General features: G+C 36.6%; 1 pseudogene across 1 annotated transcript; it reads right to left on the bottom strand.

Annotated features, from left to right (window-relative positions):
* Positions 1-39,976: 39,976 nt before the first annotated feature.
* Positions 39,977-40,521, bottom strand: LOC104658693 (annotated as a pseudogene). Its single transcript, XR_747469.1, has one exon. The product of XR_747469.1 is annotated as a 60S ribosomal protein L24 pseudogene (transcript).
* Between the last annotated feature and the right edge of the window lie 31,568 nt (positions 40,522-72,089).

Below are 72,089 nucleotides of genomic sequence, written 5' to 3'. Positions count from 1 at the left end.
TATGTGATTTTGAGGTTTGGGGGGAAAGACATATATTGGAAAATCAACAGCATAAACATGATATTTAAAGCCCTGGAGTGAATGTGCTCTTCAGTTTCAAATTGTGACACGTTGGTTTTCTTCTCTTTTAGTCCCAGCCTTCCCTGTATCATTTCACTCCAATTTTAACCTTCTCTATTTTTGTTCCTCTTTGTTTGTTCTTACCTCTTTAAAATTCATGAAGACTAATGTATAAGCTATGAAACCAAGCTTTGCATCAATGAAAATCTAGATGAATATTTGTTATTCCTCTCAGGCCACATAGCTTCATTTAACACATTTAAGTAGCTGCTAATTGCGCTCTCCACAATGAAATTGAGTAAGTATAAATTTTTTTCTGAACTTACTTACCATACAGTAGTATCTAAAATAGAGATTGGCAATATCTTTCATTCCAAATGTACAGGATGGGTAGAGAAACTACAACTTCCTAAGGGCTTTACTAGATACTACATTGGAAGTCTTGTGGCATAGAAAGACAAGGAGAAAAGAAGAAAAATATAAGAATTTAGGAGAAAAGATAAAGGAAAAATAAAGAAGGAACAAAAAGTAGAAATCATTAAAGCACTCATCATGGGGAGTTTCAAAATACAGGTGGTTGGGAATACCAGTATTCACATTGAGGCAGTCCCAGTGCCTTTATGTTGAATTTTAAAACAATTTAGTAAATGTTGGAAGGTGACTTTGCTATGATAGAACACCTTGAGAATAGTGTCAGTACCTATTCTAGATCTTCTTTCTAGAAATAGAAGAGGGTCTAAAATAAGGTCAAGTTTACTTTGAAGAACTGAGTTATGGAGCTCCAACCAGGTTGCTGAAATATAGCCCTTCTCAAAAATGTCCCCGGTTATCTTAGGGGGTTCCATGTCTGCCTGTAAATGAACTGATCAGCTCTAATGCCTCCTGTTCTCTCACATCCACTATTAAAACACTGTTCCCATTAATCCACTTGATATAATTCTACTGCAGCAACTATGCATCACAGGCAAGCCTATGTACATACCACAGCAGCTGATTCCAGAGCCTCCCAACACCTGCCATAAGCCCAAACCAACTGCAGGGGCTGTGAGCACTTTTCTCCTTCCCCTTTCTGCCAGTTTTCACCATAAATTACTCCTTTTGCTTCAGAATGTTACATTGTCTCTTTTAAACAGGTCTGTCCTTTTCTAGCCCTCTCTCCTCTAACCATCCAATTTTTCACTCAATCTACTATGTGCCCAGCACTGTGCTAGTTGCTAGGGTTACAATGGTGGGAAAAAAAACAGTCCTTGGTTTTGTGGAGTTTATAGTTTAGTGATGAAGATAGTTCAAATACTGTTACGTACTTTGTAGACATGATTTTCTTACCACTACTCTGCTGGGTAAGGACTATTATTTATTTTATAGTACTAGACACATTACTTGCCTAGGTTCATATTGCTAGCTAGAACAGAATCAAAATTATAAACTCTGGCCTGTCTAATAGCCTCCCACAAAACTAGTCCACAAGGTTAGACAGTTTATGGAGGTCAGACCTACCACCCTCCTCACCCACATCACTCTTCCACTGACCCCTTTGCACCAATTCAATGTCCTTTTCTGAGGCCTGTTCCCCACCCCTCACTAGTAGTTTATGTATAAAAATAGGTATAAAAATAAGATAGAGAAATTAGGCAGAGAAGGAGGTATTCTGTGTACTAACAGCATCTATGAAAAACTCAGTAGGCCAAAAATGCTATTATACCTGTCAGAAAAAGGAACCTACCGAGGATAATCACATAGTGAAATACCTTTGAGGTTGGTGCCTGTAAAGTTGCTATATCTTTTAACAAAATAATGATAATCAACTTGGCCCAAAGAGGACTCCTGTTACCCAAAGGAAATCTCTTTGGTTATAAATAAGTTGTAAAATGAAAGGGTTAGAGCACTAAGGCAGCAGAATTAGGGACTTTATCTGAGTATGGGCTGAGTATGGGATGTTCCTGGCAACAGGGATTCTCAGCAAGTCACCACACAAGTGCTTGCTGGCAGATGAGCTGTCTCCACATTCAAAGGAACCACTGGGCTCCACTCCCTCTGTTGTGGCTTTTGAATTGTTTCTCTGATTGTGAGGACTGATATGTGCTGAGCAACCCCTGCTTTTTCACTTGGGCTCCCTAGGGCTAAGGAGTACACTTCTGAGAGATAGACAACAGGCAAAATAAACTCTAGCTGTCTCTGTAACAAGCACTGGAGAAATGACCACTACCATACTGACTGAATTCTAAACCTGTTTTCCCCAAATCAGAGAATTACGACCAGTGCTGCTTTTTAAATTTTAATTTACTTCCTAGCATGTGGAGTTAATATTTTTTAAAAAGCCTTAAATGTTCTAATGCCCTTAGATTATTGTTTCCTCCTTAAAATACCAATCTGTTTGGAGCCAGGGTCAATGGCTGCTGCTTTTGTTGTTGTTCTACAAATTTTACTTAGTATAAACAGACTGCTCATACAGGGTTAATGAAAGATCTGTCTGTACAGCATAAAACCAGTGAGGTAAAGCAAGAAAAACCTGCCAGTCAACCGATTGTTTAGACTGTACTTGACAATAAAGAATTAATTGATACTTTACAGAATTGACTGAGCTGCACACCTGCTAAATTTGTCACACAGTCATAGTACTATCCCAAACTGTGGCCATTAGCCACATGTGATTATTTTAAATAATTTCAAAAAATTCAGCCCCTCAGTCACACTAGCCCAAGTGTCAGTAGCTAATGACTACTGTATATTGAAAAGTGCAGATATAGAACATTTCCATCATCACAGAAAGATCTATTGGACTGCACTAGTATGGATGATGGAGTTATGTTGCTATATTGAGATAATTCTATTCAGTACACATTTACCAAACATCCACTCTGGGCAAATGATGATTCCTACTCTCTAGGAGCTAACATTTTCCTGAGACAGATACGTGTACAACCACAAACTGTAACACAGGGCAAAAGTGCTAAGTGTTCTAATTATGAGACCAAAAAGAGAAAGTAATTCTGACTCAGGGGATTTGGGAAGGGCTTATTATTGCAGGTGGTACAGAAGCTGGTTTTTCAAGAAGGTAATGAGAAAATAGAAATTGACAGGGAGTGAGAGAGAAGACGAGAGGAGTAGAAGAAGCCTCTCAGTAGAACAAGAGCAAAAGGTACTGAGGTGGCAAGTTGTGGACCAATGTGTGACACTATGAGTATAGTATTTTGGGGATTTTTTTTTTTTCAGGGTTTAGAGACAAGATCTCATTCTTTTGCCCAGGCTGGATGGAGTGTAGTGGCAGGATCCCAGCTCACTGAGCCATAGCCTCTCAAGTGGCTGAGACTATGGGTCCAAACCACCATGCCCGGCTAATTTTTTTTATTATTATTATTTGTAGAGATGGGATCTTGCTATGATTCTCAGGCTAGTCTCTATCTGCTGGCCTGAAGTGATCCTCCCACCTCAGCCTCTCAAAGTGCGAGATTATAGGCGTGAGCCACCGCACCTGGCTTTTTTTTTTTTTAATTGTATATATTTAAGGTGTACGACATCATGATTTGAAGTACATCTCTGTAGTGAAATGATTACTACAGTCAATTAACATATTCAACTTTTTTGTGTATGTGGTAAGAGGACCTAAAACCTACAGTGCTCTCGGGAAATTTTCAGTCTGTAATACAATATTATTAGCCATAGTCCTTCTGCTGTGTATTAGATCTCTAATTCATCCTATATAAATGCAACTTTGTATCCTTTGGCCTATGTCTCCCTGTTTCTTTAAATGCAACTTTATGTCGTTTGGCCTATGTCTCCCTGTTTCTTTCCCCTCCCTGCTCTGAAAACCACCATTCTACTCTGTTTCTGTGTATTTGACTTTTTTAGATTCCACATATAAGTGAGATCATGCAGTATTTTTCTTTCTGTGTCTGGCTTATTTCACTTAGCATAATGTGTATTTGTTGCACATTTCAAAGTCTAATTTTTAAAATTCCTTTATAAGATTTTTCAGTTCAGGTTATTTTAATATTCATGATGAAAATATCTTTGTTCCTTTCCTTGTGATTTAAAGATTATTTAAAGATAAGTTTGCAATCCAACTATTGCTGCCAGGCTAATATTTCTTTTTACATATATAAACCAGAGATTGAATTTATTAATTTATAATAAGATATATAGTTGTCCAGGTGCTTGTGTCCACTGAGCAGTACCCTCTCTCTCTATAGGCAAATTTGTAAGGGAAGCCAAATTAGAAATACAGGATCACTTTGGAGAGCCTTGAATCTAAGCAAGAGGAATTAGAGGATAGTCCTAATAGCTAGTGTCATCCAGACATCACAGCCTGATGCATCCATCTGAATTTACCTGAATGATTATTCCTTAAGTACAATGTATAGCATGCCATTTCTGTACTCAGAATCTGCAGTAGTTTCTTCTTGCCTAAGTTAGTCCAAACTCTTCTACCTTTTAATATTCTTCTTAAGTAACATTTACTTAGTTGAATTTATCTCCCATTAAGGTACATAACGTGAAACAGTTTGATGCAGCCATTTTGAGGTAATCATTTTAACACAGTCATTTTGATGTTAAGATCTTTTAATGATGTTGCCTGGGCAAGATCATTTTAATACACTTAATATCTCATTTGGCAGATTCTAAAAAACCATTATCTGTTGGCTTTCTTTTTTTAAATGACCAAATATGACATGTAACATCTGTGATCCCCAACCTATTTCCACTTCCCTCCCGTATCCACTCAAGCACATTCTATTCTATTTTCTTCATGCCTTTCTCAGTAGATGTCTAGTAAGTATTTGTTAATGAGCTAATAGAATGTAAGCTAGTCTCTACATTGTTTTGTGCATTTGCTATGGCTTTCTCATCATTTCAAAGTGAAGTCACTTTTCTTTAACTTGGATCTTATTATAAGTAGATTCTTAAGGTATTTTTCTCTACTTCCCTGTTTAGATGTCTTGTGATCATTTTTAATCCCTACATATGCAGTCTAGTAAATAATTTACCTAACAGTTCGATTTCCAGCAGACTGGTTTTTTGTTGTTTATTGAGATTTTTTGTTTTTGTCAACTACTCTGGTAACCACTGGTGGTATTCAAGGTTTTTTCTATTAGTATGAATGTTTAAAACATGGCAATGTTTGTATTGTTCCCAGCATAAATTAAGACCTGTGACATTTATTAAAATGATATCACCACAGTGGTATTTCACTTGAAAGTAACGCTCCTCTTTTTATTCATGCTAATGAGGTTTTATTATAAATGGGAGCAAGTGGTCTTCATTAAGATAATCAGTGACTTGCTACTTGCTAATTCCACTGCCATCTTTGCAATGTGTATGCTTCTTTGCTTTCATATAGTATTTGAAACTCTCTTATATCTTTCTTCCCTTGTGTTTCATGTCATCAGGTTCTACTCATTTTTCTCCATCGTCTTTGATTTTTCCTTCTTTGCCATCTTTACTGCCTTCTATTTTTCAATCCACTCTTTTCTTATAGCAATCCCATGGTTTCACTCCTTTATGTCTCAAAGGCCACTTAAACTCTTCTTGTTGAAAATTAAACTCATAATCTCCATCCTACTTCCATAAACATAATCTCCATACAATATTCTTCAACTCAGAAAATGTTATCACTGCTTATCTAGCTTTACAAGCCAGAAAATTGGAAGTCATTCTTGATTCGTTTCTCTTCTTCACTTTTACATGCACTCCACCATCAAATCGTGCTAATTATACTCCCTACATGTCCGTTTATCTCTGTTTTCACCATTACCATCTAAGTTCAGTCCACCATAATTTCTCCCCATAATCATTTCCTAACTGGTTTCCCTGTAACTAATCTTGCTCTTTTACAATCCATTTTTATATAATTGTCAAATGGCTATTTTTCAAGTAAAATTGGATCACCTTCTCCACTTAAGACTCCTTTTAAATGAGTGGTTTCTCACTTGCTAATATAAGCCAAACTTTTAAAAATAGCTAGAAAAGTTTTCCATGATGTGGGCTTTGTCTCACTCTCTTGTTTCTTTTATTTATTTATTTTCAGTATAGTTTACTCCTTTTGAGTCTCTGGTTTCATCTCAAACCCTTATTTCCTTTGCTTTCACTGTGTTTCTTGAATATGAGGATTTATGTCTTCCATCACTTGTGTAAAAGTCTTTAACATTGCTTTGAATATTCCTCTTCCCATACCCATTACTCTTTCCTGCTAGAATTATTATTAAACACACATTGAGTGTTCTATCCTGAACCTTTCCTATTATTGATCTCTGCTTTTTAAAATAGTGGTATGAATTATTTCTTTAGATCTGCTGTTTATTACTATTATTTCTGTCAACTTTTGCTCATGGCAGTTTGTGTATTGGTGTGCTTTGTAATTTTTGATTGTGAGTTTGTGTTTGGTGGGGTTTTTATTGTGGCAATCTTGGGATAAGGGTGTATCCTTCTGGAGACATTTGGTATTTGTGTTTGCTTCTGACAGTTTCCTTACAAATGTCACCAGCATAAGATCATTTATTATGTCAATTTATTGGCTTTGGTGTTCCTAGAATATGAAAGTAGTATAAAATTCATATGAGGGAAAATCTGTAGTAATGAATTTTCAGGGGATAAAACATTTTTATAATCTAGAGGCCAGCACAATATAAACAGACTATCTCTGCTGGTAGCTTTATATTTTCTAATCTGTCTTTATTCTTTGGGTATAGACAATAAAAGTATTTTGACTTTTTAAGAGAGTCTCAGTTTTAAATTCCTACTTTTCACAGGCCCAAGCCCTAGCCCCCTGTTCCTACGTGGCCATTAAATTTAAGTCCCATTTATGAAAATCAGCAAATATGCTCAGATAAACTAAAATATAAATTTATTCATTATTCAACAAATATTTATTAAATGTCTATTATACCAACCACTTTAGAGGCACTAGAGATAGAGCAGAAAATAAAACAAAGTACTTGTTATCATGGAATTTATGTTTACTACTCCTGCTTTGAGGTTCATATTTGTTTGGGGCCTGTCAAGAAAAAAAAATATCAAAAACTTAAAAATTAGGTGATAGGATCTATATGACCATTCAGTACAACACTGGGGCATTGTGTAAAGGGTCTATCCAATGATTATTTTTTCTTTAGGGGAAGATACTTTGACATGTTATTTATTAAGACCCAGAACCTATAAAGTTACATATTAACTTATTGGCATTTGTATAGAAGATGTGCAAATTATTTCTATTTCATAGAAAAGATAACTCCCAAGATTATGGTTTTATTGGTTTACAGGACATTAACTAATTCTGTGTTTAATCTGACATTTATTTAAGCATACATTTTTCCTGGTGGACTATAAAACCCCTATTCCTCTAATTCTTTGACCAAGCTCTACCATTCTGCTCATTCTCTTATTAATGAATTAAATCTTTAACACATCCTAACTTCACATTTATGTGAGAATCATGTTTATAATTTTTAATAAATCATAGATTGATAGACTCCCAAGAATTTACTGCAAGTCCTGATATGCTTATAAAAGGATGTTTGCTATATTTTATTCAGAATTACTAGATATTTTGTAGGATGAGGTTTTCCCTTTATCGAATTCATCATATTTCAGAAAATGAACATGCTCCTCTCTGTGCTGTAAGCACACTGGCCTGTTTTCAATTCTTCTAAGTTCTACATTGCTTCTGCTTTCTGGGACTTTGCAGAAACTTTTTTTCTGCCTGGAATTCTCCCTCTAATGCCTATTTGCTTTTGCTTGCTTAACTTCTATTCATCCTCCAAATCGCAAAACATATTTCCTCAGGAATCTTTTCTTGATCCCTGAACATTATTTTGGGTCCTGCTGTAAGATTTTTTTTTTTTTTTAAGCTCTATGTACAGTTCCTTTACAGGCAATTATCAAATATGTAATTCACTTATTAGGTACTTTGTTGTTTGACAATTATGTCCTCACATGATTGTAATAAAGCTTCACATTAATAAAAAAGAAATTGTCTCTTTTTCATAATATTCTCAGTTCCTGTCACAATCCTTAGAGCATAGTACCTCTTTGTTAGAAATGTGTTTAATGAATTAACAAATATTCATTATCTTCTTACTCCCCAGGTAACCCAGTTATGCTCATGACTTCAACTAATATTTATATTGATAATTCTCACATCTATATATGTAGGTTTTGCCTCACTTCTGAGTTCCAGGTCCATATTTCCAGTAATCTTTTAAAGACCAGTAGTTGAAGGTAGTATACATACTTTAAATACAACTAGTTCAAAATTTAACTCACTATCTCTTTCTACACATCTGTATCTACTTTTTTATTTCCTGTAGCCCCACCATCTACACAGTTCTCAACACTGCAACCCCAGAATCAATTTTCTTTCACTAACTATATACAGTTAGTAAATCTTGTCAATTTTATGTCTAAGAAGTCTTGATCACATTTAGCCCTTCACCATCCCAGTGCTATACTCCATTAATTTTGTTCTTCATTTTCTCTCAACTATTTTAATAGTTCTCATCTTTCTATTATCTACACAGTAACCAGTTATTTTTCTAAAATAGAGATTCAATAAATAATGCAGCTATCCAGCTCAAAAACCTTAAAAAAATAAACTTCAGTGCTCTCATTACCTTTTGAATAAAACTTGAACTTCTTAGCACAATGCAAAAAGCTTCACAATCTGACTAGGTCCATTTTTCTATTTTCATCACATTGGTGAACTCTGTAATCTAGGAATAAGTCCATTTGCTTATTCTTGAACATTTATAGTTTTATACTTTCATGCTTTTGTTCATGTATCTTATACCTACAATGCTTTGCCTGTTTTCTTCATTTGCCAAAATCACACATATCTTTGAAGGTCTACTTTTACATAAAAGGTAAATTCAAGGTCAGAGCTTTTACATAAAAACTTTCCTATTGCTTGACTTTCCAGCTCTCCCAGTTACTCCCAGGAAAAATTAGTTCCTCTGCCCTCTCTGCTTTCTTACAGCACTTTTTCCATTGTATTTTATACATACCCTTACAGAAAATGTAATCCAGATTGTGGTTGATGCATAGCCAGAAACAGCTAGCAGTTCAAATATGTTTGGACATGTTCTGACAAACTGATAAGAAAGGCTCAATTGAAGTCTATTTGCTGAGGAATCATCTGAAAAATAAGTCCAGCTGCATCCACTGCTGCAGTTCAAAAATATCTGCGCATGTCAAGCAAGCCTAAAGATGGACCAAACAGAAGTCTATTTAGAAAAAAGAATGAGAGGCTGGGCGCAGTGGTTCATGCCTGTAATTCCTCATTTTGGGAGGCCGAGGAGGGTGGATCACCTGAGGTCAAGAGTTTGAGACCAGCCTGACCATCATGGAGAAACCCTGTCTCTAAAAATACAAAATTAGCAGGATGTGGTGGCACATGCCTGTAATCCCAGCTACTCGGGAGGCTGAGGCAGGAGAATTGCTTGAACCCGGGAGGTGGAGGTTGCGGTGAGCCTAGATCATGCCATTGCACTCCAGCCTGGGCAATAAGAGTGAAACTCCGTCTCAAAAAAAAAAAAAAAAAAAAAAAAAGAAAGAAACTTCATAAGAGAATTGACCTTTAATAAAGAAATAGAAGCCACGTGCTGTGCCATGCACCTGGAGTCTCAGCTACTCAGGAGGCTGAGGAAGGAGTATCGCTTAGCCCCATGAGTTCAAGGTTTTTAGTGTATTATGATCGTACTTGTGAACAGTGTAACCACTCAACGGATCACCTTGCCCGCTGACTCGACAGAGCCAATTTATCAAGACAAGGGAAATGCAATAGAGAAACAGTAATTCACACACAGCCCACTGTCCAGGATACCGGAGTTTTATTATTATTGAAGTAAGTCTCCCCGAGCATTCAGGGATCAGAGTTTTTAAGGATAATTCGGTGGTTAGGGAGCCAGTGAGTCAGTAGTTCTGACTGGTTGGGTTGGAGATGTGATCGTAGAAAGTTGAAGATGTCCTCTTGTGCTAAGTCAATTCCTTGGTAGGGGCCACAAGACCATGAGACAGTTTATCCATCTGGGTGGTGCCAGCTGACCCATCGAGTGCAGTGTCTGCAAAATACCTTAAGCACTAATCTTAGGTTTTACAATAATGATGTTATCAGGAGCAATCTGGGGAGAGAGACCATTGCAGCCTCCAGCTGCAAACCATAATTTCTAATCTTGTGGCTACTTTGTTAGTCTTACAAAGGAAGTCTAATCCCCAGGCAGGAAGGGGATTTGTTTTGGGAAAGGGTTGTTACCATTTTTGTTTCAAACTAGAAACTATAAGTTCCTCCCAAAGTTAGTTAAGCCTATGCCCAGGAATGAACAAGGACAGCTTGGATGTTAGAAGCAAGTTGGAGTTGGTTAGGTCAGATCTCTTTTGCTGTCTCAGTTATAATTTTGCAGTGGTGGTTTTAATAGCCACTGCACTTCAGCCCGGGCAACATAGTGAGACCCCATCTCCAACAAAACAAAACAAAAGGCACGATAAACATATAACTTCCTAATACACAAATAATTTCCAAAGAGAAACAAGGTTTTTGAATACAGCACAGCCTGTGCTATTCACATCTGTAGGGGGCTACATAAGGGTCTAACATCAGAAAATAGAAGTAGAGAGCTAATAAAATGTATGTACTAATGTTATCTTGATCTAATTTGTTCTCAACAGCTGATAAATCCTGAGAAATGTCCAGTTTAAAAAATATTAGTAACTATTTTTGACAGTTATTTTAATTCATCGTCTCTCTTCTGTAATAGCAATCATATGTTGAGATGTATTATCCTCACTTGGCTTCAGGAATACCATTCTTTATTCTTTATCAACGTTTCTGGCTGTTCTTGCTTAATCACCTTGGTTGGATCTTTCTCATCTCCCAGACCTCTACACATTGTAGTTATCCAAGTCTAAATCCCAAGACCTCTTTCTTTTCTTCTACTTACATTTGTGTCTTGAGTGAACTCATTCAGGCTGATGGCTTTAAAATACCATCTCTACATAGACAAGTCTTAAAACTCCAGCCTTGACCTTTGCCATGAATTCCAGACTCAATCTAATAGCCTGCTCAACATCTTCACTTAGGTATGTGGGAGACACCTCAAACTAAACATCCTCAACTGAACTATTGACTCTTAACCCCCCGTAACCAACTTGCCCCACAGATTTCTTCATCTCAGTTAATGGCAACGCCATCCTTTTTGTTGCTTAGGACAAAATGTTGGGTGTTAATCTGATTTTCAATTACAACTCCAGTCTCATATATCAGCAAATTCTGTTGGCTTTATATTCAAAATACAGATTATCCAGAATCCAGCCATTTCATACCACCTCCACTACTACTAACCCAGCCCGAAGTCATCATCCAAGCAATATATTTTTAACTAGTCTCCTGGTTTCCACCCTTGCTCCCTCCTCTAGAGCCGTCAATTCTCTACACAGTAGAGTGAACCTTTTAACACGTAAATTAGATCATGTCACTCTCCTCCTCCAAACACTTCAATGGTTTCTCATGTCACTCAGAATAAAACCCAATTTCTTGGCATGGTATACAAGGGACTCAAGAGCTAGTCCCTGGCTTCCTGTCTTATGTCATATCTAATATTCCCTTCCTTTCTCACTCAGTGTCAGACTCGTTGGCTTCCTGCTGTCCCTCAAACTGGTCAGGTAAGTTCTTGCTTCAGGGACTTTGTAGAAAATCTTTGCCTAGATTGTTCTTCCTTCAGACACCACCATTTCATTCAGATTTTGCTCCAATGTTACCTTCTCACAAGTAATTTTCCTGACCATCCTACTTAAATAAGCCACCTTCTCATCTTCCATCACTGTCTATTCACTTATTCTGCTTTATTTTTCTCTTCATGTATTTTTTTATTCTAGTTTGTTATTGTCTGTCTCTCCCACTAGAGTGTAAACTCCAGAGTAGCAGAAACTCTGTTTATGTTCACTGATAATTTCCTAGCATCCAGAATAGTGCCTGGTATTTAGCAAAAGCAAAAAGAATGTCTGTTGAATTAACCAATAAACAAATGATGTTTAACATGAGTAACAGGACTAACAAATACACTGTTAAGGGTCAAAACCTTAGAGTTAGAAGTGCTACAGAGATTTATGTACAGCAGTCATTAAGTAATTGAGTATATGTTGCCTTTTCTGGTTTTTAAATCAAAAATTAAAAAATATTTGCTGGGTATGGTGGCTCACTCCTAAAATCCCAGTGCTTTGGGAGGCTGAGGTGGGAAGATTGCTTGAGGACAGGAGTTCAAGACAAGCTGGGTGACAAAGTGAGACCCTATCTCTCCAAAAAAGTTTTTTAAAAGAAATTATTTAATTATTCTTCATAAAATGGTATAATTTAAGAATATCTGATGACATATTGTGTTCACAAATGTAAGAGTTGGTAGATATCTGAGCATGTACATGATTCAGTCACTGAGTTTAGGCAATGCTGTGGTGATTTTGACTATACTAATTTATATTGCTTATACTCTCAGCTATGTATCATTTAATTTATACTCATGATGAAAATTCCATAAGGCAAGGAGCTTATCTACTTTGTTCCCCTGCCTCATGGAATTTTTGGTTTCAACTCATGCATTCTTCTTTCGACTGTTTATATCATGATATATATAAAGTATATCAACCACAGTATAAGCCATCTAATAGGTGCTCAGTATATATTTGTTGAATAAATGAATGAGTCAATAAAAGGTATAAATATAATTCTATATATTTGCCTCAATATGATCTCAGCTCCGTAGAGAAGTTGCTAAAATTAAAGTTTGCATTCTATAGAGACAAAAACAAGACTAGTGGCTGTTTGGGGCTGGGGATGGGAGTGAGGAGTGACTGCAAATGGACATGAGAAAACTTTTTGGGATGATAAAAGTGTTCCAAAATGGAATTGTGATGAGGTTGCACAATTATATACATTTATTAAAAATAATTGAATTTAACAATTACAGCAGGTATATTTTACGGTGTACAAATTATGTCTTAAAACCTTTTAAGAATTTTATGTATCTGCTGAGGCTATCACAAGTACTTCAAAAACCAATGTATAAAAAAATTTAGGGACAAATATATTCACTTTCTCTTATTTATTTTGAATAAATATACAGAGTAACAATATATCTTTTAGAGAATAGTGCTTACAAATGGAAACCATTGAATTTTTTTTTTTTTTTTTCTTTTTTGAGACGGAGTCTCACTCTGTCGCCCAAACTGGAGTGCAGTGGCCGGATCTCAGCTCACTGCAAGCTCCGCCTTTCAGGTTCACGCCATTCTCCTGCCTCAACCTCCCGAGTAGCTGGGACTATAGGCGCCCGCCACCTCGCCCAGCTAGTTTTTTGTATTTTTTAGTAGAGATGGGGTTTCACCGGGTTAGCCAGGATGGTCTCGATCTCCTGACCTTGTGATCCGCCCATCTCGGCCTCCCAAAGTGCTGGGATTACAGGCTTGAGCCACCGTGCCTGGCCACAGATGGAAACCATTGAATATTTTAATGGTTGGGGAATAATTATAAAAAGCAAACTTTGATTTCTATAAACAAAACACAGAAACTCTGTGATTTTATGAAAACATTTTTATCTGTTTTGATTCTATAATAGTTACATTTCCATTTACATTTTAATATACATTTATTCCTCAAATTCAAATATTATATATTCCATTTTATTTATTGGAAAATCATAATTTTTCCTCATTAAAATTAGCATTTCAAGTGGTAAAAATAAAGGCCTATATGTTATGAATAGCTAAGATACACAATAGAATGTATTTAAAATAAACTGTATAATGCAATATTTAACATAGCTATCTAAAATAATTTTTGCTTAAAATTATTATTACATACTATATCAGTCAGCATTCTCTGGAGAAATAGAACCAGTAGGAGAATACAGACAGACACACACACACACACAGAAAAAGAAACATTTTACATTTTTTTAAGGAACTGGCTAACACCATTGTGGGACTGGCAAGTCTGAAATCCGTAAGGCAGGTGGGCAGGCTGGAGACTCGGACAAGAGTTGATGGGGATAGTCTTCAGGCAAAATATCTTTTTCTCCAGGGAACCTCAGTTTTTGTTCTTAAGACTTACAATGGATTGGATTAGACCAACTCATATTATTGAGGTCATCTCTTTTACTTAAAGTCAGTTGGTTACAGATACTTATCACATCTACAAAATACCTTCACAGAAACACCTACGTTAGTGTTTCATTAAGAAACTGGATACTCGGAAAATCTAAGGAGCCTGAATAGCCAAGACAATCCTAAGCAAAAAGAACAAAGCTGGAGGCACCATGCCACCTGACTTTAGATTATACTACAAGGCTACAGTAACCAAAACAGCATGTACTGGTACAGGAACAGACACACAGACAAATGGAACAGAATTGAAAACTCAGGAATAAGGCTGCACACCTGCAACCATGAGATCTTTGACAAACCTGACAAAAGCAATGGGGAAAGGATTCCCTATATAATAAATGGTGCTGGGACAACTGGCTAGCCATACGCAGAAAATAAAAATTGGACCCCTTCCTTATACCTTATACAAAAATTACCTCAAGATGAATAAAAAACTTAAATGTAAAACCCAAAACTATAAAATCCCTAGAAGAAAATCTAGTTGATACCATATTCAGGACACAGACATGGATAAAGATTTCATAACGAAAACACCAAAAGCATTTGCAACAAAAGCAAAAATTGACATATGGAATCTCATTAAACTGAAGAACCTCTGCATAGCAAAAGAAATTATCAGAGTGAACAAACAACATAAAGAATGGTAGAAAATTTTTGCAGTGTATTTGTCTGACAAAGGTCTAATATCCAGAGTCTACAAGGAACTTAAATTTACAAGAAAAAAAAAGCCCCTTTAAAAAGTGGACAAAAGACATGAACAAACACTTCTTAAAAGAGACATTAATGTAGCTAACATATAAAAAAAAGCTCCACACCTCTGTTCATTAGTGAAATGCAAGTCAAAACCACAATGAGATACCATCTCATGCAAGTCAGAATGGCGATTATTAAAAAGTCAAAAAACAACATGCTTGTGAGGCTGTGGAGAAAAAGAAATGATTTTACACTGTTGATGGGAGTGTAAATTAATTCAAACATTGTGGAAGACAGTGTGGTGATTCATCAAAGACCTAGAACCAGAAATACCATTTGACCTATCAATCCCATTACTGGGTATATACCCAAATGAGTATAAATTATTTTATTATAAAGATACATGCACATGTGTGTTCATTGCAGCATTATTCACAATAGGAAAGACATGGAGTCAACCTAAATGCCCATCAATGATAGACTACATGAAGAAAATGTGATACATATACACCATGGGATACTATGCAGCCATTAAAAGGAATGAGATCATGTCCTTTGCAGGGACATGGATGGAGTTGGAAGACATTATCCTCAGAAAACTAATGCAGGAACAAAAATCCCAATACCTCATGTTTTCACTTATAAGTGGGAGCTGAATGATGTGAACAGATTGACACATGGAAGGAAACAACACACACTGGGGCCTGTCCGGTGGTCAGGGGAGGGAGAGAATCAGGAAGAATAGCTAATGGATGCTGGGCTTAATACCTATGTGATGGGATGATCCCGTGCAGCAAACCACAATGGCACATGTTTACTTATGTAACCTGCACATCCTGCAATGTACCCCTGAACTTAAAAGTTGAAACAATGATAATCTGGGTGCTACAGCCTAGGCAAGCTGGCATGTAAAACTAGCTGTCACCACTTTTTTTTTTTTTTTTTTTTTTAAGAGAGAAGATTTCACTGTCACCCAGACTGGAGTGCAGTGGTGCAATCACAGCTCACTGCAACCTCACCTGGAACCTCTAGGCTCTAACAGTCCTCCTGCCTCAGCCTTACAAGAAGCTGGGGACTACAGTACTCAACACCATGCTTGACTAATTCTTTTTTCTCTCAAGATGGGGTCTTGCTACATTGCCTAGGCTGGTCTCGAGCTCACAGTCTGAAGCAATCCTTAGACTACCAAAGTGCTGGGATTACAGGCATGAGCCATGGCACCCAGCCTACCACAATTTCTGTGTACGCAAAGATCACAAAGTGGTATTTTTTATATTCTTAAGACTTTACATTATCAATTACTATGAAAAAGCTTCAATTATACATAAATGAATCAAAATGTTGGAAACGCTGATCAAGGGCAGTGACTTTTCAAAATGTCTTTTTATAGTCACAGAAATATTAAAACCATGAACAGAATCTCTAATATCTAAAAGAGATACAAATACAGCTTTTATGGCAATATGGAGCCTCCCAGAGCCCGGTCATTCGACTTCCTCTCAATCTTAGCAAACTGCCATAGAACCTGAAGATATTAGAGTGCATTTTTGAAAACTTGATATGCCCAAATTGTAAACTCAAATGCCTCCAAGGTCAAAGCAAGTAACAGAAATGAGTGAAGCCCATCAGAAACCAACACTTGGCTGCATTGCCATGGAGACAATGGGGGGATATTGGGGATTGTGGTGTATGCTGTCTGGAATAGATAGCTACCCCTCAGCTCTTGTTAATTGTTATACTACAGGATACAGGCCCCATCATGGCTTGTCTCCTTGATTTTCAATTGCTGAAAATCAGGACTTTTATGTAAGATTTCTTGATTAATTTGTCATTAATTTTAATACTTCATAGAACAAACAAAACATGTTGCAGGCCATATTTAACTACTGGTGTGTGCAGTGTCCAGTTTTTAGCGTGAATGCTAAGTCATTTTTAGACTGGTCAACTGTAGATAATTTTATTTCTGATATTTTCCATTGCCAATTCATTCTTAATTATAAGACAAAGGCCTAGAATAAATGCTTCTATTACTGGCCACATATTTGCATTTGGGTCATTGAAAACCTTTACTTATATTGAAAGCTATCTAATTTACCAAATTAAATCTTACAATGTGCTTTTTTAATACCAAAAACAAATTATATACTACTTAAGCTCTAAATTTCACAATTCTAATTAGCAACTTGATTTAAGATTTTGAAATTTTTTGATAATTAAATCAGGTATAATTTTTAAGAAATGACTTAGAGGCTAATATTGTTCCCCCTTACTTTCCTCATACACATATGCAGACAAACACACACTCACTCACTGTAGCAGTCGTACTCCCTCAAATAATTCTGGTTTTCTCTATTTAACAGCTATCTTCTCTGTCAGGAATATACACTTTCAAATTCAACTTGAGAATCAAATTATATTTTGATAATTTATAGAGAATACAGTAAACTTGCTTGTTTATAAGCAAGATATGAAAAATGATGATTGAACATTTATAAAGATTGTTCATACTTTAACATGTTTTTTTTCCTAGTATGCTGGTTGTTAGTTTCCTTTCTTTATTTACTCTAACAAGGCATATTCAATTTTCTCTCATGCTCGAGAGAAAATACACATCATTGTGATTACTTGAAACATAATAGAGTAATTAAATAGAAAAGGTGCACAGAATTTTTAGAGTTCTCACTTGGTCATGTGAACATGTTCAAGGTTGCTTTGCATTGGCCAAATGCCAACCACTGCAGCAGCATCTGTTACTAACCAGGTTTATCTATTCTTTGAATTCAAATTGCATAACAGAGCACAATTATGTAGAATTTTTTGGCAAATAGTTTTTTTTTTCCTACTGGACAGGAAACAGTACAAAACATGTCAAAATAACAATTTAGGTAAGAAAGATATAATTTAAAACAGAATGAAAAGCTTTTGATCTATATTCTTTGCATTTTTGAATTAAGTTAAAAGGATGGAAATGATGAAATTGTACACAGTTCTCAGCATGTCATAGCTAGCATGGCATGTTTGAAATGTGATCTTTGTTTCAGCTTGGCCACCCAGAGAAGTAGACATGAAAAAGAGATGTCTTTATATAGTGTATGCTTTTTAACAGAGACACCTCCAGACAAAGGCTTTTGCATACAAATCCATGAAAGGGTTTGTATTCCAAAGGTTTAGCTTTGCTTTGCATTTGTGTTTGAGGTCACAAAATAGGGTAAGGTACCTAGGTCCTGTCAGAAGCTTGAGAGAATTGAAGGAGTTGGTTTGCTCAAATATAACACCTATGGTATTTTATTCCCATTTATACCATTTTGCATTCCTATCAGCAATGAATAAGAATACATTCAAAAATATAACAAGCAAAATTATTTGTTTTAAAAAAGAAAATAATTTTGATTTGCAGTTGTGATGGCAACCTCCAGATCTGCAAATTAGTAACAGATTTTTCACCCCCGCTTAGAACTCTGTATTCCTTTCTGCGATTTCTCGTGTGTACATTTCATCAATATTCTTGGGAGCAGAGTTAACATACCTCAGAAAATGCAGCTTGTCTTTTTGCCACAATGGGAAAAGAAAACTATAGATGTATGGACTGTTATTCCGAGCCTTCACTGTGTTATCTTTGCTAAAGTAATGGCACATTCTTAGGTCCTAAAACATACTCAATTTTATGGGAACCATCCCCAAACCAAATTATTAAGATAAAATGTGAATTCGTCAAGATAATTCATAATTGTTGATAGACTGCAGCAAGAAACCCTCTATGAACTGAGCCAATCTTAATACAAAATATAAAGTATGCTAGTTTTGCATGAAATTCAAGATTGCCTAAATCACATCTTTGGTTTAATGCCCTGTTATGCAAATCCACTGGGATGCTGTTAAAATTACAGATTCCCAAGCCTTATCCCAGACCTACTAAATCAGAATATCCAAGGAAGGGATCTGAACTTTTAAATTTTTAAGCAGTATGTTTCAGAAACACTGTTACAGCACACATGAGATTGTGCCATGAAAAGACTGCGTGATATTGGAGGAGGAGAAGTATGCAACTCATTGTCCCATCTAGGACACTGAGAGAGAAAAGGGACACTATTAAACATTATGCCAGAAAAATAGGTATAAATGGGATTGTTCTGGGCAAAATGGGATCATTTGTCAATCTAATATTACCTTTACGGTTGTATATTACTTTTTTAAAAATAAACTTTATTTTTTAGCGCAGTTTTAGGTTCAAAACAAAATTGACTGGAAAGTACAAAGAGTTCCCATAGACCCCTGTCCCCACGCATGTTCAACCTCCCTGTCAGCAGTTCTCATTAGAGTAGTACATTTGTTACAACCGATGAACCTACACTGACTTATCTGTATCACCCAAAGTCCATAGTTTACATTAGGTTTCACTCTTGGTGTTATACATTCTATGGGTTTGGACATAATGACAATGTCCACCATTATAGTATCATATAAAAAATCCTCTGTGCTCCACTCATTCATTTCTCCCTTTTCCCTAACCCTTGAAATCACTAATCATTTTACTGTTTCTATAGTTTTGCCTTTTCTAGAATGTCATATAATTGAAACCATAAGCTATGTAGTCTTTTCAGATTGTCTCCTTTCACTTAGCAATATACATTTAAGTTTGTTCTGGGTGTTTTTATGACTTAATCATTCACGTCTTTTTAGCACTGAGTAATATTCTATTGTCTAGATGTACCATAGTTTAGCAATTTACCTGCAGAAGGACATTTTGGTTGCTTCCAAATTCTAGAAATTATGAACAAAGCTGCTATAAACATCCATGTATAGGTTTTTTTGTGGACATGTTATCATTTCATGTGGGTAAATTGCAAGAAACATGATTGCTGGATTGTATGGTAAGGAGACGTTTAGTTTTGTAAGAAACTGCCAAACTGTCTTCCAAAGTGACTGCACCATTTTGTATTCCTACCAGCAATGAATAAGAATTCCTGCTGCTTCACATCCTCATCAGTATTTGGTGTTGTCAGTGTTCTGGATTTTGGCCTTTCTAATAAGTGTGTAGTGGTGTCTCGTTTTAATTTGTATTTCCCTAATGACATATGATATTGAACATCTTTACATATGCTTACTTACCGTTTGTATATTTTCTTTAATGAGATGTCTGTTCAAACCTTTTGCCTATTTTTTAATCAGGTTGTTTAACAATTTCATTATTGTTGAGTTTTAAGGATTCTTTGCATATTTTGGATAACAATCCTTCATCTGATTTTTTTTTACAAATATTTTCTCACAGTCTGTGGCTTGTCTTCTCATTCTTTTGATACTGTCTTTCGTAGAGCAGAAGTTTTTAATTTTAATTTTTCTAGTTTCCTAAGGTGGAAGCCTAGGTTATTGATTGTAATTATTCTCCTTTTCTAATAAAGGCATGCAATGCTATCAGTTTCCCTCTAAGTACTGCTTTTGCCACGCCTCACAAATGTTGGTAAGTTTTATTTTTCATTTAGTTCAGACAACTTTTAAATGTATCTTGAGATTTCTCCTTTGAACCATGTGTTTTTTATAAGTATCTTGTCTAATCTCCAAATATTTTTGGATTTTCTTGCTTTTTTTTTTTTGTTTGTTTTTTTTTTTGTAATCGAATTTTAGGTAAATTCCATTGTGTAGGAGTTCCCTATGACTGGGTCCTTCTGGAGTTTAAAATTCTGACTTGTACACACTGAGTCTCAAGCAATTCATCAATTACAGTTCAAGTTTTCCTACCCAGGCATTGGCTCCTGAAGAGATTTCTGTTCATGGATTTTTTTCCTCTGTTAAATTATTATTGTCTATATCTGCTTGTCTGTCTTCCCAATTTTGGGGGCACCAGGTTTGCTCTGTGACCTCACTTCTCTGAAGGAGCTAAGAAGAGTTGTTGATTTATTAGTTTGTTCATTCTTTTTATTTGTTGTTAGAATGGCATGGCTACTGAAATGGCGACTTCTAAGTTCCTTACATGCCAGACCAGAAACCGGAAGTCTGGGTGTTACTTTTTATTTTCATTTTCCAAAACCTTCCAAATAGATTATTTTGTTTGATCCATTCGGCAATGATACTGAATTGAGCTAAATATTGTAGCTAGCACTTAGCATCCAAGGAAAGCAAACCCACCAGAAAGCATAGATTATGTGCTTACACAGTGAAGGTTAGCTCCTGAAAGTGTAGAATAGGGTGCTTTCAACTTCAGCATGATAGCTTTTATGGCAAAACCTCTTGCAGTCTCCAGAGGTTTTGCAAATGATCCACAGGTGAAGATGGTTTGAGGAAACAGATGTGTTCTTGAACATTTGTGTGCAAATTGAATTTTTTAAATTGAATCCGATTTAGAATTCATTTAGGAGAGCTATATATTTAAAGTAGCCCTTTGGTGAATTCTTTTGTGAAATGAATAATTACTCCCTAATTTATCTTTTTTGAAAATGCAAAGTTTTATATGTGGCACTTTCTTAAAGTTAAGTACCAATTCTAGGCCTGTGTGGGAAGCATAGTATGCTTGTGGCTCTTGGTAACAATGTAGCTCATTTTTCTATAATTAAAGAATATGCTGAGCATAAATAACTGAATATATCTTATATGCAGTGTTATGTTTGGAAACAGAAGTGGCCTAGAATTATGAGCTTGAAGAATAATAGCAATTTGAAGAAGTCTAAATAAACTGAGTGTTCAGTCAGCATTGACTAACTTAATGTTAATAATACAGATTGAAACGACACTGCACTAGTTGTTCTGATTCTATAGGTCATTACATCTATATATATACGACCCAGGGATGTGAATTTTTGGCAAACATTCTGCACTGTCTAATACGGTAGTAGTCACTAACTACTTGTGGCTATTTAAATTTAAGTTAATTAAAATTAAATTCTGTTTCTCTGTGGCATTAGTCACATTTCAAGTGCTCAATAGCCACATGTGGCTAGTGGGTACTATACTAGAAAGCACAGATTATAATGTGTTTCCATCAGCTTGGAATGTTCTATTCAACAACAATGCAGTGATTTTAATAACAGGCAATATTGGGAAACAACAGTTTAATTACAAAAGGACTCTTCTCAGAGAGAGGGCCTTGAAGCCCTTGTAGGCCCCACCAGAGAGGTAACTTTCTGTAATATTAGTTTATTTGTTGCTATAGGCGCCATAGAGAGCCACTGTGCTGAGAAGTAAAAAGCCTTCTCTCTCTCAGTGTTAACCTTTATCATATAAATAATAACTTCATGCTTCTGCCTTATAGGTATGACTATTAAATGAAAAGAGGGGTTTTCATTGACCACAAATGAAAATCAGTTTTATTACTTTAGAAGCACACCTCAAAGATTGCATAAGCAACTGTGTACTTTCTGTAGAGGGTGCAAATAGAATTGATAAATTCCAAGTCAAGTAATAAATTTCAGCTGGTGATATTTTCTTAGGATAAATTTAGTAGAAGGCAGGAAATGTGTTATTGAATTCATATGTTATATTAAAAGATATTATAGAACCTCAGAAAGTGCTCAGCATTTATAGCTCAGAAGAACTTTGGTACAAAGAACTGGTATCCTTTCCTTCTTTCTATAATAAATTAGAAAATGAAACAAAAGCCTCTAATGTAACAGTTTGGTGCCTCAGTTTCTCTACCTACATTATAGGAACAATAATGGTTACCACTTTATTGGAGTGTTGTGTAGATGAAATAAGATATGATAAAACCACTTGGAACAGTACTACCTACACAAAGGCTTAATGAATTTTAGCCATCGGTTTGTTAATATTATAATCAACAACATCACAGAGTTATTCACGCACCTGGGAATAGAACTGGACTTGCTAACATTTTAGTCCATTTGTTTGTATTGTGTTGTTTCAAATTATATTCTACCATGTTCCGTAATATTTGATAGACTCACTTAGAGTACCTGGGATCTGGGATGTTTCTGACATAGCAGGAACTGCCTGAAAAACCCAGTTTTGTCCTGTGCTCTTTATTCTCCAGTTCAGTCCACCTAAATCTTCAAAGAACTTGCAAAAACTGAAGACCTAGGAATGGATCAGGCCTTGAGACTCTGAAGGAATTCACAAGTATTCAAAAAAGTAAAACTATGTTTATTTCTAGTTGTCTATTTTGGAAAAAAAAAATTTAACAGACTGCTCTAGATACAGTAAATATCTAAATATGAAATGACAAAAATAATATTTTTTTATTTTTAAATTCAGTCCACTGATGACCCCTGACAGGTAGGACTTTGGACTAAATGTCACTTTCTTGGTTTGAGTATCTACCAGAAATTTCAGAGTTTCTGACAAGGATTATATTTTCAGTATGGTTATTCTTTGACTTGTTTTCCAAGCCTCCAGCTAGTAGTTCATCTTGTACTTGTGTGTTATGGCCATCATTTCTTGTTGAGGTCAGTGATTTTTGATAGGATGTGTATTTTTCACTCTATAGTATATAAATTTACACAGTAGCATATCTGACTAGGAAGAAGGATCATGTGTTGTTATGGTTTTGACAGGTAAACCTTTGTAAAGAGTCAAGTTCTTTGAGCCTAGATTGGATAAGTCCACTGGGCTTCCAGTAAAGCAGATCAAAAACCAAAGGAAAATAACCATGTTATACAGTAGATTGTAATTTAGTCATTTAAAAATAATTAAACCCTCACAACCAAAATACATTTAAAGATCAGGTAATTCAAAGTAGCGTGTTCTGAATAGCCTCCCAAGAAATCATTTTGTGAGATATATAAAAGACTGCTTTGTTTCAAACATTTCTCATCTCCTGTCGAGCCATGACTAAAGATCTTGGTTTTGCATGTTCTCTGGGAGTCACCTCCCACTCATCACTTGGCTGATCTTATAGTCCCCTTTTCCACCCACCTCGCTCTTTGCATGGGCTTTCCCTACTACTTTTTAATGCCTCCCTTCTGTGCCATCACAAAGCCCACATTTTATTGCTTTCTCTGCTAAAGCCTTTAACACCTCCTTTGTCCCAGCCAATTACTGAAGAAGCAAGTTAATTGGGAATGTAAAGGACAGGGAACACAAAGATTTTTTCTTAAGCCTTTCTCTAACCCCCTCCCCACCCAACCCCTGACTAGTTTTACCAGTAATAGCCTCATTGGAAATCCCTGCTCTCTCTCCCTTCTTTATGGTAAAAGGCGAAAGATTTATTCGTTATGAAGAGAAACCAGAGCATAACTCTCTCTCCCTTCTTTATGGGCAAGTTAGAATAGTATGTGTTTGCCTTTCTAGCACTATCTTGTTGCAGGCTGAAACAACAGAAAGCATTTTAAAGAGGTCCATTTAGAGGGCAGTCATCAAAGAAAGATCCATTTGAATTCACTCTTTCACCCGCACTATTCCCAAACTGGGCTTGGGTTGGGATGAGAATCATTCAGAAGCATATTAATAACCCCAGAATCAGAATCTATAAAGTGGTGCCTTAGGTATCTGATTCTTTTCATAGTGTTCCAGGTAGACTTGATTGTCCATGGGCAGACATTTAGGAACTCACTGGTGCCTGCCTCTTACATCCCCTCTTAACTACTGTTGTGGTAGAAGAGAAAGTTCTGGGCTGGTTAGCAGTGCTTTTGTGTGCTGATACTCCCTTAAGTCAGTACAGATAATTGAGGAGTTCATTTATTAACTTTTGTAAATTATCATAATAGAACACAAAAGGCCCGAAGCAAAAAAGTAAGATGGGATTCTTGTCTAACAGAAGATTTGTTTGTATCTTACACAGTTTAGCAATGAAGAAAAGAAAATGAGAAAAACAGTCAGTGCAAAAGCAGAAAGGTCACAGCAACCAGACTGCTGATGAAAATGGGTTGCTATTGTTCTTAGCCAAATTCAGACTGCTTTTACCATAGAACTACTTACATAATTTAAATCTTTTTTCTGACTTCTGTTTGTGTTATCTTCCTTTTAATTATCAGGCAACACAGTTGGGGAAATTTGTCTGTATGATATATTTGCATTAAAAACATTATTCTCATCCAGTACACTTGCCTACTGTTAAAAGATAATTTTCAAAAATAAAAACTATGACTCTTTCACAGATATAAAGTGACCATGTGTTAGTGATTTCAAGTCATTATTAATGAGAGAATCTGGCAACTTTTACAGTTTTACAGTGGGTACAAAGACAGACACATTTATAGATCTTGAATATTGAAATGAACTTGCAAATGGGGGTAAACTTTTTTTTTTTTTTTTTTTTTTTGTTGGTGGGGGAGCAGAGGTGGCCTCCTTCTGGACAGAATTCACTTCCACATCCATAGACAAGAATCATTTGCATTATTGCCATCGGTTCCTTAAAATTTAGAGTTATACAATGACTCAAGGGCAATAAAAGGTTAGAACCAGATAACCTAAAAGGGTGTGCTCTAAACAATGCATCGTTTTCACTCTAAAGCACAAACTTTTCCCTACACTAATGAAGAGTATATAATAACTCCCTATTGCTATTAGATTCGAACTTCTGTGCTTGACTGTGCTTGACTTTCAAGCCTGTCCTGAAGTTGTTTAGTTTATGCCATTCCCTTGATTTATCATGTTCTCTTTTCTGACTTCCAATTTTTAAAATCCTATTTTTAGATAACTTTAATTTGATTATGAAATCAATAATTTCACACATTCGGGAATTTAGCCAAATACAGAAAAACATTTAAAGACAATGAAAATGATGAATAATTTTACCACATCTGGAGGAGGAGATACACCAAAACGATTGTTAAATAAAATTTATAGGAGACCATAGATTTGGACTGAGCTCCTACACTAGTCTCCAACAGACCAAACCAAAATGAAGTCACTCATGCTAAAATTCCAGGTCACCAAACTGAAACTAAATTGTTTATCTGTTTACATTCCAAGAAATCTGGAGAGATAATGGCCAAATCCCGAACAGATCTGTTTTAGCCAGCATGAAAAGGGAGTCCTCTCTGCTTTAACCCTTACAAGAAAAGTAACCTGAAGTAATCTCGTTAACCAATCCCCTTTTTGTATTATGCTGTTTCCTTGCTCCTGCTCAAGCTACCTTATGAAAACTGACTGTTATTTCATGCCCAGCATTGTGCCTCTCTACTTTTAGATGAGATGTAGCCAATTCATGAATTGCAAATAAAAACAAATTAGTTCATTTAACTGATTTTATTACAATTTTGTCTTTTGACACTATTAATTGTCAAAGAAGTTTGGAGGCATTTTCACCTAATATTCCATAGCTCTCAATATCGAATTTGCCAACGGTTCGACCCACCTACCAAATGAAGATTCCACCCTTGACTTTGGCCTTGATTTCAGAAAGTTAACACCTGCCAACTCATTGTGCTCTTTTTTAACTTTCAGCAATATTTCTGCAATGCAAACTTAGTCCTTGTGCTCTATCCTAACAAAGAAGAATACTCCTTGTTCTTCTATAGCCACACATCAGTGGCATTCCCACATCCTTCTTTATGAAACTGCAGGTGAGCTTCTACATAAAGGCCATCAAAGGCATTCAGGAAATTGGGAACACTGAACCAGTTTTTCTCCATTTGCTTTGGTTTGGGAACAGCAGGTAAATGGAGGATGAGATATTCCAGGGGTTTTACACAAGGCTGTTGCTGATGCTCAAAGTCCTGCACTATGCCTAGTGTGTCTTTCTTTCCTTAGGGTGCAGACTGCTAGTCAATGTCATGTTCTTTAACGTTACATCCAGAATCTCAAAGACACCATGGGCCAATAGCTTTCCTACACCCACATCTTTAAGACTTTCAAAGGACAATCCAACAGTCACAAAGCTGGAGAGACCACTAACCTCAAATACAAGAGCCAGCGGCAGATTGCCAACAGATGAACACATGCATAAATTGCATGCCTGGCCTTCATTGGTGGTTCAATGTTTAACGAATGACTCTATTAAAACAAAAATTCATAAATACTTGATTTGTGGCATCTGTCAGTTTTCATGATATAAATATTTGCACCATGGTTGATTTTAAGCTACTACCATGGTGTTACTGAACATGGAGTTGGGAAGAGATTTGTGCTGAATAGGTTATTGCAAGGAAATAGGAGCCAGCTTTAGCACATCACTGCCTCCTGCCCACCACCACCCACACAGAGACCTATGCATGGAGGACACCTGGCCAGAGCTAGCTTCAGAAAGAGCCATGCTAACAGTAGCTGGCTTGGGATGATCTCCCCAAGTAACCCACAAGCCTTTTGTGGCTAGTGGGCCTTAAATGATCATATTCTCTCTCCTTCCTCGTGCCCTTTGAGTTGGGCCTAGGTCACCTTGTACAAGTATTGTGGCCCAACGATATAATGATGCCAAAGGCCAGAGCCAATTTCCTTCCACACCATCAGAAAATATATCATATCCTGGGAAAATTCCACTCCAATGGGACCCTTGTATTCCGAGGCTTTCTGGAACAAAGAGGATTCCACTAGACATAAAAACCTATTATCAGGGTTCAAATTTTCTTTGTGGAAGGCCAAGTGGACATATAGACATGAGCTTATGCAGACTCGGAGAGATCTTAATAAGCTATTTTTATTTTTTCATAGCTTTATAAAAGTATAATTTACCTACTGAATAATTTACTCATTTTAAGTGTGCAATTCAATAATTTTTAGAAAATGTACAGAGTTGTATAGCCATTACTATCATCTAATTTTAGAACATTCCATCACCTCAAATAGAAACTCCATACCCATAAGCAGTTATTCACATTCCTGATACCACCCACTAAAACCACCATCCCATCCCCACCTCTAAGTAATCATTTTCTGTCTCTATAGATAAGTCTGTTGTGGACATATCATATAAATAGATTTATCCATTAAAACCTATTGCATGTGGCTTCTTTCACTTACCATAATGTTTTACAGGTTCATGCATGCCGTAGCATGTATCATTGCTTCTTTTTATTGCTGAATAATATTCCATTTTATGGATATATTGCATTTTTAAAATTCACTCAGAAGATGAATATCTGATTTTTTTTTTTTTTTTTACTTTTTGGCTTTTATGAATAAAGCCACTATGAACAGTGGTGTGCAAGCTTTTATGCAGACACATCTTTTTGTTTCTGTTGGGTAGATAACTAGGATTTCAGTTGTTGGGCCTGAGGCTGCTTTAATGCCTATCTGACTAGGACCAAGAGTAGCTTCAGACTGATCTCAAAAAATGGTTCAAATAATAGATTGATGCTTTCTCATCCATTATCAGGTTCTCAGTTACCACCCCCTCCACCTGTCTATATCCCTTCTACAGTTTCTCTTTTTTCCTACTTTGTTTCCCCTGGCCATCCAAGCAAGAGTTCTCCAGCATCTCACCTTGCACTTATTTTAGTCAGTTGTATTTTCACCTATTTGATATTTTTCCTGCCTTAACTCAACATTATCTATCTTAGATTAGCTGAGCTTGCCATTTCATGGAGTGGGTGGTGATAAGACTCTTAAGGTATCTTCCTACAGACTCTCTTTGATTTAAGGAGTCCTAAGGAGAGGATGGAGGAACTTGGAGATCCAGCAGCTACTGTATGTGCTTTCTTGGAAATAAGACAACCTCTGCTGTAACTTTTCTGGTCTCTGAGGCAAGTGTCTGTATTACTCTTTCTACTAGAAATACAATACATTTTATTGACTTTTAAAGAGTCTTTGTTGAAATAATAAATCTTTACAAATACAGTAGAAAGTTGTGTATTATCCTTTTTATTGGCTTAATATAATATAAGCATTTTTCAATCATGAATAATTCTTCAAAAACATCATTTCAGTAGCCGTATACTATTCCCATGTATTCCTCTACTAAAATTTATTTGACCATTCCTCCATTTGAGAGGCATTCAGGATTTTTCACAAGGTGTGCTAAGATGTATTTGGCTTCATTTGTGATTTCTTTGGCTGGATTCTTATTGGATTTACTGAGACCAAGGATGTGAATATTTTTGAAGCTTGTATTCCTGATTTCAAGGCCAAATTTAATTCGACCTCTACCATAAAGGCTTCTCTGGCCACTCTAGCCCAGTGATCCCCCTTTTTCTCTGAAGCAATTGTGCTTATAGCTAATAACACATATGAATTTCATTTAATTTTTCTCTAATTATTCATTTTCTTTTGTTTTTGCATTAATGGTTATACTGCAAACTCCACAAGAATGGAGACCATGCTCTGCACTTTATTTGAATTATTCACAGAATTTTCTTCCAGTTGCATGAAAAGAGAAATAGTATTCTCAGTCTCTAAGAAAACAAGCATTTCGAAGGACAAGTGACACTCTTCTAAACATAGGAAATATGAATTTGTTGACATTATAGCTCATTTTGAGTCTGCTCTCTTAACCTTCTAAGTTTGATAACCCTCTTTCTTCAATTATTAGATTTGCATATTGTAATAACACTAGACAAGCTTAGATTTTATGTTATAACCACTTCTCTAGCCTATGACCTTTTGTACTTGAATTAGTAGAATAGATCTACCTGATCCTTTCTGTAACTAAAATGTACACCCTTCCAAACATCCTGAGTTCTTTTCATTAACCCTAAGAAAGAGTCAAAACAGTATGTAATAGCATAAACCTCATGTTGACTGCCGTCCTTGATTTACTAAACAGTCAAATGTGAGATTTTTTTTTTTCAGTCAAGCATACTAGAAAGATCAGAGACCTAGAAAGTAAGACACATGGGAAGGGGTGCCTCAAGATAGCTGACTAGAAGCATCTGGTACTCACCTACTTCACAAAGAAGAATCAGAACAGTGAGTAGACAATCGCAGTCCAAATCGATCATCTAAGAGAACTCCAGAACTCAACAGAGAAATGACAGGAAATACCTAAGGCAAAAAAGCTGAGGTAAGTGAGACAGTCTGCTCAGCTGAGATTAGCTGGGAGCCCAAAGAATCTTCCCAATGCAGGGAAAGAGTAAGTCAGAGACCCCAGAAGATCCACATTCACACTGTGGACTCCTGGAATTCTAACCATAGGAGAGCCACTCAACCCTTGCAGCCTCTGAGAGTAACACAGAAAGCTGCCTGGAGACTGCGTGAAGGCATTGCTCCAGAGAAAGAGCTCACACAGGGTCCCACACACCCCCTGAGTCTTAAGCAACTACACCACAGCACCATTTTGAAAGCCAAGCCCCAACCAGACTGCATTCAGCCATGGGGCTCAACAACTCTGTATCTCCACATCCCTAGTGCCCCATTGACATCCCCTGCCTGCAGCCACTGACACTGTTGGCTGCTGCTGCCAGGGCCAAAGCACAATACATTCACAATGACCCCACAGTCCCTGGCAGCAAGGTCACCATACATTTTCATGTGCCCTGAGGACAAACTCCCCCTACCTGCAGGCTGCTGCCACTGAGTACCAAAGCATGCTCCACTGGCAGTGACCCTGCTCCCCCTTCGCCAGCACAGGGGCTGCTATGCATTTACAAGTGCCCCAAAGTTAGGCTTCACTGCTTGCAGTCACAAAAGGGGCCAAAGCATGCATCCCCAGCTGCCTGTCTATGGCTACTGACACTGAAAGCAATTCTGCCTTCCCCAGCAACAAGGCTATAGTATAGCCAATACCACCCATACCCAATCATTCCACTAGGAGCTTGGGGATCACCCCACCCCTTCCCACCTTAGCACCGAAAAGCTGGCTGGGTTGAGGACAGGTCCATCACACATGACTTTGAGTCCCCACCTCCTACCCAGTGTCTGAGCATGCTGTCCAGGAGCCTGTGGACTGTTTTGTCCAGTCTCTCACTATTGGCACCTCAGTAGTCCTCTTGGGGTCTTGAAGACAGGCCCACCGAACCTGAAACTACCACCACAGCTGGCACCCACCTACATGTACCACTTGTAAGCCTAGGGCCTGGCCCTGCGAGCTCATCACAGACACTGCCAACACCAATGCAGATTGCTTAGGAGCCAGAAGGTTGTCCTGCCACTTCCACTGCCATCACTCATGCCATGCCTGCTGCCTAGGGTCCCAAGGACCTGCCCACATACCTGAATGATTGCTGGCAATCCCACTGGTGGTGCAAGAATCAACTTGCATGGATCTGCTAACAACAATGCCTGCATACTACCCTAGGGCCCCAAAACAGTCATACTTAGCACACTGCTGTGACCACTGGGGCCTGAGGATTGGCCCACCTACTGTTCCTGCTCCCAGAAAAACTTCACAACAGCCTCCAGTAACAACCGCACATTAAGACATGAATGAAATAGCAGATGCCACTGATGATATTTAGCCAAATAAAGTATATGGAGCCTACACTATTGCACACAGCGAAAATCAGTGCCTACCCAACACCATGGATGTAACCAAAAAGAAAAAGAAAACACACACAAAAATCAAAATAAAGATATTAAAGGAACTCAAATACACAGATAAATACAAATAAGTCACAAATAATATGAATAAATCAGGAAAATAATTCAGGATATAAATGAGAAAGTTACTAAAGAGATACATATCATGAAAAAGAACCAAACAAATCCTGGAACAGATGAATTCATTGAAATGAAAAATACATTCAAGAGCTTCAACAATTGACTAGATCAAGCAAAAGAAAGAACTTCAGAACTTGAAAACAGGTTTTTTGAAATAATTCAATAAGACAAAAAATAGAAAAGAATAAAGCCTACATGACATATAGGATGCCATAAAGTGACCAAATATTTGAATTTTTGGCATTCCAGAAGGCTAAGATAAAACCAAAGGGATAAAAAACCTACTTCATGAAATAATAGCTGAAACTTCCCAAGTCCAGCAAGATATTTAGACACTCTGATACCAGAAACTCAGAGTTCCCCAAATACATGCAATTCAAAAAAGTCATCTTCAGATCACATAGTAAAACTGTCAAAAGTAAAAGACAAAGAGACTTCTAAAAACAGTAGAAGGAAAGCATCTAGTCACTTAAAGGAGAACCTCAATCAGATAATAGCATATTTCTCTGCAGAAACCTTACAGCCAGGAGATAATGGAATGACATATCCAAATTGCTGAAAGGAAAGGACTACCAGCCAAAGATGCTTTAGCCAGCAAAGTTAGCCTTCTTAAATAAAGGTGATATAAACTCCTTCACAGAAAATCAAAAGCTGAGGGAATTCATCAGCACTAGACCAGTCCTACAAGAAATGCTTAAGGAAGTCCTACATTTGGAAGTGAAAGAACAATATGTACCTTCGTGAAAATATAAAAAGTATAAAACCCACTGGTAAACATACAAATAAGAAAAAAAATTAAAATGTTACCATTTTAAAAGAAAAGCACCAAACCACAATGATAAGAGGAAAAAGGAACAAAAGATATTAAACCCCAAGAAATCAATTCATCAAATGACAGAAATAAGACCTCATATATCAATAGTAACCTTGAGAGTAAATGGATTAATCTTTCCACTTAAAAGATAAACACTGGCTGGATAGATTTTAAAAACATCAAATATATCTTGCCTACAAGAACCTCACCTCACCTATAGAGGCACATACAGACTGAAAGTAAGGGTGTGGAAAAAGACATTGCCTGCAAGTGGAAACCAATAGTAACCAGGAGTAGTTACACTTATATTAGATAAAACAGACTTTAAAACAGTAAAAAGAGATAAGGTCCTTATATAATAATAAATGAAACAATTTAGCAAGAGGATATAATTCTAAACATATATGCATGCAACACCAGAGCACCCAAATATATAAAGCAAATATTAGATTTAAAGGGAGAAATAGACTCTGATACAGTAATAGTTGGGGACTTCACCCCACTCTCAGCATTAGATCATCTAGACAGAAAATTTTTAAAAAGTGGATTTAAATTGCACATTAGATCAAATATACATAACAGACATAGAACATTCCTTCCAACAGCTACAAAATATTCATGTCAGCACATGGAACATTCTTCAGGATAGACTATGTGTTAGGCCACAAAACATGTCTCAACACATTTTTTAAAAGCAAAATTATATCAAATATCTGCTGAGATCACAATGGAATAAGATTAGAAATCAGGATCAAGAGGAACTTTGGAAACTCTATAAATGCATAGAAACGAAACAATATGCTCCTGAATGACCATTGTGTCAAGGAAGAAATTAAGGAGAAAATAAAACAATTTCTTGAAACAAATGAAAATTGAAACAAAGCTTCCCAAAATCTATGGAATACAGCAACAGCAGTACTAAGAGGGAAGTTCATAGCAATAATTGTGCAAAAAAGTAGAAAGATTTCAAGTGAACAATCTAATGATGCACTCCAAGAAACTAGAAAAGCAAGAATAAACCAAATTCAAAATTAGTAGAAGGAAAGAAATAATAAAGATCAGAGCAGAACTAAAAATAGAGACAAAAAAATACAAATAATGAAAAAAATGTTTTTCTGGAAAGAAAAATCTCAAGCCACTAGCTAAACCCACTAAGAAATAGAGAAGATGCAAAAAACCAAAATCAGAAACAAAAAAGGAAACAGAACAATTGATAGCACAGAAATACACAAGATCATCAGTGACTGTCATAAACACCTATATGCTAACAAACTGGAAAAACCTAAAGAAAATAGATAAATTCCTGGACACATACAACCTACCAAGATTGAATCAGGAAGAAATAGAAAACCTGAACAGAACAATGGCACATCCAAAAAATGATACACCATGATCGAGTGAAATTTATCCCAGTGATGCAAAAATGGTTCAACATATGGAAATCACTAGACATGATATATCACATCGACAGAATAAATAACAAAACCATACAATCATCTCAATAGATACAGAAAGATCATTTGATAAATCTTAACATCTCTTCATGATAAAAAATAACAAACTAGGCATAGAAGGAGTGTATCTTGACATAATAAAGGCCATATATGGTAACACAGCTAACACTATACTGAATGGGAAAAGCTAAAGCCTTTCTTCTAAGAACTGAAAGTATTCTCACTTTTAAAAGGATTCTCACTTTTACCGCTCCTATTCAACATAGTCCTGGAAGTCCTAGATAAAGCAACTAGGTAAGAGATAGAAATAAAATGCTTCCCAACTGGAAAAGAGGAATTCAAATTGTACCTCTTTAAAAATGATATCTTATAGCTAGGAAAACCTAAAGACTTCACCAAAAGGGTTATAGATCTGATAAATTCAGTAAAGTTGCAGGATACAAAAATCAACATTAAAAAATCAGCATTGTTTCTATGCACCAACAGTGAACTGAGAAATCAAGATGGCAATCCCATTTACAACAGCTACAAAAAATAAAATACCTTGGAATAAATTTAGCAAAGAATGTGAAAGACCTCTATAAGGAAAAATACAAAACACTGATGAAAGAAATTGAAGAGGACACAAAGAAATGAAAAGACATTCCATTTTAATGTATTGGAAAAATCGGTATGGTTAAAATGAAGATACTGCTCAAATCAACAGATTTAGTGCAGTCCCTGGCAAAATACCAATGTCTTTCTTCACAGAATTAGAAAAATCAATCCTAAATATTATATGAAGCCTAAAAAGAGCACAGCAATCCCGAGCAAAAGGAACAAAGTTGGAGGCATCACAATACCTGACTTCAAAATATGTTACAAGGCTATAGAAACAAAAACAGCATGCAATGGTATAAAAACACGGACCAATATAGAGAGAATAGAGAACCCAGAAATAAATCGATATATTTATAGCCAACTGATTTTTGACAGAGATGGCAAGAATATATATTGGGGAAAGGACACGTTCTTCAATAAATGGTGCTGGAAAAATTGGATATCTATATGTAGAAAAATGAAACTGGATTCCTGTCTCCCACTGTATACAAAAATCAGCTCACAATGGATGAAAGACTTAAACCTATGACCTGAAACTATTAATCTACTAGAAGAAAACAGAGAAAACATTTCAGGACATTGGTCTAGGCAAAGACCTCAAAAGCACAGATAACAAAAATAAAAATAAAGTGAACTATATGAAACTAAAAACTTCTGCACAGCAAAACAGACAATCAACAGAGTGAAGAGACAACCTGTTGTATGGAAGAAAATACTTGCAATCTATTCTTCTGACAAGTGATCAATATCCAGAATATACAGGGAATTCAAACACCTCAACAGTAAAATAATATCATCATCCTCTCATTAAAATGTGGGAAAAGGCATCAGTCAACGTTTCTCAAAAAGATGTACAAATGGCCAACAGATATATGAAGAGATGCTCAAATCATTCATCAGGGAAATGCAAATCAAAACCACAATGAGATGCCATCTTACTCTATTTGGAATGGCTATTATCAAAAAGACAAAAAAATGCTAGTGAGGATGCACAGAAAAGGGAGCTCCTGTACACTTCTGGTGGAAATGTAAGTTAGTGCAGCCACTATGGAAAACAGTATGAAGCTTTCTAAAAAATAAACTAAAAACAGATCTACCATTTGATCCAGCAATCCTGCTACTAAGAATTTATCCAATAGTAAAGAAACCAGTGTATCAGAGGGATACCTGCACCCCCATATTTATTGCAACACTGTTCACAATAGCAACCTGTGTCCATCAGCACATCAAACGATCATGAAAATGTGGTGTATATACACAATGGAATATTTATTTGACTGTTAAGAATGAATGAAATACTGTCAATTGCAGCAACACAATAGAACTGGAGGTCATTAGTGAAGTGAAATCAGCTAGACACAGAAGTACAAATATTGCATGTTCTTATATGTGGGAGCTAAATTGTTCATCTCATGGAGGTAGAAAGTAGAATAATAGACACCAGAGGTTGGGAAGTGTGTGTGGGGTGGGAGGAGGGTAATGAAGAGAGGTTGGTTAATGGGCGCAAACATACAGTCAGATCAAAGGAATAAGTTCTAATATTCAATAGCAGAGTATAGTGACTATAATTAACAACAATGTATATGTGTTTCAAAATGGCTAGAAAGGAGAACTTGAAATTTTCCTAACACTTAGAGAAGATGAACACTTCAGTGATGGATATCCTGTATGCCCTACCTGATTATTACCCATTCCATGCATGTAACAAAATATCACATGCACCTTATATATATGTACAAATATCATGTATCAATAAAAAAATTTATAAAGAAACATGGGCTTTAGTCCCACTATGCACTGAGTGTGAAGATTAGAATGTCACTTAACTTCCCTGGGCCTCAGTTTCTTTACCTGTTATGTATGGCAGAATAACAGTCCCCTGAAGGTGACTACAAATAAATTTACTGAGCCTGTGATTACATTAGGTTGCGTGGAAAAGGGAGCTTTGCAGATGTGATTAAGTTAAGGATCTTGAGATGGGAGGATTATCCTGATGGTTCTAATATGATCACAAGGGTTCTTAAAAGTGGAAGAGAGAGACAGAAGTCAGAGGAAGATGTGACTCATGAAAAAGATGGTGGAGGAACAAGTCGTGAGCCAAGGAATGCAGACAGTGTCTAAAAGCTGGAAAAGGAAAGGCATTAGATTTTCCCCTAGATCCAGAGAAAAACACAACGCTGTCAACTCCATGATTTTAGCCCAGTGAAACCCATTTCAAATGTCTGTCCTACAGAATTTACAGTAAGATAATAACTTTGTGTTGTTGGAAGCCACTAAGTTTCTGGTAATTTGTAAAGCAGCAATAAAAAACTGACATACTTGTAAGAGGATGGGATAGGTGATATACCTTGTCTCAGGCCTGTCAGATGTGAGTGATATAATTTCACATCTCTAACAGTAGTACTTTCTGATATCTGTTAGAAGGAATGAGGCAATCATTTTAGAAATGCTGGACTTGCTGTATTCCCCAATATTATGAAGGAGTATTTAACATTAAGGAGTATTAAAATAATCAAAATGGAATAAAACTGCTTATCTTTATTGGACAATTACTTGGTAATATTACTTATGTTCCCTATTTCGCAGATGAGGAAATCAAGGCCTAGAGAAGTTAAGTGACTTGCCCAAGGTGACAAAGGTGAAGACGGCATCCAAATCTAAGCAGTGAGACTCCAAAACCCAACTGCCAGCACTTCACTAGGTTACCCCTGAAGACGAGTGTAACTGTGATGATGGGGAAGCTTTCTGTGAGAAATGAAGCTGGGAATATTTTCAGGACCCCTGGTACCTACTTACTTAAAACATTTTTCAGGTCTCCAAAGTCACAACCCCACCCATCTTCTTACAGATTTTGAATCATCTGAGAAATCTTCACAGGAGTCAGGTAGGGATCAAAATGTTTCCTGCCATGTTGGTAAATCTGACTGCCTTTATCTTGCAGTTACAATTGGGATTTCTAACACCAGCTCCCTGAATTGAACTGGCTTTTTAATGAAGTGGCAGAACCAAGAAGCCAGAGATTTCTCCAAATTTCATCAGTCAGATGAGGCATTCCTTGTTCCACAAGGAGGAGGAGGAAGGATGGGAATGTCCACTCCTATAAGAAACGTGTATTTCTGGAACCCACCCAACTTGTTCTAGCAAAGTGTTATAATTCTCCAAGTCGTCTCTTTTGTTTTAACATCTGGATTTTTCTGAGCTTTGCATTTTTTTTTTTTTTGATCCCAAATCTGTTTTAGAGATGGATGTTATAATTATCTGTTCAGGAGCATAAACTTATCTATCACTGTAACATTACATTCCTTGTCTCTCCTATTCCCTTGGGAAATATAGATCAAAAAGTGAGATGTTACCTTCTTTCCTGAACACTGAAGCAAATAATTCTTTTCAAAACTGAGCAGTTTCAATCACTACTATAATTTTACGGACAACACTAACACTTGTTATTGTGTATATTAAGATAAGGATAATCAAACCTGTGCCTCAAGTCATAAACTGATTGGCACAAGTCAGTATTTTTCTTTAGTATCCTAGGCATAGCATGCCTATATTTAGGCATGTAATTCTTCTTGGTTTTGGCTCCTATAGAATTATGAAAGTTAGAAAGACAGCATTATTAATGGACAAATTATACCTGCTGCAGGAAACATGTGGAACTGTTCACAAATCTACATCCCTAGGAATTGGGTTGGCCAAACCTATTCTCTGCTTCCAGACTGTAGAATAATTTTTCAGGATTTTGAAAGTCTTCAGTGCAAGGCAGGTACTGGTTATTTACTTTAAACAAAGCACCAGGGTCTAGCCATTCTCTGAAGCTAGAAGTCGTATTTGACTTACCAGTTTTCTTACATCTCAGAAAACCTGCTACTTCCTAGTACCACCCCTTTAAGAATTTCCTCCAAATTATTTATTTGTAATACTTTCACAATTACTTGTTGTTAAAAGTTAATAAAAAGATTCTTTATGAAATGATGGTCTGTGTGTAGGAACAGATTTAACTTTCTTAATTATGTGTTTCAGTTCTTAATGCCAGCCCTTTTCTGTTTTCAATTCCAGGTTAATCTTATAGTTAAGGCTAATTCTAAGCAATTTTTGTTTCTTAAGGTTATAAGGATAACATAAACTCCCTACTGGTTCTCTATATAAACCCTTAGAATATTATTCAACAGAGCAGTGTACTGGAAGTCAAGAAAACAGATTCTTGTTTCTATTAAGAGTAGTACCATGACTGATTTTAGCTGTAATATATAGAGAAACAATCTTCCAAGTAATATACCCCAGATGGCTTGGCTCTCCTCCATTAAAAAGCATTGCAGTATGTAAGTACAAAGCATTTATAAATGCAAAGTAACTCTTTCCATTACCAGATTATCTGAGCAATTATTCTGCATAAATTATCAGATGCTATATTTATAAAATATAAATGTATTTATCAATATAAATATACAGATGATAAAAATTGCAAAATTTAATTATTTAGCAGGTACCCATACTGAGAGTATTACACTGTTCATATTTAGTTTTATTCCAACTTAATCCTATGATAAGCAAAATAAATACATTAGTTATACTGTGTTTTTGGATGGGCTTGTTGGATTTGTTTTTCTTATTTTGGTACTACACACACCTTGAATCTGAATATTTTGTGTGTTCCAATCTGTGAATATTTTATTTGTATGTTCTGTTGCTTTCCCTTTATAACATGTTTGATTTTTAAAAAGAACAATTATTTTTCAAAATGAGAAAAATATACTTCAGACAGTGAACAGAGTCCAATAGGGGCAGTTTGAAGGTATATAAAACCTTTGAACTTGTTTATTTTGTATGATTTTTAATTCTTCCATCAGTTTCTGAATTCAATATTCTCCAAAGAGTGCCTGAAGCTTACAAGCTACTAGTCAGGCAAAGTTGGACACTGAGATTTCTAATTTAGTTTCTTTGACAGGTGAAATCACATGTATCCAGAAATTGTTGGTACTTACTCAGCTGTAACTACAGATGAGACCAGGGAGATTTTCGTGCCAACACTGGCATTCATTTGCTTTGAGGATTTCTTTCTCACTTCTCTTTCTCTCAGCTTACAATAATAGATGGCCTCGTTGTTTTAGATGGATTACACCTGTTTCTGAACAAATCAAATACACTTAGAGCCTTCCCAACATACATGTGGAATTTGTGAGCTGCCAAGAAATGTACTGTTTTCCAGAAAGTATAAATCTCTAAGGCATAGTTGAACAGTCCCTGCCTTCTTAGTTTTGGCCATACTCAGGGTTCCTGTCTTAGGTTTGCTTTGTTTTGTCTGAGACTTGATGAACTGATCTCTTCATTAGGCCTAACCACTTGGAGGCTAGGAAACACGGTTCCTTCAGTCTCGGATCCTGTATCCTAGCTCATAGTCAGTGAGCTTCAGAAGAGGTTTGTCCTTTATCTTTCCATTCACTTTATAGTTCATAATTCTTTTCATTCTCATTAATGCAGTGTTTCCCCTGCCCACACTCGTGCACACCTCAGTTCTTTTCAATAAATACAAGAAACCAAAGAATCAGCAAAGTAGTTTGGTGTCTATAATCATTTGCCTGTCCCTCTAATTTTTCTTCCTTTAAAACATTGCATATTTATTTTAATCTTAGTTTCCTTTTTTAGTCATAGTTGCTACAATATTTCATATGCATCTATATGTGCCCTTCTCAAATTTTCTAACTCTAAAAATTATCTTTGTTTTTCTTAAACTAGATTTGCCTAATGCTGCCCACTTAATACTGGATGTGTCCAAACCTGCATCTGACCTTTCTTTTTCTTTTTTTTTTTTTTTAATAATCCAATCTTTATTTAAAAATCGAATCTGCCAGTTTAGCGTTTTCCACCAACTCGGGGAGCTGAAACTTTCACAGGCTTCACAATTTTTGCTTAGGTGCTGCCTTTGTAGGTGCCTTAGCAGCAGCCATCGCAGTCTTTTTAGATGCTTGCTTAGCCCTTTTTGCTTCCTTAGCAGCCCTGATAGCTTGTTCTCATTGAGCCTTTCTAACTTCAAGTTTCTGATTCCTCTTGGCCATTAGCAAGAGATGCACCCGTAATGGCCCTCTGGAATTTGACTGCTCGGTGGGTTCTTTTCTTTTGAATTTCTTCCGACTGTCCCTTTTTGTGCTTCCTTCTGTAGAGGACAGTCCAGTTTATCTGCCGAGGATTCCTCTTGGAAAGGAACGCCAACTCGCATTTTGCATTAAGAAACTGGAAAACCTTCCAGTCGGTCCTGGCGTAGCGCCTCCCGTGTCCGGGGTAGATCTTGTACCCGCTAAAACTGCACAGCTCCAGCTTCATGGCGACGGCTCCACGGGAAGAGAAAAGATCTGCATCTGATCTTTCTAATCATCACGTTCTAAATCCTTCTGCTCAATATCCTTAAAAAAGCAAACAAACAAAACAGCAAAAAAAGAAAAAAACAAGCGTTATCATCCCTTCCTATTCACCACTAGAAGCGCTGTCACTAAAACATAACATATTTCAATGTTTGTAGGTATTTAGCCATATGTTACTTAACATCATGCTCATCATAGTGGATGACATACAGATTGAGTCAAAAAGTAATCATGTTCCGAAGCCATAACAATCTTTCAGTCTTGTCTCTTCCACTAAATGCTGCTGGTCTATCTCTGGGTAAAAATCTCTTATTACTACTTCCACTCTGGCCTCTTTACAAATCTTTTTTATGTGCTCAAGTCATTTCACAATCTACTTGTTTCTTTATGTTTGGTGGCCTACAACATACAATATTCCAATAGCTACTTTACTAAAACACGTCCCAATATGTCCAACTTTAAGTCCTAACAGCTCTTCACTATTAGTAGGCTCTTTTTGATCCTTTAATATTACACAATTCCTACTCTACATTGCTTCATACCTCTTGGAGATGGGGTTCTGGTGAGTATGATTAGAGTGATGAACTTCTAAATCCTGTTCCCCATTCATGTTAGTCAAGAACATATAAACCAAGTACCTCACCTGGTATCAACCAAAAGAGGTTTATAGTAAATGATGCATGTACATGTAAAACTACAAGAAAAATGTATAGTCCTCCCTAAAATTCTTGAACCGAATTTGTTAAGATATATACAGTAATGGCTATGGTAACCATGAATTCATAGGTTAAAGATGAATAGCATTCCCATTTATTCCACCCCAGCCATACCACACTTTTATTACTTGATGTCTGTATTATGGCAGTGGTTATGTAGCTAAGCTGTCTAGACATATTTTCTTTCTCTTAGATAAATACCTACAACTGGAATTACTGAATAACAGGAGTGTTTTAGGGTTTTGTTTTGGTTTGGGGGGTTATTTTTTATTATACACTCTGATTTTATTCTGTGTGACTGTGATTTGTTTTATGGTAAAATATATGAACACAAAATTCACCATTTTAGCCATTTGTAAGTGTACAATTCAGTAGCATTAGGTATATTCACAATGTTGTGCAACCATCATCCCTATCCGTTTCCAGACCTTTATCATTCCAAACAGAAGCACTGCACCTATTTAAACACCCCATTTCCCCACCCCCAACTCCTTGTAACCTCTATTCTATTTTTTGTCTCTATAGATTTGCCTAATCTAGGTACCTCGTGTAAGGAGAATCATATTAATACAATATTTGGCCTTTATGTCTGGCTTATTTTACCTAGCATAAGCTTTTCAAGGTCCATCCATTATGTTTAATTTTATAAGAAACTATCAGACCTTTCACCAAGTATTTGTACCATTTTATGCTCCCACCAGCAATGAATGAGAGTTCCAGTTGTTCTACATTCTTGCCAACATTTGATATTGTCAGTCATCTTTATTTTTAGTCATTTTGGCAACTATTCTATATGAAAAATGACTATCTGCTTTTCAGAACTGCTCTTGCTTTGATATTCTGTACCACTTAACTTAGAATTTAATGGTTCTCCATGCATTTTGTGCATATAAATTCCTTTTACCAGATGAACTTCAAACTGCTTGAGAACAGGCGCTGTGCCTTACCTATTTTTACTTACTTCGTGGTACCTTGCATTGAATTAGGCTCATAGTAATTGCCAAATATTTTTTAATTGACCATTTGAGAACATACTGAATGCAAACCAAGACAGAGGGGGAATTAGCATAAAATATTAGTTACTGTTCTATTGACAAATTTTCTTATTGCAGGTTGAGGTGTCAGCATTTTAATTTGTCTTTGCTTCATTCTTGATCCTTCTCTATGGATTCAAAAACATAATAGAAAATAAAATATCAATAATATCTAAAATGGTAAACTGGGAAGCATCTATGATTGCTAAAGGATTTTTAACTCAGCCATGGATTTTATTATGTCTCCTGGTTAAATTCATCCATGAACTTAGATTCAGAAAGACTAATGAAAAAAAGAAAAACAAAAAAGAACATGAAAAAAACAGAGGCAAAGCCAGCATGTTTACTATTCCTTTCTAGGAACAAACCCAATTGAAAAAAATTCAAATGGAAAAATTTTTACCAATTAGAGTATAGCTTATTAACAGATATTATATTTTTCTGTTCATGAATAGCTTATTACATATTAGGAAATTAAGATTTTAAATGAAGATTTCTATCTTTTATACCAGGTACTACTATTTGTTGAAGGCTAAACCTGAATGTGATGATATTTAGAAATGGGGCTTTAGAGAGATAATTAGGTTTTAGGTGAGGTCGTGAAGGTGAGACCATCTTGATGGGATTAGTGCCCTTATAAGACATCTCATGCTTGGGCACTCATGCTGTCTCTTGCTCTCATTCTCTCTCTCTCTCTCTGTCTTTCTTTCATACACACATGCGCACACCACACATACAGACATACACACATGCACATGCACACTCTCTGTATCCCCTTCCTCTGTACGCTCCTCCTCCTCTGCCCCCTATTTTTGCCATGTAAGGAATCAGTGAGAAGGCAGCTGTCTGTAAGCCAGGAAGAGTCATCACTGGAAATTGACCATGCTAGCACCTTGATCTTGGACTTGCAGCCTCCAGAACTGTGAGAAAATATATTTCTGTTGTATATGCCACCCAGTCTATGGCATTTTCTTATGGTGGCCAGAGCTAACTGAGACAAACTTACCATTCTTTTTACCAAAATTCCACCCTTCACAAAATAAGGCATTTTTTTCTCAGAATAAATAAGTGAAACATGTTGTAACTTAGTTAAAATCTATAAGTAAAAGATTTTGCACTTTTATAAAGTAAAAAGTCCTGACTGGCACATAGAGCATTCTGAGTAAATGTATTGTAAATTGAATCTAGCTCAGTTCACACCTGCAACATTAGCCTGCAGCAGAGCAAAGCTTGACATATAACCATAGCCAATCAACTTATATGTCTTATGATTTGAGAGGACTCGTGGTACCTCCTTCTTCAAAACAACTATCTATCCTAATAGCCAGCTACCCTTAGATATCAATTCCTTCCTAAAGAAAGCATTAGCCATGGTTTAAATGCAAATGTAGTTTTGAAGGAACATTAAAGCACTGTCAATGGTGAACACCTTAATAAGGATTAGTAAATAGGATCACCAAGCAGGATATGAAGCATGGAAATGTAGAACATATGGACAGGTGACTTTGCATTTTCTGGTAGGTAGAGATGGATGGAGAGTAGAGTAGATGAAAGAAGTCATCTAGAGTAGTGGTGGAAAAGTAGCTAACATTTAAACATCAGGAGAATCCACATGCAAAGTTAGATTTCTAGTTTCTGTTGAAAAATCAGACCTGAAAGCACTAGGTCAGCATTCCTTCGTGAGAGATGCTACTTTTTAAAATTTTTTAAAATTTTATTTTGTAATTTCAATAGGTTTTTGGGGAACAGGTAGTGTTTGGTTACATGAATAAGTTCTTTTGTAGTGATTTCTGAGATTTTGGTGCACCCAGCTCCTGATTAGTGTATCCTGTACGCAATGTATAGCCTTTTACCCCTCATCCTGCTCCCATCCTTTCCCCCGAGTCCCCAGAGTTCATTGTGTCATTCCTATGCCTTTGTGTCCTCATAGCTTAGCTCCCAATTATGATTGAGAACATATGATGTTTGGTTTCCCATTCCTGAGTTACTTCACTTGGAATAGTAGTCTCCAAATTCTATACAGTTTGCTGCAAATGCCATTATTTTGTTCCTTTTCATGGCTGAGTAGTATTCTGTGCTGTGTGTGTGTGTGTGTGTGTGTGTGTGTGTGTGTGTGTGTGTGTGTGTGTATGTGTATATATATATACTTATATACTTACCACATTTTCTTTATCCACTTGTTGATTGATGGGCGTTTGGGCTGGTTCCATATATTTGCATCTGCAAATTGTGCTGCTATAAACATGCTTGTGCAAGTATCTTTTTTGTATAATGACTTCTTTCCCATGAGTAGATACCTAGTAGTGGGATTGCTGGATCAAATAGTAGATCTACTTTTAGTTCTTTAAGGAATCTCCACACTGTTTTCCTTCGTGGTTGTACTAGTTTACATTCCCACTAGCAATGTAAAAGTGTTCCCTTTTCACCACATCCTTGCCAACATCTATTATTTTATGATTTTTTTTTTTTTAATCATGGCCATTCTTGCAGGAGTGAAATGGTATCACATTGTGGTTTTGATTTGCATTTCCCTGATAATTAATGATGTTGAACATTTCCATATGCTTGTTGGCCATTTGCATATCTTCTTTTGAGAATTGTCTATTCATATCCTTAGCCTACGTTTTGATGGGATTGTTTTGTTCTTCCTGAGTTCTTTGTAGATTCTGGATATTATTACTTTGTCGGATGTATAGATTGTGAACGTTTTTTCCCACTCTGTGGGTGGTCCGTTAACTCTGCTGATTATTTCTCTTGCTGTGCAGAAGGAGAGCTGCTATTTTTAAAAGGATATTTGTTCTCACTTTTTCCATAATCCCTACCACATCCCATGTCTCTCATATCAGGTGTAACTTCATTACGGTATCTGCCAAGCCCCTGGAGGCCTTTCAGTTTGCCACCAAAGCCTAAGGCCTAGGAGGGTAGAGCTAACTGTGACACTGACTGAGAAGAAGGGACCTCCGGGCATTGAAGGGTGAAAGAGATGTTGAACACAAAATAGTGATGACAGGGAGTGAGACTGCTTAGGAAGGTGACATGGCTTGCCTATGTAAAGTAAATGCAGGTGAGATTACTTTATAATCTAAGCCTTCATTTTCTGATATGCCTCCTAGTTTTCATATTTCTCTAAAAAATTAATTAGATGGCCATATGATACAATTATTATCATAAACTATTTCCAATTGAGCACCACATTTCCAATTTATTCTCACAATTTGAAAATAATCTGTAGTCACCATTCTGAATATTTGTATTGTTCAGGATGATAAAAGTTAATGAAATATTTTGGTGTTAATCTACCACATTTGTAGTATCATTTTGAATAATTCATTTTCTCAGAAGTTCCCACTTTCAAATGAATTTCTTATTTCCAAATTAACCTGATAAAGTAATGTAAGTAAGGTTACAAAAACACATTAGTGTTATCAAAATGTGATGATACATACACATGAATTTGTTTCATGGAGTGTCTTTTGTTACCTTGAAACTGGGAAGTGGTTGTTACGTTTTAAAGCCCGACAACCTCATCGAGGTAAAAAGAAGAGTATTATTATTAGCTGACATAATAAACAAAGCACTTAGCATAGTATCTGAACAAAATGAATACTTAATAAATGTTACCTATCTTCCCAGACCCACCCACTTCCTTCCTACAACTTTCCATTATTTTAGAAAGGGAAATTCCATTAGAATGAGCCTAATAACACTCTATATATGGAGCCCCTTATCAGCTCATATAAAACTTTGCCAAGAAACTAAGAATATTACAAGGGTGGACAAGTGAGAAAGCAACTAGTCTTTCAAATTTAATAGCAGCTTAATCTCAGAAACAAATGTAAGAAATGGGCAATCAAAACCGTTTCTTTCATCTCGATTCCTTGTATGGGGTGTTCAGTCAAGACCTTTGTTCATGGGCAGACACGTTGTGGGAAATGCCCTGGTTAATAATGATGGCAGGAATTTTGTCTTTTTCACCCACTGCTGTGTCCTAGCATCTGGCAAAGTGCCCATCAGATAGTATGCACTCAATATTAGCAGAATGTGGTAATAAGCTAGAAGGCATAGCCCCTGCCCTTGAAGAGTTTGAAGTTGAAACCAACAAGTAACAAAATATAACATGGAATACAACTGACTTACAAAATTGCATAGGTATAAATGAATATATCCCATTTACCTCTCTCCTTTCTCTTGTCCACCCCAATAATTTCCCCCTAAAATGCATGTAAATAGGCAGAATGAAGCAAACAAGAAATGTGTAATTTTTGATGATGTTTATGGCATTTTTCATCTCAACTCACACACTTTTGCTGTGCTAGTGCTGATCCCAAGTTACAAGGTCATAGATTGCAGAAGTTTTTGTTTTATTATCTACATTTCCTAATGCTTCTTCTTTACTTTCTCCTCAAATACTTTCATCTAGATTTTTGTTCTTAGAGAATAAGTGAGAGAGAGAGAGAGAGAGAGAGAGAGTGTGTGTGTGTGTGTGTGTGTGTGTGTGTGTGTGTGTGTTGAGGGGTGGGAGTAGGGGTTGAACATGATGTTTAATTAGATCCATGATGTTCCAAAGCATGATGTTTGTGGCAACCCTGTATATATGTTGCTTCCTTTGAACTCCAGAAAGAGAATTATAATTTTTTAGTATAATCCTTAAGATACAGCTCTTCCTAGCAGCCTGGAGTGTCACAGTGAGATCTTCCCATTGGCACACTAAGCAGCTGTTGGAACTCAAAAAGCAATACCCCAAAATGAAGGCTTCAGAAGCAAAAGATTTTCTCTGTCCTTCTCCTGCCTTCATGGCTCTCAGTCCCATTCTACCCTGAGGCTAGTCACAGAAACTAGAATCTCTCTTCCCCGAGATGGATCATAGAACCAGAACCCCTTTTCCCCAAAACCAGCCGTAAAACCTACAAATATTACGCTAACTTTCCCTCCATCTTTCTGTGTAAAGACTGGTCATAAGTAAATTATCTGATGTATCTTATTTGACTGTAAGTAATAAGACCCCCATTCCATAAAGATTCCTACCCCATACCCAGAGGAAGAATCGTATGCTCAGAGAGGCCAAGAATCTAGACAGACAGGCCTTGCTGGATTTCCCCACTCAGACTATTAGGAATAGAGCATACCATTTTTGTCCAATCATATTTCCACATGGCTGTCCATAATTTGTTGAACCAAAGCATAAAAAATGAACAATTTCCCCCGTATCTCTGGGGCTTAAATACAGTTGTATGTCTTTTCTTCATTGACTCTGCCTTTTGTGAGTTGATTTTTTCAGTAAGCCTTCAGAGAGCCCTCTGGCTTCTACACGGCATTTTTACATCACTGTAGTTGCCAGATCCTGTCTGTGTACTATGAGGGGAACCATGGAGAAGGGACTGACCATATCTTCACTCATCCTCATTTATTTTTCAAAAAGGTAGAATATCAGAGAGAAGACAATGAACAAAGAGGGTAAATATGTGAGCAAATACAGTAGTCCTCACCATGTATCCAGTTGTTCAATGGATGCTCTACTATAGAAGCTCTGTGAGAGCAGAAACCTTGTCTGTCCTGCTTCTGCCCTAACTCCAGCACTTAAAACAGTGGCAGACACACAACTGGTGCTCAGCAAACATTTGTTGAATGAATACATTCTATGTAAAGGAGTGATTATAATTAAGGCTCAAAGTGTAGGAAGGCAGGGTAGAGTTACATGACAGTAGTTTTGCACAGGAGAAACAGCAAGTAGATTAGCTTGTAGGATGCAGAGTAATTGTGGCTGAGAGATGTAAGGTAACGTATCCGGAAGTAATAAGTTATATGTAGGAAAACCATATCATTTATTACCCAAATCTGGAAACTTTTAAGAATGAAAGAGGGTAATTAATAATTGTTCCAGGATGATGACATATATAAATCAGGACCATCCTGGGCAATCTGAGATATATGGTTACCCTCTACATGACAGTAAGTAACCTGAGTATGGGGTTAGGCTGATGAAAATAAAGTTTGAGAAAGATTACATTAGTTTCCATAATAGATATACATTTTAATTATGAAAGAGAGAGAGAAAGAGACTAGAAAACCTGCTAGAATTGTAATCATGATCTGTGCATGAAGTGACACGACAGCTTTGACAACAGAGAAAAGGTGGATCTGAAGAAGTCTGTGAAGAAGCAAGCAGATTCAAGCAACCAAGGAATACAAATGTTCAGGCATAATACTGCCTGCTGTGTTATTTCAAAACTATATAAAATGCAAGCTCTGATAAATTCTACAATCAACTAAAGTTGTCTTATAGCTCTTTAATATTGGAAAACTTAACCTCTCTGACCTTCAGTTACCTAAAGTACCTTCAGTTAACTGAAGGTAATTTATTCAGATAAACCTCAAATTTTCAAACCATGTTGGAAATCCAAACTGGTCCCTTCAAACTAGTATTTTTTTTTTTATGTTAACCCCAAAAATTCTTAAGTACTTTTCTCAGGTTTATTGAAAGTGCTTTAAAGCAAAAACTTAAGCTGCAACTATAAAATCAGGATTTTTAAAAGTCTTTCATGATTAAGCAGTGACTCAATTTATGCCTAGAGTTTGTTTTTAAAGGATATTCTTTCCAAATGCATCTTGCATCTTTCCTATATTCAGAAAACATTTATAATGAAAATCACAGGAAAAAATGATTAAATTTGGAAGATTTTGAGTTTCTCCTGGTAACTTTTGATTTTAAGAAAGAAAAATATGGAGCAAAGTCTTTGAGCCAAAGAAACTCCGGTACTACCAGATAACTTTATAGCCCCTCTCCTTCAACTCTGAGAACTCCTTCCCACTTTCCTCATGCCAGGCTGTTGCAGGCCTTGGCAATTTCCGACTGTCACTCAACTATGTGAATACTGCATTGTCCTAAAGAGTCTAGCACCTCTGCTTTTTTGTTTTATTTCTCATCTAGAGCTCTGGTTTCAATTACAATCCATTTGGCAGGTCAAAACTCTATCTTCCTCCTTCTCTATACAAATAGACATTTTGCCAAAACTTTGGAAAAGGAGAAATTATTTCCCCATTTCTCCCTCTCACTTTTGTGCTTATACACTTAAGAAAGAATTTGCTACATTATTCTCTTTAGTGAATTTTTCTCTACAATAATTGTAGCTCAACATTACCACGGGTAGAGGGATCAATAGTGGAAATTCTTGGTAGCACCTAAATGTCATGAGACTCATATTTCCCACTGTAGAAATTGAACCACTTCTGAGTTGTTGAAATTATTGCTAAATATATTTACAGTCTTTTTTACAATAAAAAGCTTTATTACTTTTATTATGGGCTGAAGAAAATGCTTTAAATCTTGAGTTCAGAAGTAATATCTCCTGTCCTAAAAGCAATGAAGCTTTTCAAGAAAGAGGTGGAAAGAAAGTGCATTCTGAAAAGGTAGTTTATGGTTTTGGAATTTTGTTGCAATTTTGGTTCATATATTTTTACTAAGTGTAACCTGTATATGTAAATTAAATGATTATATAAGAAAGAGTAATGTTTTTATAAAGTAAGAAATGATTTTATATCCTAAAAGACAGAGGGATATAAACCAGTAACGCAACTCTGCATGTGCTTGATGGCTGTGAAATGACCTGTTTGATTTTATGTTACAAGCCAGCAGACTGTGCTGCCCTGGCCCACCAGACCCAAACTGTGGGGTAGCCGACTTCTCGTTAGGGAGTCCTGTGGTACAGAGTGCATTCATAGCCTATAATAAATAAAGCGCATTTAAAACCTCATGTATTTAAAGTCCTCCATCGTGAAAGCAATACCACAAAAAGATGTTTAGCCTTTGAAACACTATTGGAAAGAGGGGAAAAAAAAATTCTGGCTAAACCCTGACAAATGAGTTTATCATTTGGCCATATGGAATAGTGTATGCACACATGTCCAGATAGTCAAATTCATTCAAATTAGTCCCGATAGACTAATTCCTCAGTTCTTTGGAGGGTAAACCCTAGCTAAGTTAAATAAAATGCTAAAATAAAAGCAGTTTAATTATCTCAGGAGAGAAGTAAAAAGAACTTGGCCTCTAGTCTTAACAAAATTTCATAATTAGCTTTAGTGAATAATCATTTGTGAGTAGCATGTTTGTTGTACACAAAAGCTTCAGCAAAAGTGGGGATTCTTTTAATGTTATCACTTAATCTTGTTTATGTGCTGAGCAGGCTGTGTGTGTGTGCGCGCCTGTGTGTGCCTGTGTGCCTGTGTTTGTATCCATAGTACAGATGTACATTCAGATTGGGTAGGTTGAGATTATTACAGATCCCAAATGAATGGAGTTTGTGTTAATGAGGTTTTACAGTATGTGCGTGTACATGACAGACAAAGGCAGTGAAGAACAAAGTGTGCCAACTGTACCTCATATTTTAAGTTTGTCTTTCTGTTTTTCTCACTGCCAATGCCATAAACGCTAAATGTCATATGAGAGTAAACCCATTTCTTCTCTGTTTCTAGTATTGTCCTTTGTCATGAAAATTTTGAAGTCAGAATTTACCTGAGAATTTGTAGATACATGAAGGGATATATGCCTAGTTGTAACTTTCTGCCTTGAGGTGGCTACCTTCTGTAATTATTGCTTTTGTTGTTTCAACTTTTATTTTAGATACAGGAAGTACATGAGCAGATTTTTTACATGAGTATATTACATGACGCTAAGGTTTGGGGTACAGATCCATCACCCAGGTGCTAAGCATAGTACCCTACAGGTAGTTTTTCATCCCATGTTCCCCTCCCTCCTTCCCACATCAGGTAGTTCCCAGTGTCTACTTGTTGTCATCTTCATTTCTATATGTGCTCAATGTTTAGCTCCCACTTGTAAGTGAGAACATGTGGTATTTTCTTTTCTGTTCCTGTGTGAATTCACTTAGGACAATGGCCTCTACTTGCAACCATGTTGCTGCAAAGAACATGAGTTTTTTTTTTGTTTGTTTGTTTTTATGACTGCGTAGTATTGCATGGTGTGTATGTACCACATTTTCTTTATCCAATCCACCATTGATGAGCACCTAGATTGATTTCATGTCTTTGCTATTGCGAATAGTGCTGCAATCAACATATGATTGCATATGTCCATTTGGTAGAATAATTTATTTTCTTTTGGATATATACCTAGCAATGTGATTGCTGGGTCAAATGATACTTCTAAGTTTTTTGAGAAACCTCCAAACTGATTTCCGCAGTGGCTGCACTAATTTACATTCCCACCAACAATATATAAGTGTTCTCTTTTCTCTGTTGCATTGCCAGCATTGGTTGTTTTTTACTTTTTATAATCGCCATTCTGACTGTTGTGAGATGGTATCTCATTGTGGTTTTGATTTCCATTTCTCTGATAATTAGTGATATTGAGCATTTTTTCAAATGATTGTCAACTGCTTTTCTTTTGAGAAGTGTCTGTTCATGTCCTTTGCCGGCATTTTAATGGGGTTGTTTGTTTTTTGTTTGTTAATTTAAGTTCCTCATAGATTCTGGATATTAGACCTTTGTGAGATGCATAGTTTGTGAATTTTTTCTCCCATTCTATGGATTGTCTGGTCACTCTGTTGATAGTTACTTTTGCTGTGCAAAAGTTAATTAACTTAATTAGTTTCCACATTTTTTATTTTGTTGCCATTGCTTTTGGGGACTTAGCCAAAATTTTTTTGCCAAGGTTGATGTAGAGAGGGTATTTCTTAGGTTTTCTTCTAGGATTTTTAGAGTATGAGGCCTTACATTTAAATTCATAATTCATAATTAATTTTTGTATATAGTGAAAAGTAGTGGTCCAGTTTATTCCTTCTGCATGTGGCTAGCCAGTTATCACAGCACCATATATGGAACAGGGAGTCCTTTCCCCATTGCTTTTGTCTGCCTTGTCAAAGATCAAATGGCATTAGATGTGAAGCTTTATTTTCGAATTTTCTGTCCTGTTCCATTGGTCTAGGTATCTGTTTTTGTACCAGTATCATGCTGTTTTGATTGGTCTTACACTATAGTTTGAAGTTGTGTAGTGTGATGCCTCCAGCTTTGTTCTTTTTGCTTTGGATTGCTTTGACTATTCAGGCTCTTTTTTGGTTCTACATGAATTTTACAGTAGTCTTTTCTAATTATTTGAAAAATGACATTGGTAGTTTAATTGGAATACTGTCAATTCTGTAAATAGCTATTGGCAGTATGGCCATTTTAATGACACTGATTTTTCCAATCAATCAGGATGGAATGTTTTTCTTTTTATCTGTGTGGTCTGTGATTTCTTTCCGCAGTGATTTGTAGTTCTCCTTGTAGAGATTTTCCTGTACCTCTAGTGCTGTACTTCTAGGTATTTTATTTTCTTTGTGGCTATTGTAAATAAGATTATGTTATTGATTTGATTTGACTCTCAGCCTTGATGTTATTGGGGTATAGATACGCTACTGATTTTTGTACATTGATTTTGTATCCTGAAACTTTAGTAAAGTTGTTTGTCAGTTCTTGGATCCTTTCAGAAGAGTTGTCTTTACCATTTTCTAGGTATAGAATCATATCATCAGGAAAGAGAGATAGTTGGACTTCTTTTTTTCCTATTTGGATGTTTTTTATTTCTTTCTCTTGCCGGATTGCTCTGGCTAAAACTTCCAGTACTATGTTGAATAGGAGTGATAAGAGAGAAAAACCTTGTCTTGATACATTTCTCAAGTAAATGGTTCCAGTTTTTACCTGTCCGGTGTGATGTTGGCTGTGGGTTTGCCATAGATAGCGCTTATTATTTTGATGTATGTTATTTTGATGCTGAGTCTATAGAGAGTTTTTATTGTGAAGAGATATTGGATTTTATTGAAAGCTTTTTCTCCATCTATTGCAATGATCATATGGTTTTCGCTTTTGATACTTTTATGCAGTGAATCACATTTATTGATTTGCATATGCTAGGAAGAGCCTTAGGTCTCACAAATAAAGCTGACTTGATCATGGTGTATTTACATTTTGATGTGCTGCTGGACATAGTTTGCCAGTATTTTGCTGAGGATTTTTGTGTCTGTGTTCAATAGGGATAGCAATCTGAAGTTTTCTTTTATTGTTGTGTCTCTGTCAGATTTTTGTATCAGGCTGCTGATGGCTTCATAGAAAGAGTTAGGGAGAAGCCCCTTCTCCTTGATTTTTGGAATAGTTCAAAAGGATTGGTACCAGTTTTTCTTTGCATGTCTGATATAATTCAGCTGTGAATCCATGTGGTCCAGGGTTGTTTTTTAGTTGGTAGGTTTTTAAATTACTGATTCAATCTCAGAGCAGGATATTGGTCTATTCAAGGTTTTGATCTCTTCTCGATTCAATATTGGGATATTGTGTGATTTCAGGAATTTACTCATGTCTTCTAGATTTTCTAATTTATGTGAATAGAATTGTTCAAAGTATTCTCTAAAGATCTTTTACATTTCTATGGGATCATTTGTAATATCATCTTTGTCATTTCTAATTGTACTTTATTATTTTTTATTTTTGTGGGTACATAGTAGGTGTATACATTTGTGGGCTACATTAGATGTTTTGATACAAGCATGTAAAGTGAAATAACATCATAAGAATGGGGTACCCATCCCCTCAAACATTTATTCTGTGAGTTACAAACAATCCAATTACACTCTTAATTATAAATGTACAATTAAGTTATTGTTGACTATAGAATGGGCAAAAACTGGAAGCAATCCCCTTGAAAACTGGGACAAGACAAGTATGCCCTCTCTCACCACTCCTATTAAACATAGTATTGGAAATTCTGGCCAGGACAATCAGGCAACAGAAAGAAATAAAGGATATTCAAATAGGGAGAGAGGAAGTCAAATTATCTTTGTTTGCAGATAAGATGATCCTATATCTAGAAAACCCCATTGTCTTAGCCCAAAAGCTTCTTAAGCTTATAAGCTACTTCAGCAAAGTCTGGGAATACAAAAACAATGTGAAAAGATAACAAGCATTCCTATACACCAACAGTAGACAAGCAGAGAGTGAAATCATGAGTGAACTGTCATTCACAATTGCTATAAAGAGAATAAGATACCTAGGAATAGAGCTAACAACAACGGAAGTGAAGGGCCTCTTCAAGGAGAACTACAAACCACTGCTCAAGGAAATCAGAGAGGACACAAACAAATGGAAAAACATTCCATGCTCATGGATAGGAAGAATCAATGTCATGAAAATGGCCATACTGCCCAAAGTAATTTATAGATTCAATGCTATCTCCATCAAGCTACCATTGACATTCTTCACAGAATTAGAAAAAAATATTTTAAAATTCATGTGAAACCAAATGAGCCTGTATAGCCAAGATGATCCTAAGCAAAAAGAACAAAGCTGGAGGCATCCTGCTACCAACTCAAAACTATACTACAAGGCTACAGTAACCAAAACAGCATGGTACTGGTACAAAAACAGACACGTAGACTAATGCAACAGAATAGAGAACTCAGAAATAAGACCACACACCTACAACCATCTGATCTTTGACAAACCTGGCAAAAATAAGCAATGGGGAAAGGATTCCCTATTTAATAAATGGTGCTGGGAGAACTGGCTAGCCATATGCAGAAAATTGAAACTAGATCCCTTCCTTATATCTTATTCAAATATTAACTTAAGATGGATTAAAGACTTAAATGTAAAAACTCAAACTATGAAAACCCTAGATGAAAATCTAGGCAATACCATACAGGACATAGGCATGGGCAAAGATTTCATGATAAAAATGCCAAAAGCAATTGCAACAAAAGCAAAAATTGACAAATGAGATCTAATTAAGCTAAAGAGCTTCTGCACAGCAAAACAAACTATCATCAGAGCAAACAGACAACCTGCAGAGTGGGAGAGAAATTTTGCACTCTATTCATCTCTCAAAGGTCTAATATCCAGAGTCTACAAAGACCTTAAACAAATTTGTGAGAAAAAAATATCCAACCCTGTTAAAAAATGGGCAAATGATATGAACAGGCACTTCTCAGAAGACATTCATGCTACCAACACACATATGAAAAAATGCTCAACATCAGTGATTAGAGAAATTCAAATGAAAACCACAATGAGGCACCATCTCACACCAGTCAGAATGGCGATTATTAAAAAGTACAGAAACAACAGATGCTGACGAGGCTGTGGATAAATAGGAATGCTTTTACACTGTTAGTGGAAATGTAAATTAGTCCAACCATTGTGGAAGACAGTGTGGCAATTCCTCAAAGATCTAGAACCAGAAATATTATTTGACCTAGCAATCTCATTACTGGGTGTATACCCAAAGGAATATAAAATTTTTTTATAAAGATACACAAATGCATATGCTCACTGCAGCACTGTTAACAATAGCAAAGACATGGAATCAACCTAAATGCCCATTTATGATAGACTGGATAAAGAAAATTTGGTACATATACACGATGGAATACTGTTCAGACATAAAAAGTAATGAGATCTTGTCCTTTGCAGGGACATAAATGGAGCTGGAAGCCATTATCCTCAGCCAACTAATACAGCAACAGAAAACCACACACCGCATGCTTGTGCTTGTAAGTGGAAGCTGAATGATGAGAACACATGGATACTGTGGGAGAACAACACACACTGGGGCCTGTTGGTGGGGGCCGGAGGGAGGGAGACCATCAGGAAAAATGGCTAATGCATGCTGAGCTTAATACCTAGGCAATGGATTGATCTGTGCAGCAAACCATCGTGGCACATATTTACATATGTAACAAACCTGTATGCCCTACACATGTACCCCAGAACTTAAAAGTTGAAGGAGGAAAAAAAGAAATGATAATACTCATTTAAATACTAAAAGAAAAAAAAAAGAAAATGTGGTACATATACACCTTGGATTACTATGCAGCCCTAAAAAAAACCCCAAGATCATGTCTTTTACAGGAACATGGATGGAGCTATTACCCTTAGCAAACTAATTGAGGCACAGAAAACGAAATACCACTTGTTCACACTTATAAGTGGGAGCTAAAAAATAAGAACTTATGAACACAAAGAAGAAAACAATAGACCCTGGGGTCTACTTGATGGGGGAGTGTGGGAGAATGGAGAGGAGCAGAAAAGATAACTATTGGGTACTGGGCTTAATACTTGGGTGATGAAATAATATGTACAACAAACCCCTGTGAAATGTGATTACCTGTGTAACAAACCTTCACATGAACCCCTAAACCTAAAAATTAAAAAATGAAACCTCAGTTGTCAATATAATGATATTTGGAGATAGAGCCTATATGAGGTAATTAGGTATTGATATTTGAGCTCTCGTGACAGATCAGTGGGATTACGAGGATCAGAAGAGGCATGAGAGAGCTTGCTTCTTCTCTCTCTCTGCTACAAGAGAAGGCAGTCATTTACAAGTCAGAAATCAGGCTCTCTCTAGACACCAGATCTTCTGGTGCCTTCTTCTTGGACTTCCTAGTCTTTAGAATTGTAAGAAACAAACGCTTACTGGTAAAAAAAAAAAAAAAAATCAGCTTTTCATGAAAGTTTTACTCTATTTCACTAATTTTAATTACTATCTTAATATTGTTTATTAATATGTACAACATTAATAGTTGTATAGTTGTGAGAAAGTATTTTTGGTTTTTCTTTTTTTTTGAGAAGGAGTCTAGCACTGTTGCCCAGGCTGGAGTGCAGTGGCACGATCTTGGCTCACTGCAACCTCTGCCTCCTGGGTTCACACCATTCTCCTGCCTCAGCCTCCCGAGTAGCTGGGACTGCAGGTGCCCGCCACCATGCCCGGCTAATTTTTTGTAATTTTAGTAGAGATGGGGTTTCACAGTGTTAGCCAGGATGGTCTCGATCTCCTGACCTCATGATCCGCCCACCTCAGCCTCCCAAAGTGCTGGGATTACAGGCGTCAGTCACCGCGTCCAGCTATTTTCTTTTTTTGAGATAGGTTCTCACTTTGTTGTCCAGGCTGGAGTGCAGTGCGGTGATCATGCTCACTGTAACCTTGACCTCTGGGCTCAAGCAATCCTTCTACCTCAGCCTCTGGGGTAGCTGGGACTACAGGCACATGCCACCATGACCGGCTAATTGTTTTCGTATTTTTTTTTTTTTTTTTGGAGAGATGGGGTTTCACCACATAGCCCAGGCTGGTCTCAAACTCCTGGGCTTAAGTGATACGCCCCCGTAGGCCTCCCAAAGTGCTGGGATTACAGGCGTGAGCCACTGCACCTGGCTGACAAAGTAATTCCTTAGATCTTTTTAAAATCTTCCCTTTTTAGCCACTTCACTTTGATATTTTATTTGAAAATAAAGAGTGTTTTGTTAATATGTATGCAAAGTATGTTATAACTTAGTCAAATGATTCTTTCAAATATTCAGCACGCCCCAAAGTCCTCTCAACCATACCCTACATACTATATCTCCTTTCGTTCTTATCAGCTAGAAACTATAATTGTGGTAGAATATGCATTCCTTATAATTCAATTCAATCAACAAATCCTTATTAAGCTCCTACTCCATATAATTCACCTTGGTTACAAAGGTGAATATTATATTGAAATGCTTATAGAATTTCCCTTGTGGAGGTTTTCATTGAAAACAGTGCAATATCAGTATCCCTCTCTTTATTTTTAATCCTTATCTTCTAGTTATAAAAACATAATGTAAAATATTCTTTAAAATACAAATTTTTAATAAAATATGAGCAAAGCCATATTTTCTTCTGCATGTGCAAATGGATTTCATATAACAATGTGAATTGTCATATATTAGAGATATATGTTATTTTACTTGAATGATTATAGCACTTTCAACTAAAAGTTTACCTAAATACTATTGAACCTTTAAAAGCAATATATCACTAACTGGGAAATGGATTTTTATGCATTTACTGTCTACTAATGTAGTATGTTTTGTAAAATCACTGAATTTTAAACTACTGCAGTAAATACCTTGTCGTCTTCTTGTTTTTCTGACCTCGTAAACATTCTGCATTCCTGAAACACCCCATTGTGCACTTTATTTCAGTGCTCAAAACCGTCAGTGGCTCCATATTGTCCAGAGAATGCAAATGACTACTATTTGCTCTACATTACACTGATTTTCCCGAGAAAACTTTTATCCTTGCTGTGCTACACAGTACATTATCTTTTGTTAGTACAAATTTAATGTATTTACTTAGCCTCCAAATTCCTTAAAGAAAGAAATATGTCTCTATGTCTTTTAAATCTATTCCCCCCAGAATACCCTGAATCATAGCTGTGCCCTAAGAGATACTTGATAAGTGCATATTAAATGATTGATCCAGACTATGTAAACCTTTTCTGTGTTTTTAGTTTCTTCACTTTCTTTTGTTCGTTTATTTTACAAGATGGGGGTCTCACTCTGTCACCCAGGCTGAAGTGCAGTGGCATGATCTTGGCTCACTGCAACCGCCGCCTCATGGGTTCAAGCGATTCTCCTGCCTCAGCCTCCTGAGTAGCTGGGATTACAGGCACGTGCCACCACACCCAGCTGATTTTTGTATTTTTAGTAGAGACGAGGTTTCATCTTGTTGGCCAGGCTAGTCGAGAACACTGACCTCAAGTGATCTGCCCGCCTTGGCCTCCCAAAGTGCTGGGATTACAGGTGTTAGCCTCTGCTCCCGGCCACTTTCTTCACTTTCTAACTCAAGACTTTTTCACTATTTATTTGTAGCTAGTGGGAAAAAAAAAAGTGATGAGGAGAAGAGGAAAAATAGTCATGCTTTTTGGCCTCTAAAGGCCTGGAATCTCTACATATCCTGACTTGTCCAAACTCTCAATCCCCAAAGTGTTCAACCTTTCCAAGACTGAACCCACCTTCCAAAGTTTTCCAGACAGCTGTTGTCTCCATTCTCTCAAAATACTACTACAAGTACCTCCATGTTGTGCTTTTTGATAAATGGTTTGCCTTGAAACCTCTGAAATGTAACTTTAAGGCATTTTTAAGGTATTGATCAGTTCTCACATTCTATACATTGTTATCAAGTCTATGTCCAACCGTTAATATACACTGATAGACAAAGAGCATATTTTCCATCACTCATCTTTATCTTTCCAAATTGGAAAAAACTATTTACATATTTGTATTTATGTATACATGTACATATTATTTACTTAGTCTATGTAATCTGTCTTTTTATTAATAACTCATAGACTCTTAGAGTTTGAGAGAAAACTTAAAAGTCAGTCATTCCCAAGCAATCACCCTATACTTGAATCCTGTCTTAGTTTGGCTGCTATAATAAAATACCATAGATGAGGAGGTCTAAACCATAAACTTTTATTTAGTTGAGTTGTGGAATCTGGAAGTCCAAGATCAAGGTGCCAGCTGATTCAGTTCTTGATAAGGGCCCCTTCCAGTTTTGTGAATGGCTACCTTCTTGCCACCTTCTTGTTGTATTCTCAGAGGGCAGAGAGAGATCATCTTTCTCTTGTCTCTTCCTATAAGGGCACTAATTCCATTCATGAGGGCTTCACCTTCATGACCTAATCATCTCCCAAAGGTCTCACTTTCAAATACTGTCACATCGGAGGTTAGAGCTTCAACATATGAATTTTGAGGGAACACAAACATTCAGTCCATAGCCAGTCCCAATGGTCTTTCTCAGTTTTCTTTGCAGATTTTCTCTCTTCATTTGGGATGATCACAACTACATACAGTGATTGAGATATAGTCATGTCATCATTTCATTCAACAAATGCAGCAGATTTAGTCAAAGTTTTCAGGGAAGAGTCAATATTCATAGTTCTTTTTCCTGGAACATGACCATTTAGTGATGATAGCCAAATTTATGGAAACCTAATAAAGATATGACTCATGTGTTTTAGTCCTGAGTGGTGTCATAGCCAAAAGTCACACTCCAAAATCAAAAAATTCATGAACTCAAGCAATGCATCACATGTCCTGTTTCTAACCCCTCAATTTATCATACACCACACTCTATAGAAACCATATATTTCTCCCACCCCAAGCCTCCCTCTCCAGCCTGCAAAGCCTCTAAGTCCTATCTGCTCTTCCACCTCTTCATAGATTCGGCTAATTTCTTTTACGTAGTCCTTTCCTTCTTCTGCAGCTATTTTTTTAATCCTGTCTCCTTGTCATTCTTTGCCTATTCTTTGATGTATATCATGGAAATATAATAACTGGTCTGGATGAGACATGCTTTTTGCTGATAGTTGGAAGAGTAAGAGTAGTGGACAGGAGAAATTATGCATTCAAGATGAAGTTCTCTTCTGTGAAAAATGTCTATAAAAACTCTCCTGTTGATAATTACATTCCGTGATGTATAGTTAGGGCTGTATTTTTATATGCATATTATCTCATAGTCATTTATTTTGTAGCTCATGCCACTTTCTGCTCTTTTACACTGTCACGAAGTCTCCTTACAATTGGCCATTTAGGGATTTCTGGTTTTGTTTTGTTTTTGTGACCCAGCAAAACTTAATGTTAGCAGTAAACTTAAGTCTTTACTGTGTGTTATTTCTAGAGATATTATTCCTACTTCTACTTGTATGTACATTTTTATTTACATGTCTTTCCCACCATTTTTTTTCCTCCTATGGTTGTTAGGTCCTAGAAGTCAAGAAACATTTCTATTAACAGAGCAATTAATATCAAGGCACAAACAGTTTCTAATGGCAATCAATGCCAGTATTTATGAAATGTAGGTGTTTCATATATGCCAATTGTCTAATGGTCAAGAGCAGAAATAGGGCTAATTCAAGGCAATCATAAATGCTTTTCCTGAACCAATCCCATCTCTTTTTTTCTTATTTCCTTCCTCATCTACCCAACTCTAACAGCTCTTCCTATTTGTCAACTTTCTTCTTAAAGCTATGACATCTGAGTTCTTGCTTCCACCACTCAAATGGAGAGTATCTCCCCCAAAGTTACCAACATCCTCAAATATTTACAGAGCACATATTACATGTCAGGCATATTACAAATTAGGGGCTGTTTATAGAGTAGTAGAGAGAACAAATATAATTTCTGTTTACATAGACATAGAAACTGTAGACATATAGAAACCAAAGAATCACAGAAATAAGAATATTTGACAAGTGCCATAAAAGAAAATAATGACTCTATTAAGAGAATAACAGTAATCACTTCATTTTTATTGGGGAATAAGGAATGTCTATTTGAAAAACCCATGTTCAGACCAAGGCCTGAAGGATGAGAAGAGTTAGATAGAGAATAGAACAGAAGAGGATGTTCTAGACAGTGAAAAAAACATATGCTAAACCCCTGAGGAAGAAAATAATTGGTACATTAAAAACTTTGAGAGACATTCTATACAGCCACAGCAAAAAAAAGCAAGGGGAAAAGTTACGAGGCAAAAAAAAAGCTGGAAAGTAAACTTGAGAAATAGTATGCAGGGTTGATTTAGGCCACATTAATAATTTTATATTTAATCGTCAAGTGTGATAGGAATCTGTTTCAGGTTAAAAAGGAGTGATGAAATATTTACAGTTTTATAATGTGGCTAGAGATGGATTGGACGGTACAATTGTTAAGATACTACATAATTTCAGGCAAGAAGTGATGGTATATTTGACCAGGGTAAAATTTGAGGGATATTTCAATGTGGAATTGACAGGATTTGGTATTGGATTAATGGATCAGATGTGGAAGGTGAAGGAGAAGATGAAATTCTCAGTTTTCAAGCTTGGACAATTGGGGGAACTAGGTGCTTTTACTGAGATGAGGCAATCAGAAGAGCAGTGTTTTTTTTTTGTTTGTTTTCTGTTTTGCTTTGTTTTCTGAAGGATATAGGGTTGCTCAAGTGTCCACTTTTTGATCTGTTAAGTTTGAGAGGCCTATATGAAACATCCAAATGGAAATATCAAATAAGTTAAAAGGGTGACCTGGTCTGAAGACATACATTTGGGAGTTATATGTATATGGATGGTATGTAAACTCATAGGAATAGATGGACAAGGACAAATGAGAGGGAACCAGAGTGACTCTCACTAATCCATACCAAGAGTTCCCCCCACCACCACCAATTAAATGTTCTCCTTCATCTTTCTGGTGTATTTACAATTATTATTATTATTAGAGACAGAGTCTAGCTCTGTTGCCCAGGCTGGAGTGCAGTGGTGCGATCTTGGCTCACTGCAACCTCCACCTCCTGGGTTCAAGCAGTTCTCCTGCCTCAGCCTCCCAAGTAGCTGGAACTACAGGTGTGTGCTACCACACCCAGCTAATTATTGTGTTTTTAGTAGAGACGGGGTTTTACCATGTTGGCCAGGCTTGTCTTGAACTCCTGACCTCGTGATCCACCTGCCTCGGCCTCCCAAAGTGCTGGGATTGCAGGTGTGAGCCACCATGCCCGGCCTGCATTTACAATTATTAATCATGATCTTCTTCTTGAAAGTTTGTCTACTCATACATGTTGTAACATTGCACTCTCCTCTCAATCCTCACAACTCTACCACATACACATTCCTTCTTTCAGGAAAATCATGTTCTGTATCATTTAGAGTCATACTAGTTGCTATAACATAAAGACTCCAAAATACAGTGACTCAAACAAGATGCAAGTTTAGTTCTCTCTCATGTAACAGTCCAAATTTAAGATCAGTGAGAGGTTGTCTTGCATAGCATAACTTAGAAGTCCAGTTTCTTACCATTTTCTTTCCTGTATCCTTGGGTATTGTCTTTATCTGCATGTTCAAAACATAGTTGCAGTCATGTCTGTGTTTTATTTTACTGGATGGTAAAAGAGACTGTGAAGGAGGAAGCAGGCTTATTATCTCAAAGGCTCTGGCCTGAATACCATGCACATTGCTATCTCTATCATTTCATTGGTGAAAAGTTAGTCAAATGGTCATACCTAACTGCAAGAATGGATGAGAAATATAGTATGTCTGTATAGTATATCTGGCCAGTTATATTAGTTTCCTATTGCTGCTGTAACAAATTACCACAAACTTGGTGGCTTGAAACAATACAAATGTATTATCTTACATTTCTGGAGGTCAGAAGTCTGAAATGGGTCTCAGTGGGCTAAAATCAAAGTATTCGTAGACCTGTATTCCTTCTGCAAGCACCAGGGAAGAATCCATTTCCTTGACTTTTTCAGCTCTAGAAACTGCCTGCATTTCTTGACTTATGGCCTCTTCCTCTGTCTTCAAAGCTGGCAGCATAGCATTTTCAAGTGTCTCTGACTGACCTCTTCTGCTGCCCTCTTCCATTTTACAGGGCATTCCGATTACACTGGGCTCACCCACACAATCCAAGATAATTTTCCTGTTTTAAAGTCAACTGATTAACAACCTTAATTCCATTTGCAGCCTTAATCCCCTCTTGCCATGGAGTCTACATATTCACAAGTTCTGGAGATTAGGATGGGTACATCATTTGGAGGGCAGGGAGGGGACATTATTCTGCTTACCACACCAGTCATATATATGTCAGGCTACAAGTCTATTTCCATGGAAGGAAAGGTGAATGGAGTCTGGCAGTCTTTACCACATTAACTTTCATGGCTTTTGTGTTCAAGTAAATGCATTTTGACATCTGTATCAAAATAGTGGTTGTTTAAATGTCCTGCTTCAATCAATTCTGTGCTAATGACTCTCTAAAATACTTATAAAATATTGTCCTACTTGTGGTTCAATTCCATATATAAATCAAAACTCATCACATAATTTTATCCCAGTTGTACCATTACTTCTAGTCATAGCTAAAAGCCTTGAGGTCCTCTTTAACTCTTCCTTCTCCTTTGGCTCCTGTATTTAAATTGTCATAAAAAAAAAATAAAAGATGGCTTGATATTTATCTGTAATTGCTGTGTCTTTTTGATTGGCCCCTCCTCGTTCATTTTTACTTACCTTGCCTTTGTTCAGTTGCTCATCTCTTCACTTATCACTTACTAAAATACCCTTCTTGATTATGACTCCACTCTTTTCTGTGCTCTAATCTGTCCAAGTTTTGAAACTGTTTCTTTTGTTTTCTCTGTTGTTTATCTTATTAGTTCAATCCTATCATTTTCTGGCCTAGGAACTTCTCTGTTTTCTACATCATTTTAACCCAGCCCCTTTTCTGGGATTACTAAACTTTTAGTAATCTTACTCAACTCCACTCTGGTAGACATGATCACTTCTGGTATCAGTTTTACCCTTTCTCACACACACAGACACATTTCTGTGCCTCTCCTTATGCCAAATCCCTCCTTGGTTACAGTGCTGTCTCACTGTTACCACTCCATATCCTAAACATACCCCAAGGCTTTGCTTAACCTTTAGCTTATCTGTTGTCAAGTCTTTTGTTACCACTCCAGCGAATTAGCAAATTAGCAGATCTCCCATTTCTTGACTATTGGCTTTTGCCCTTCAGGTAAATATCATATATATATATATATATATATAGCATTTGGTTGGTCTGTAATTAATTCATAAATGAGAATTTTGATGATCCAAATATGTAGTAAAATTCTTCAGGGTTTAAGTCATGTCTGGCTTTTTTTTTTTTTTTCCCTTACTTTGCAGTGCCTAGCATAGTGCTGGGAATATAGAACCTCAATAAATACTTGTTTAGTAACTCAGCCATCCTCTTTCCTTCTCTCTCCTTCTTGATGGTAATGGCCTTAGCTTGTTCTTGAGGGGTAAATACTTGAGAAGAGGACAGAGGGCAAATGATTAAATATAAAGGGGTGAGGTGGAGTCCCCAGACAAAAAGCAATGCAGGCCAACCATTGTATTATGCATTTTACATGTGGTGATTAAATTATTGTTGACATTAACATATGACAACCTGTTGAAATGATTTGTAAGTCTTTTAGGGTTTTACAAACAGCTTTATCTCTCAGTTCTAAATGATGAAATGGCAAAGAATTATTTATTGTGTCTTTCCACAACTGGCATATGGAATTTTTAAAAGATTTATTTTAACTTTGGGGTTCTCTTGAGATTAGAGAACTGGCAAGAAAAAGAATAAAATCTTCTTTGTCTCCTCAGGCCCACAGCATTATAAGCTCTACCATGCTATTTCGTCAAGGATCTTTCTCTTATCCATGCAAAGGAAGTGCTTTCTTTTTATTGTAATGTAGTTGTAAAACTCAAACAACCATCATAATTTCATTAAATCATGCTGAACTTCATAGAATTGCTGAAAAGGATTCATAATATGCAATATTTGTTCTGCAAACTGACTGAATATTTATAATATTTAGTCTATATCATGCTATTTATTCTAAAAAATGACATATTTGTTTTTGTTTTCTTAGTAGAGCATAAGGCAAATTATATTAATTAGGCTATTTACATGATTTCCTAACTTAGAGCAGTGAAACTTGCCTTTAGCTAGCAAATAATTGGAATTACAATTGCTAGAGATATCACAAGTTTGTTAATTATATCAGGCTTCATCAAGCTCTGATAGGTTGCTAAATGCTCTTTTTTCCCTCCTCCCCTCTTTTTTCCTTTTCTCATCTACCTCAACTCCTGTCCCCTTCATTCTTTATGTAGAATGAAATTACTATAAAGTATCTATATAATGCCTGATCACCTGAGCTACAATTTCCACTTCAAACGTGGGAGTCTATAATCTTCTACAGATGGGCAGATTGTAGTTTGTCATTGTTCCCTTTTGAAAAAAATTAGTCTTGAATGTTGAGAAAAATCCAGGTCTTACCCTCTCTGCTTTTCAGAAATAATGGAAATTTTAAAAAGAGACATTAAAGGCAGAAACCAAAACAATGAAATCTAACAAATTTAGTAGTAATGTAGTATACCTGTAAAACTATTTTAGTTTTTACTATTAAGATGTATTTAGAAGTTTTCCTATGCCTTCCCCCCCCCCCCCCCCCAAAATTTGGGGATAGAAGCCAGTTGGGGAAGTGTAGGGGGCAACAGAAAAAAACATGATTCAAAACTAATCACTAATAACTGAAAGAAACTATAACTAAAGCATTATCTGATTATGTTACTGTTGCCTAATGACTTCCAATGCCTCCCAATTGTTCTTAGAACACTTTCCAGACTGTGTTCTATGGACACTAGTTTTCTAGCACACTACTCCTGAGATACAATCCTCAAAATAAGTGGGAAGTATTCCAACCTCAAATAACTTCAGGAAATCCTGTATGTTATACCTCATTCTGGGAGAGTCACACAACATGTCAACAGATGAAAGGATCTGAGAAATCCTACAGAGGACAACTATTTAATATTGATTAACCTAGTATTTCCAAAGCATGTTTGAGCATAGGTTTTTCTTTCTCTTTTTATATAACGCCTATTGTCATTTTGTGGACTTACTTTCTGGAGGAAATGGTACCTTAGGCTAAAGGCCAAACTGTTCCATACGTCCTACAAGGCTAGTAACAGTTCATCCCTCCCTGTCTCTCTAATCGCACCTCTTGCTCCTTTCCTTCCTGCTCTTGCTCTTTTCAGTTCCCTAAAAGAAGCCATCCTCTCTCACTTCCAGACCTTTCTTCACTGGACGAATTTCTTCTCATAACTCTGGTCTCCAAAGAACTGTCCTTTCTTTGAAAATCCTTGCCTGCCCCCACTCCTTTAAAACTCAGGGGTTCCATTTAGGGGCACCTACTTTTTTCTGTTTTCCAAGGCACACTCTATTTTCTTCTGTCTCTGTTTGTCAGTAAGCCATGTTCACTGTTATATCCTCAGGCAGTGGTGTGATAGAGCTAGCTTGCGCTGGAACTGGCTTGTACTGGCTCACAAGAGCCATTGTTAAATTTTCGGAAATGTTGTGAGTCCATTGATGTCCCCATGGTAGCTCAAAATCAGTCATAGTGGGAATATTTTCGCGACAGAAACTGGCAAACACAACAAAGCAGGCTTGTTTTGAGCTGGTTGTTCAATATTCACCAACACATCACTGACTCCATGCCTAGCATAGTACCTGATACCTGATGCACAGTGGGCATTTAGTAATTTTTTGAATGAATAAATAAAATAATTCTACTTTTCAAAAATATTTTATGTTGCCTCAGTGTGTCTACTTCTTAGGCTCTGGGAACAATCCTCTTCACGTTGTGCAAGTTTTCTTGTGTCTTTTTAAAAAAAAAAAAAAAAAAAACTATTTTGCCTGAAGAAAAAGACTCTGTCATTTATTTCTACATAACCTAGAGTGCCTTGAAGAGAGTAAGCAGTTCATAATTTTTAAGTGACAGTTATATCTGAATTGAGCTTGTGCTGTCTCACCTCCTTTAGTCAGTTAATTATACCTCCTCTAACCCTTATTCCCACTGGTAGTGGCAATCATTGAGCCTAATTTTTTTTTTTTCTAAAATATATTGAGTATAGAGTCACCATGGGGCAGAGATAAAAATTGGTTGTTGTTTTTGAAGCCCCAATTCCACTCATCAGATTTTCCAGGTGAGGAGGGGAAGGGATAAACACACACGTAAACACACACACACATGCACATGCATACGCACATGCACATACTCAAATACTGCTCTCTCAAAGCTTAGAGAGTTGCCTAATTAACTGAAATAATTAGATTACTGTCTTGGGTCAGGTTCTCCAGGAGCCAACTTGGAGATGAGGATTTCTGTACAAGTGATTTATTAAGGAAGTTCTCCCAGGAGAAACTGGTAAGAGTGAGTAAAGCAGGACAGGGATAGAAAGCCAAGTAGGAGTGTAATCTTGGGCAAAAGTCCTGGGGAACGTAGGCTTCGGCTGGACCCCACAGAGGAATGCTAGACTGTTAACATCTCAGAGTCCTCCCAACCTGAGGCAAGGATGCTGGAATTTCATACTCCTGTTCCTGAAGACCATGGTGGTTGGAAACAAAAATAGGCATGGGACAGGCACACAGATATTGTAGGAGAAATCCGAGGAGATGTGGAAGGAGCACGTTAAGTCTAAAATGAGATTATAAACAAATTAAGAGTTAAGCTGTCTGCCTTTGGATATGCTTTAATTATCTTTAGTCATGACTATTGTTAATCACCTCTTTGACCTTGGAGAGAGAGATTCTGGGTCTCAGTTTCCTCATTTATAAAACAGAGATAAGGAGAGATAGACCAGCTTCATAGGACATGTTAAGCAGTTTGGACTTCAGCCTAAGGCAGCATTTCCTCCAGTAAATCCAAAAAATGCTAATAGGTGTTATGTAAAAAGAAAAAAATATCTATGCACAAACATGTTTTGGAAAACCCAAGTTAATCAATGTTAAATGACTGTCCTCACTGTAGAATGTCTCAGAGCCTTTTATGGGTTGATGTATTGGACTACATATCTCTAATGTCCCTTTTATATCTAACATTCTATTGTTTCTTAATCGCTGTGACAAGTCTGAGATTTTACCCTACTTGCAAGCTAGAAAGGTAACCTCGCAGAAGACAGGAGACTCCTGGATCAGAGGCAAGGGACAGTTTATTATTCTATAGCAGTAGCAGTACCCACAGTATCAGCATTTGTGTAAGTTCCCTGAGCCACAGTTCCCAAGGGAAATATGGAAAGGATCAGATGACATCTACATAGGCAGTGGGATGCATTATAGGAAAGAAACTCTGAGCTTAAGGAAGCCAAATAGTTTATCATGAGCAGTAAGTAAGCCTTATCCTTTTCCTGGAGGAAGATATTATTTTTAATATACTCATAGAAAAAAACCCTACCCTCTATTTCAGTTCCTCTAGCAGAGATGAGATGTTGGCTATACACATACTTTAAAAAAGATCATCCAGCACAAAAGTAGTCAGTGCTTCTGCTTGCTCAATGTGTAGAAAAGCCTAATCCCTATGGACAAATGTCCTCTTACCTTGTTCTAGAGTCTATTTCACCAATTTTTTATTTTATTTTATTTTATTTTATTTTATTTTATTTTATTTTATTTTATTTTATTTTATTCTTGAGACGGAGTCTCACTCTGTTGCCCAGGCTGGAGTGCAGTGGCCGGATCTCGGCTCACTGCAAGCTCCGCCTCCCGAGTTCACGCCATTCTCCTGCCTCAGCCTCCCGAGTAGCTGGGACTACAGGCGCCCGCCACGTTGCCTGGCTAGTTTTTGTATTTTTTAGTAGAGACGGGGTTTCACCGTGTTAGCCAGGATGGTCTCGATCTCCTGACCTCGTGATCCGCCCATCTCGGCCTCCCAAAGTGCTGGGATTACAGGCTTGAGCCACCGCACCCGGCCACCAATTATTTATTTTAACATAATATCTGAGATGTGTGGACAAGAAATGACTAAGCATTTTCCTGAAACTTGAGTAAACGTAATCCTTTCTGATCAGATCATCTCTTGGAAAACAGTGAGAGCTGGTGAACTCAATAGGTAGATTCTCAGGCTCAGGATATGTACCCCATAAGCTTGTTTGTCTTTCTTCCTTCTTCCTGTCTCTGTTTATTCAAGTTGCTTAGTAGTTACTAGGATTAGTCACACTATTTCCAATCTGTACTGTGACCTCACTATTTGCTTTAAGAAATACAGTAAACTTTGAGAATAACAATAGATATTATTCACCAACTTCCTAACAAATCCACCCAAGTTATTTCTTCATCTGTGGAAAGTTTCTCACCTTGGACCACCTTCAGAGAGAATATAATCAAGCTAGGCAGATAAGTATACCCTCACAGGCCCAAGGCAAATCACAATTTTAATAAAAATTGGAAATATGACCCATAGTATTGGGACTTTGCCTCTCTAGGCTGTTCGAATGTATCATTTTCAAGGCTTGGTATGGAGCAGGCTATAGACATCCTAGAGTGCTAGGAACATGCATTAAGTTTTTCTTAATCTATTTTTCTTACCTGACAAGGTAAGCACCTTGGATATTTTCTGGAAGTAAAAAATGTGTACATTATAAATACATGAAATGAAGTATTTACAAAATTGATTTCTACTCCAAGTAATAATAAAACCATGCCCAACCAGAGTACTAAAATATGGTCAGGTGAATTGATTAGTGTGATAATCTATAACAAATATCAGTTTTCTCTGAATTTTAAGCAACATAGCCAATGTCCATATCCTATAATAAGTTAATGTTTATGAAATTTTCAGATTGTCTTATTATTTCCTCAGCTTGAATCTTCCAGGTAAGTTATTCTGGCGTTTTTTCACATGGATATAGCACAGATTCTTTAGCTTATTTCATTAAAGTCAAATAGAAATATATTAGGTAAAATGTTCAAGTGATTATGTCACATGGTTCAGACCCTGTCTCCATTTTCAGAGCAGAAGAGGTATAAATGTTTGAGTTGTCATCCATGAGCATAAGTTAGTGTAAATGATTACTATGTGCAAGCTGTGGAATCAGTCTCATTTCTCTTACCTCACATCTCAGTGATATACACACATACCAGCATAATTAACCTCAGTTCATAAGGACAAAATCAATAGCACTTATGAATTCCAGAAATGATAGGTGAAGAAAATCTGTAACAGTGTGCTGGATCCCATACTTCCTCTGGGAATGGGTTGATTACTAAAATTTGAGAATCACACTTGCAATTACAGTGTTTGGCCCTGCCTGGGTGTTATGTGCTATAATTATCAGAACAGTAGAAAATAATATTTCAATATGGTTTATTTTCTATGCTTCTGAGTGAGTCTCCCTAGGAATCAGTTTTATTAATGAGACCAAATTATAAGCAGCCCTGCTTGCTTGTCCTTGATATAATGAATTTAAACAAATAGCCAAAAATAGGCCCTGGTAATTATGTTTTATAGTTATGTACTCCATGTCATTTTTCAAGTTGCTATCAGAGTGTTATGTACCCAGTAGGTGCTCAATAAATATTAATTGATGTTGATGTAACAGTTTCCTTCTGGAAGTAGTCAATTTCTCATATTTGTGCATCCTTTGTTTTCTTCTGTGCCTCCTTGATTACAAGGATCTGATCAAAGACTTCCTCACCTCCTCATGCTTAGAAGAGCACATATTTTAAAAATTGTTAAATTTCTTCTTCATAACAAAAGCAACTGCTGTCAAAATGATTTCCTCGCCACATTTAGCATTTCCCTCTGTAAAAATAAAATCCACAGAACATCATATAATATCTTGGACAGTATTTATGATGGAAAAAAGTGCCTTTCATAATAAAATCAACCACAAAACAGAAGTCCTTCCTTAACCAACTCTAGGACTAGCAGTTATTGGAGTAGGTAGCAGCTTATTTGAGGCACAAATATATTATTCCAAACAGTCATGCTTGACATTCCCAACTTCAGAAGGGCCTTAAAGTCTATTTAAACTGGGTTAAGAGAGTGTGTTACCAAAGAGGGAAAGCACATTAATTTACACATGACTTGGGATTGGTTTTTCTGATTAACCTGTTTCTAATCACCAGCAGGAAAAAATAAAATAAAATATATATATATATATATATATCTCATAGGAGATGAGGCGCATGCTTTGCTTCTGATGAAGGAAGGAAGCAAGCCAGGACGAGGAACACATGAGATCATTGAGTCACAGTGATAGCAAATCTCGGACAGCCAGGGAAACACAAGGGCAATGGATATCTTGGGCAAGAAGAGTGCTTATGAAAAAGGCCCAGAAAGAAGAAATGACAAAGACAAACTCCTAACTCCACAATTTCTGCTTAGATCAACTGCATTCCTAAGTTTAAATAAAAAAAAGTTTGCTCTGTAGCAGTGGTTCTCAACCATGTCTATACATTAGAATCACCTAGAGAGCTTTTAGCAAATATGTATGCTTGGGGCTCACCACCAGAAATCCCAATTGGTCAGGGGAAGAACCAGAACACTGGTATTTTTTACATCTCCCAGGGTGATTCTAACGTGTTGCCAGTTGGATAACAACTGACCTACAGTAAAACTGAGGAGTCGAGGCTTGCTTCATACATATGAATGATTTTTAGTCACTGTTTTTCTTAAAACAGTG

This window comes from Rhinopithecus roxellana, chromosome 7, assembly GCF_007565055.1.
Source record: "Rhinopithecus roxellana isolate Shanxi Qingling chromosome 7, ASM756505v1, whole genome shotgun sequence".
Taxonomy (NCBI): Eukaryota; Metazoa; Chordata; class Mammalia; order Primates; family Cercopithecidae; genus Rhinopithecus; species Rhinopithecus roxellana.
This window is presented reverse-complemented; position numbering and strand designations above follow the sequence as displayed.